Genomic DNA, 72089 nt, shown 5'->3' on the forward strand with positions numbered 1-72089 from the left:
GAATAATTGCCACATAATAGAATACGTCTACCAACTTTTCCAAGTTAACTCAGAAACATGTTGAACATTAACACAAATAACATTTTTTTTTGGGGGGGGGGGAAAGGCTTAGTGTCATTTCATTAAAAACCTCAAAAGAGGGAAAAAGAGTTTCAAGAAATAATGCTAGACAGACCCTAGCTTTGTTGAAAAAATAAATGAGTTTCAAACAACTGAATTACAGAACAAATAGAACAACATATAATTGAATTACAAACAAGTCATCAAACAAGAACTATTTGAACCTTCCTTTCATTGTAATGATTTTATAAGGAATATTCCATCTTTGACTAAGCTTCCAATTGTCTTCATTAATCGGAATTCCCATCCATGTATGTATGAGAGCGTTTCTATCAGAAAAAATATCATCCCAAACTTTTCCTTCTGTTCTCTTATTTGTGCTATAAATTCTTGTATTTATTTCTCTCCAAGTATTGTAGACTAGGGCTCCAAAGAAGCATTTGAAAACATTCGCGTAAAAGCTATCTCCATTAGCCTTTTTTGTTACAAGCTCTATAATTTCGTTCCATGTACCTGGAAATTTAGTGATATTCATGTTCTCAGCAAAATTGATCCACAACTTGGATACAAATGCGCACTCCCCAAATAAGTGATCAATACTTTCCTCTTTTTTTTGTGCAGATTGGGCAATTGACATATGGAATATTCATATACTTCTTAATTTTGTCTCTTGTCACCAATCTTTTCCTGAATTTCAGCTAAAGAATGAATTGGTTTCGAGGAATAACCTTTGAAGATCAGACTACTTTGTGCCAATCGACCACCACCTCCTTTGTTCTAATGATATCCCATGATTTTCCTGCCATGAACTTTCCATTTATAATAATATCATAACTCTTTGTATCAATGTTTCCATTAAATTGTATATTATTGATCAGATTCAAAATTCTGACTCCTTCTGGAATACTCTTAAGAATAGAGCTGCATTTTCCTTTTTGAATATCTCTAATTGAGTACAAGAGATATTTTCTTTTGATTCTGACTCTAATAGATTGGAATTCGTCGCGAAGAATTATGGGATTATTCTCTAACCATGGATCGTGCCAAAATAATATTCCATTTCCATTATCGATTCTAAACTTCATCATCTGATATGCCTCTCCTCTAGTTCTTAGGATTTTCTTCAAGGACCATGCCATTTCATTTTTGATTTGGCATGTCCATATATTAGCTTCTCCTTTCATTAATCTCGTATGAACTCATTTGATCCATAATGAATCTGCCTTCATCTTAAGGACCCATACATGTCTGATTGTGAGCGCTCAATTTCATATGACACAATTTTTAAATCCAAGCCCTCCTTCTTCCTTTGGGGTACATACAATTTCCCTTTTCACCTTTTTTTCCTCCTCTTCCTTGAGTACCCCAGATGCAGTCTCTCATCAGCTTATCATGTTCATCCATAACCTTTTTGGGAACGACTATTTGTTGTGCCCAGTAGCCAATGATTCTCAGAATCACTCTTTTCACAAGCTCTATTCTTCATGCGTAAGACGAGTTTTTTTAGCCCAACCCAAGATAGAATTTATGACCTTTTCAACAAATGGGCAAAAATGTAAGCTTTAAAGTTGATTTGCAGATAAGGAGACTCGAAGATATTTGACTGGAAGCGTTCATTCATTTATCCCCATGATATTAAATATATTCTACTTCAAATTCTCTTTCACTCCTTGTTGGGTCAAATTATCTTGACTAGGTGTTGAAATAGTTTGACTATTGGGATTTTGATGATGAAATGATTTATGCGTTTTGATGCAGGTGTATCAAAATCAGATTTCATAAGACTTGGTTCTAATGAGGTTCATTAGACCGATTTGGCATTAGATGCACAGAGTTAGACGTGCAGTCTAACTAGCGAAGTTAGACGTGTAGTCTAACTAAGCGATGTTAGACGTGCAGTCTAACTGGAGGAATTAGACATGCAGTCTAATAGACTCCGTAATTAGACATGTAGTCTAACTCTTGGAGTTAGACGTGCAGTCTAATGGATTTCGGAATTAGACGTGCAGTCTGTTGGGTTGAAATTTTTAATGAACTCAACAAGTTTTGATAATTTAATTTAAATAATCAAAAAGGGGAAAATTGTTGGGTTGAAATTTTTAATTGATTTAAAAATAACTTAACAATTTTGATTTGATGATTGATGAAATAGTTTTTGGATAAAACTAAGTTCAATAATTGTTAGTCATATCAAATATATAAATATATATTTAGATATCAACATCTTAAGTGGTGTAGTGGTAAGCATGCCTGCCTGTCATACAGGTGACTTGGGTTTGAATCTCACCAAGTGTAGAATTAATAATTAGATTTTTGTTAATTTGCAGGCACATCTGAAAGTCAACGCGCGCGAGCAAAGTCAACGCGGAGTTAGACCGATTTTATGAAAAACGTCTAATGTTAGACGTGGGGGTCTAACTAGTGGAATTTAACGTGGAGCCTAATAGATGCAAGGAATTAGACGTGGAGTCTAATATATGCAAGGAATTAGACGTGAGTCTAATATATTTGCAGAATTAGACGTGAGTCTAATATATTTGCGGAATTAGACGTGAGTATAATATATTTGCGGAATTAGACGTGAGTCTAATGGATTGTGAAAGTTAGACGTGAGTCTAATGGATTGTGAAAGTTAGACGTGAGTCTAACTCCTTCAGATTAATCTGAGGTAGAACCGGAATTAGACGTGCAATCTAACTTAGTAGAGTTAGACGTGCAGTCTAATGGTTATTGGATAATTAGACGTGTAGTCTAATTAAGTGAAAGTTAGACGTGAGTCTAACTCCTTCAGATTAGTCTAAAGTGATTGCAATTAGACGTAGGTCTAATTCTATTAGACCAGGCGGTCTAATAGACTATGTTATTAAACGGGGATGTTTAAATTTCATTAGACTGATTTTTACAATCCATCTAACTGAAATACGTCCAATGTTCAGTTTAAGCAGTATGCTTGAAGCTAGCACCCGTCTACCCACGTGCTCTAGCTGTATGCTACTCCTGCTCCACTCTCCTGTGAAGATTAGTACGACAGCCAGCTGTAACCAAATGATGAATGCCACGTAAGTAAATATCCTTCCCACTACTTATTCTGTGTGGGACAATTTAGAAGAATATTTGGCCACTACCAAATTGGTACGGCCACGCTCCATATGCACAGTGCCTGCTGTACTTGTGTACTATGGGCGGCCTTCCAATGGATGCTTGCCACGTATCCAAAAGGAAGATTCGACCGTTGAAGCTTTTCAATAATATATTGCTGCCTAAGGATGAAGATGAAGAGAAACAGAAAACAAGACAGAAGCTGAAGCTTTCTCTCTCATTGAATTAAAAAGATTTCCTGAAGCTTGATTTCTTGAATCAACTTACTCTCTCTCTAAATATTTTATTCTCAAGTGTATTTTGTAAATCACTACGTGAAGTTGAGAGATAAGTTACTGGACTATTTGATAGTCATTAACAGTGTTGTAAGTTCAACAGAGGTTGTTCTGTTCAACAGAGTATTAATTAGTCAGTTAACTGTATTTGATTGAAAAGTATAGTGAATCCGTCCGGTGGTTGAAAGAAGGGGTGACGTAGGAGAGTTTGCTCCGAACATCCATAAACAATCTGTTGTGTTATTTATATTCTGTTATCTTCTCCTTCTTTGGTTTTTAGCTTCAAACCTAAGCAATCATTTCCGCACTTGAATCGTTCAAGAGTTTGCAAAGGTTTGTGAAGAATAGAAAGAGATATTAATCCTCAACAGGATTTCTATCAAATTGTTTATCCGAAGTCGTCAACAATAGCCATACCCCCGTCTCTATTGGTGCCGCCGATCCTATCAATTGGTATCAGAGCCTCGTTTTCTATTCTCAAGCTTCTAAAGAATCTGAATCATGTCTATAGCTGTCATCAACAATGTTCCCATATTCTTAGAGGAAAACTATGTCCCGTGGAAGGCGAGAGTCCACGCTCATCTAGCTGCCATAGATGATGACATGTGGTTTGTCATCACAGACGGTCCAATAAAGATTGAGAAGGCTAGATCTGAGTGGACCAGTGAAGATAAAAGAAAGAACAACCTCGACAACATAGCAAAAGACATCCTCTACAAGACACTGGATGACAACATGGCATACAAGATCATTACATGTCCCACTGCCAAAGATATTTGGGAGAAACTGACTAAAATGTGTGAGGGCAACGAGCAAACAAAAGAAAACAGACTCATGGTTGCCACTCAACAGTTTGATAACTTCAAGATGCGTCCTGGAGAGACGATGACTGAGTTCGATGAGAGATTCAGTAAGGTAATCACTTCTCTATCCACTCTGGGCAAGACTTACAGCAACAAAGAGGTTGCGATCAAAGTCATGCGTGCTTTACCCAGAGAGTGGGATATTAAGACGATGGCGATGATGGAGTCTAAAGACCTCAATAAGATGGAGCTCTTTGACTTGCTGGCCGATCTAAAGGCCTATGAGTTCGAGATGAACTATAGAAATGAAGAGAAGCACCCCACATCCACAATCATAACAAAGGCATTGGTGACTGTTGGGGAGCCATCTACTGCCACTACTGTGAAGGCTACCGCTATGAAGATTAGCAACAATGCCATGGCTCTTTTCATGAAGAAAATCTACAAATTCATGAAGAAGAGACACTTCAAGGAAGGAAACAGCAAGCCGAAGCGTGATGAGAAAAAGAAGAAGAAAGAGCTGAAGACTCTCATGGCGGGTGATAACAAAGCCAAGTGGGCCGACAGCGACTCAGATGATTCATCATCCAACATCAGTAATGATGAAGAGGTCACTTGCTTCATGGAAAAATAAGAAGTTGACTCTGAGGTATTTGATTTCTCCTCTGAAAAATTCTCAAGAGATGAGTTAATTACTGCACTCAATTACATGGTCATTGAGTACAAGATACTGTCAAACTCTTTTGATGAACTAAATTTGAAAAACAAATCTGACAGCTCTTCTTCATCTCAAAACAATGATTCTAAAGTTTTTGAAAACAAAATGGCTGAGCTCTCATCTGAGAATGAGAAGCTCAAGGAAAATGTTCAAACTCTGTTTTCTGAAAAACAACGTTTGACATATGTGGTCGGTTCCTGGACGAAGTCTGGAGATGCAGTCAGACAGCAGATAAGTATGCTGAGGCCTATCGGATGCAAATCCGGTTTAGGATTTGATGGCAATGACTCAGACAAGTCTTGTGAAAAGTTAAACCCAGAAACTAATAAGTTTAAGTCTATAAATTTTGTCAAATGGAGCTTAACTGAGAATGGAACTGATCCAAACTGTGATGAGTTAACCTTAAAGGATGAGATTACTTATGTTCCGCCAACTGTTAGCTGGCTGAAACATAAGATGAAAGCAGTCAGCAAGTCTGGCATATTAAAACTTGACAGGAAGTCAAGGAGTTTTAGACAAAAACCATCCTCTAAGATTAACAGTTTAGCTGCTAGCAGAAAGACGTCTGCTAAGCATAAATCATACGCACCGATCACAACGCAACATGGGAAATCCATAAAAATAATCAAAGTATGGATTCCAAGGGACTAATAAGTCATGGACCCAAAGAAAAATGGGTACCAGATTCGTTATTGTCTTTGAATGCAGGTAAAACAGGAAAGCAGCTTGGAAGAGCCAAACGACATCTAGACAGCCGACTGCTCGGACATAACATATGACAATCAGCAGCCTGAAGTGGCTGACATCTTCTCAATGCCACTTCTCGAGTCTAAGCCTTCTTACCTTAGAAATATTTTTAGGATTGTTAGATTGTGATAATGCCTAGATTATGTTTAATTCATGAACTCAACTGGTTTTGATAATTTAATTTAAATAATCAAAAAGGGGGAAATTGTTGGGTTGAAATTTTTAATGAACTCAACAGGTTTTGATAATTTAATTTAAATAATCAAAAAGGAGGAAATTGTTGGGTTGAAATTTTTAATGAACTCAACAAGTTTTGATAATTTAATTTAAATAATCAAAAAGGGGAAAATTGTTGGGTTGAAATTTTTAATTGATTTAAAAATAACTTAACAATTTTGATTTGATGATTGATTGAATAGTTTTTGGATAAAACTAAGTTCAATAATTGTTAGTCATATCAAATATATAAATATATATTTAGATATCAATATCTTAAGTGGTGTAGTGGTAAGCATGCCTGTCTGTCATACAGGTGACCTAGGTTCGAATTTCACCAGGTGCAGAATTAATAATTAAATTTTTGTTAATTTGCAGGCACAACTGAAAGTCCACGCGCACGAGCAAAGTCAACGCGGAGTTAGACCGATTTTATGAAAAACGTCTAATGTTAGACGTGGGGGTCTAACTAGTGGAATTAGACGTGCAGTCTAATAGATGCAAGGAATAAGACGTGAGTCTAATATATTTGCAGAATTAGACGTGAGTCTAATATATTTGCAGAATTAGACGTGAGTCTAATATATTTGCGGAATTAGACGTGAGTTTAATGGATTATGAAAGTTAGACGTGAATCTAACTCCTTCAGATTAATCTGAGGTAGAACCGGAATTAGACGTGCAATATAACTCAGTGGAGTTAGACGTGCAGTCTAATGGTTATTAGATAATTAGACGTGTAGTCTAATTAAGTGAAAGTTAGACGTGAGTCTAACTCATTTAGATTAGTCTGAAGTGATTGCAATTAGACGTAAGTCTAATTCTATTAGACTAGGCGGTCTAATAGACTATGTTATTAGACGGGGATGTTTAAATTTCATTAGGCTGATTTTTACAATCCGTCTAACTGAAATACGTCCAATGCTCAGTTTAAGCAGTATGCTTGAATCTAGCACCCGTCTACCCACGTGCTCTAGCTATACGCTACTCCTGCCCCACTCTCTTGTGAAGATCAGTACGACAGCCAGCTGTAACCAATTGATGAATGCCACGTAAGTAAATATTATTCCCACTACTTGTTCTGTGCAGAACAATTTCAAAAGAATATTTAGCCACTACCAGATTGGTACGGCCACGCTCCATATGCATAGTGCCTGCTGTACTTGTGTACTATGGGCGACCTTCCAATGGATGCTTGCCACGTATCCAAAAGTAAAATTCGACCGTTGAAGCTTTTCAAGAATATATTGCTGCCTAAGGATGAAGATGAAGAGAAGCAGAAAACAGGACATAAGCTGAAGCTTTCTCTCTCATTGAATTAAAAAGATTTCATGAAGCTTGATTTCTTGAATCAACTTACTCTCTCTAGATATTTTATTCTCAAGTGTATTTTGTAAATCACTACGTAAAGTTGAGAGATAAGTTACTGGATTATTTGATAGTCATTAAAAGTGTGTTGTAAGTTGAACAGAGGATGTTCTGTTAAACAGAGTATTAGCTAGTCAGTTAACTGTATTTGATTGAAAAGTATAGTGAATCATTCCGGTGGTTGGAAGAAGGGGTGACGTAGGAGAGTTTGCTCCGAACATCCATAAACAATCTGCTGTGTTATTTACATTCTGTCATCTTCTCCTTCTTTGGTTTTTAGCTTCAAACCTAAGCAAACGTTTCCGCACTTGAATCGTTCAAGAGTTTGCAAAGGTTTGTGAAGAATAGAAATAGATATTAATCCCTAATAGGATTTCTATCAAACTGTTTATCTGAAGTCGTCAACAATAGCCAGACCCCCGTCTCTATTGGTGCCTCCGTCTCTATTGGGATTTTGATGATGAAATGATTTATGCGTTTTGATGTAGGTGTATCAAAATAAGATTTCATAAGACTTGGTTCTAATGAGGTTCATTAGACCGATTTCGCATTAGATGCATAGAGTTAGACGTGCAGTCTAACTAGCGAAGTTAGACGTGTAATCTAACTAAGCGATGTTAGACGTGTAGTCTAACTGGAGGAATTAGACGTGTAGTCTAACTCGTGGAGTTAGACGTGCAGTCTAATAGACTCCGTAATTATACATGCAGTCTAACTCTTGGAGTTAGACGTGCAGTCTAATAGATTTCAGAATTAGACGTGCAATCTAACTCATCGGAGTTAGACGTGTAGTCTAATGGAACTCGAAATTAGACGTGCAGTCTAACTCAGCGAAGTTAAACGTGCAATCTAATATATTGGTAATTAGACGTGCAAGTCTAATGTATTGTGAAAGTTAGACGTGGAGTCGAACTCCTTCAGATTAGTCTAAAGTAGAACCGGAATTAGACGTGTAGTGTAAGTCGTGGAGTTAGAGGTCCAGTCTAATAGAAATAGAAAGTTAGACGTGGAGTCTAACTCCTTTAGATTAGTCTGAAGTAGAATCGGAATTAGACGTGCAGTCTAATGGTTTGTGAAAGTTAGACGTGTAGTCTAACTCCTTCAAATTAGTCTGAAGTGATTGTAATTAACGTAAGTCTAATCCCATTAGATCAGGTGGTTTAATGGATTCTGCTCTTAAACGGGGACATTTGATTTCATTAGACGAGGTCATCTAACTGAAATACGTCTAATTCTATGCTTAAGCAGTATGCTTGAAGTTAGAACCCGCCTACCCACGTGCTACAGTTGTACGCTACTCCTGCTCCACTTTCTAGTGAATATCAGTACGACAACCCGATGCAACCAATCAACAAATGACACGTAAGCGAATATCCTTCCCACTACTTGTTTTGCAGGTAAATCTCTGAGGAATATTCGGCGCACTACCAGTGGGAGTATGACCACGATCCTTGTGCTCAGAATCTGCTGTGTACTATGGAGGTTTTCCAATGGAAGAGTGCCACGTATCATTCTGAAGATTCGACCGTTAGTCTCTGTCATGTATTTATCAAATCTCAAGGACAACGGACAAAATAGAAGTAAGAAGCTAGACATTATTTTCGATCAACTCTGATATACTATCTGAGAGAAGAACTATTATACTATGTGTGAATCAAGAGAGAGCTAGAATCAAAAACACCTTTAGCTGAGTGATATTCTTCATCTTGTAAATTGAGCAGAGGGTGTTCTGTTCAGTAGTGAGCTAAGGTGTGTAAACTGTATTTGATTCGAATCATATTATAGTGAATCCTTCCAGTGGTTGGAAGAAGGGGTGACATAGGAGAGTTTGCTCCGAACATCCATAAACAAGCTGTTGTGTCTTTTCATTTCTGTCATTTTCTCATTCTTCATCTTGAGCTTCAAACCTAAGTAAACAATTCCGCCTTGATTCTATTTCAAGTGTTTACAAGGGTTCACGTAGAATAGAATGCGAATTAAATCCCTAACAAGATTTCTTTCAAACCGTTTTTCATAAGTCTTCATCAATCGCCAAACCCTCGTCTCTTTTGATAAACCTGATCCTATCAATTGGTATCAGATCTCTATTTCTATTCTCAAGCTTCTTCCTGAAAAATATCGACCATAAACAAAGATGCCAATGCTAAAGCCATTCCAACCTTCTCTCGAGAAAACTATATTCTATGGAAGAAAAGAGTTCGTGCTCATCTTTCTTCTCTTCATGACGACATGTGGACTGTCGTCAAAGAAGGTCCTATCAAGATCGATAAGGAGAAAGATGACTGGACCGCTGAAGAAAAGACGCAGAACAACCTCAACAACATGGCTCTTGATGTTTTGTACAAATCTCTCGATGATAGCATGTTCAACTACATTATCGAATGCGATACTGCTAAAGAGGTCTGGGACAGACTCACCCAACTGTGTGAGGGCAACGAGCAAACCAAGGAAAACAAGATTATGGTTTCCACTCAGCAGTTTGATAGTTTCAAGATGCGTCCTGGTGAATTATGCACGATTTCGACACCAGATTCAGCAAGATTGTCTCCTCCCTATCCATCCTTGGCAAGACCTATAGCAACCGAGAGCTTGCTATTAAGGTAATGCGTTCTCTTTCAAGAGAATGGGACATAAAGACGATGGCAATGAGAGAATCCAAATATCTTAATAAGATCTCTCTCTTTGATCTCTTTGCTGATCTCAAGGCCTATGAGTTCGAGCTGAACTGTAGGATGGAAGAAGATCAATCCACATCCATTATCATCGCCAAGACGCTGCTGGTGACTGCTGAAGAGCCACCAACCGCTCCGGATGTGAAGATGGCGGTTCAGCAGCTGAGCAGCAACGCCATGTCTCTCTTTAAGAAGAAGTTTGGCGACTTAATGAAGAAGAGCAACTCTAACTCAAACTATTCAAATTCTAATGACAATAAGAAATCAAAATCTAATGTTACGTGTTTTAACTGTGGTATTAAAGGTCATTATACATCGGAATGTCGAAAGCCGAAACGTGAAGATGCAAAGGATGATGGAAAAGAGCTGAAGACTCTTATGGCAGGTGACGAGAAGAACCAACGAAACAACCGTGATTCCTACTTCTCATCTAGTGAAAGTGATGAAGAAGAGGTGACTTGCTTCATGGCAAGAGAAGATGAAGAAAAGACTCAAGAGATTAAGGTATTTGACTTCTCTTTGAAAAGTTTTCAAGGGAACAACTGGTAGCTGCACTAGATGACATGGTCATCGAGTACAGAAAGCTAGCAGAATCCCTAAATGAAACTAAATCTTCACTAGATGTACATAAACCGATTCTATTTCAAACTGAAGAGCTAAATATTTTCGAAAAGAAGGTTGTAGAGATCTCATCTGAGAATGAGATGCTCAGAGAACAGATTCAAACCCTTTCATCTGAAAACAAGAGGTTAAATTATGTTGTCTGTGCATGGACAAGGTCTGGAGAAGCTGTCAAATATCAGATCAGCAAGGTAAAACCTGCTGGATCTAGATCCATATTGGGATTTGATGGCAATGACCCTAACTTGTCATGCAAAAAGTCAAACTCAGAAACTGACAAGCTTAAGACAATATGTTTTGTCAAAGGGAGTATGACTGACATTGAATCTGATCCTATTCAGGAAGAAGTAGTTTTCAAAAATGAAATAATCTATGTTCCGCCGACTGTTAGCTGGCTTAAGAATAAGTTAGAAGAAGCGAGCAAGTCTGGCAATCTAAAACCTGACTCAAAGTCAATGAGTTTTAAAAGAAAGTCTTCTTCAAAAGCTAAGGGATCAGTGGCTAGCAGGAAGTCATCTGTTAAGTCAAAATGTTTTGCATCAACACAAAATGGGAAATCCATCAGAATAACTCAAATATAGATTCCTAAGGGACTAATTGATCGAGGACTCAATTGAATATGGGTACCAAAGTGTGTAAATAGTTTCTTTTGTAGGTGATGCAGGAGGATTGCAGGAAGGAAGCAGGAAGAATACTCTTTTGAGTATACAGCCTAGAAGATCAACAATGACCTTTGCCATTCTAGTAGATTAAATATTTTTATTTGTTAAAAATATTTTTTGGTTTTTGGACCACAAAAACTGTCTCTTATGCTTTTCTGTCCCCATACAAAATGAGAGGGAAAATTACTTTGAAAGTAAAGATACTCTGTAAGACGAATGACCTTAATCGATCTATTAAACAAGGGTGTCAAAAAGAAACGGTCTGTACTTAGACGTATTTTTGCTCACAATATATACATCTAAGTCTATATGTTGCGGTTTAAAACCTATGCGGTTAGACGTACACGTCTAATAGACATTAGACGTTTTTACGTCATGAACAACAAGATGCTCACGTCTAACCAAACACACATCTAACACGTGGTGTTCATGCGTAATTAGACGTACACGTCTAAAAGACATTAGACGTATTCTTTACAACACAGAATTATACGTATGCGTCTAATGGACCCATCCTTCAAATAGACGTTTAGTTGTATAGATTTGTGCAGTAAGAAAAACGTCTAACTACGTGCTAATTAGACTGATCAAGGACATCTGTCCCACGTGAAGAGCTATCTGTTTTTCCTGCTCAAATATTAAACAGTCATCTCCTAACAACATGAAGACACGTGTCTTTCAAGTTAAGAGAGAATGACTGATATACCCTCATTTTAATGATGACTCTTTGGAAAGGACGTCTAAAATTAATTGATGAGCCATACCCCTAAGAAAAGTGACGGTTATTTTGTATATCTTTTCTCTGTCTATATAAGGACAATTTTGCATGAGATTGAAAGCTTTTAATCTCTCAAGATCCTAAAAATGATGTAAGTGTACAAGGTGCTTGTTTATTTATTGGATGAATGCATGTCTTGTTATGTGTATGCAGGTTTGCAATTTCTTCATCAAAAAGGGGGAAATTGTTGGGTCAAATTATTTTGACTAAGTGTTGAAATAATTTACCCACTGATATTTTGATGATGAAATAATTTATGAGTTTTGATACAGGTGTATTAAGACAACATATTATTAGACTTGGATCTAATGAGGGTCATTAGACCGATTTTGATCTTCATTCCGTATAAAATTAGACGCAAGTCTATAGAATTAGACGCAAGTCTAATAGAATTAGACGCAAGTCTAATAGAATTAGACGCACAGTCTAACTCAAAGGAGTTAGACGTGCAGTCTAATAGACGTGTAAATTAGACGTTAGTCTAATGGAATTAGACGTGAGTCTAATAGAATTAGACGTACAGTCTAACTCATCGGAGTTAGACGTGTAAGTCTAATAGATGTGTAAAGAATTAGACGAATGGTCTAATGAATACACGGAATTAGACGTACAGTCTAACTCATCGGAGTTAGACATGTAAGTCTAATAGACGTAAAGAATTAGACGGATGGTCTAATAAATACGCGGAATTAGACGGATAGTCTAATTAGTGAAAGTTAGACGTGAGTCTAACCCCTTCAGACAAGTCTGAGATAGAACCGGAATTAGACGTGGCAGTCTAACTCAGTGAAGTTAGACATGCCGGTCTAATGGTTATTATAATTAGACGGGTTTTCTAATTAGTGAAAGTTAGACGTGAGTCTAAATCCTTCAGACAAGTCTGAGGTAGAACCGGAATTAGACGTGGCAGTCTAATTCAGTGGAGTTAGACGTGCCGGTCTAATGGTTATTATAATTAGACGGGTTGTCTAATTAGTGAAAGTTAGACGTGAGTCTAACTCCTTCAGACAAGTCTGAGGTAGAACCGGAATTAGACGTGGCAGTCTAACTCAGTGGAGTTAGACGTGCCGGTCTAATGGTTATTGAAATTAGACGCGAGTCTAATTATATTAGACCAGGCGGTCTAATAGACGTTTTTCATTAGAAGGAGTTGACTTATTTCATTAGACGGATTTTCTCAAATCCGTCTAATTGAAATACGTCTAATGCTCTGTTCAAGCAGTACGCTTGAATCTAGCATTTCTCCTATCCACGTGCTATAGCTGTACCATACTCCTGCTCCACTTTCCAGTGAAGATTAGTACTACAGTTATATGCATCCAATCAAGGAATGCCACGTAATAGAATTTTCCTCACATTACCTGTTTTGCAGGTACATCCCTGATGGAATATTCGGCGCACTACCAGTTCGGTACGGCTACGATCCTTGTGCTCAGAACCTGCTGTGTACAATGGAGGCATTCCAATGGAAGAGTGCCACATATCATTCTTGAAGATTCGACCGTTAGCTCCTACTCAGTATTTAATCAATCCTAAGGACAACGGACGAAGAAGTAACTTTTGCCTTAACCAATTTTACGAACAAGCATTCTGATTTTGCAGAGAGAGACTACTCAATCATCTTGCTTACTGAACTCATTCTGTGAAGCTTCTTTCTGATTGTACTGTGTGTGAATCGAGAGAGGGAGAGCTAGAATCAAAACACATTAGATGAGTAATTTTCTTCATCTTGTAATTGAACAGAAAGTGTTCTGTTCAATAGTGAGCTAAGTGTGTGTAAACTGTATTTGATTCTTATCATCTTATAGTGAATCCTTCCGGTGGTTGGAATAAGGGGTGACGTAGGAGAGTTTCTCCGAACATCCATAAACAAACTGCTGTGTTCTTCTTTTCTGTCATCTTTTCATATTTCATCTCGTGTTTCAAACCCAAGTAAACGATTCCGCCTTGAATCTGTTTCAAGTGTTTACACAAGTTTGCGTAGAATAGAAAGAGATATTAATCCCTAACATGATTTCTATCAAACCGTTTTTCATAAGCCTTCATCATTAGTCAGACCCCCGTCTCTATTGATAAAGTCGATCCTATCAATTGGTATCAGAGCCTTGTTTCTATTCTCTAGCCTTTCCTGAAATATGTCGAACATACCCAAAGATGCCAGTGCTACAGTCATTCCAACTTTCTCTCGCGAAAACTATATTGTTTGGAAGAAAAGGGTTCGTGCTCATCTCTCATCTCTTCATGATGACATGTGGAGTGTTGTCACAGAAGGTCCTATCAAGATTGATAAGGAGAAGGCCGACTGGACTGCTGATGAAAAGAGGCAGAACAACCTCAACAACATGGCTCTTGATATTCTGTACAGATCTCTCGATGACAGTATATTCAACTACATCATCGAATGTGACACTACCAAAGAGGTCTGGGACAGACTCACTCAACTGTGTGAGGGCAACGAGCAAACCAAGGAAAACAAGATCATGGTTGCCACTCAACAGTTCGACAGCTTCAAAATGCGTCCTGGTAAAACAATGAACGATTTCGACACCAGATTCAGCAAGATCGTCTCATCTCTATCCATCCTAGGCAAGACCTATAACAACCGGGAGCTTGCTATCAAGGTCATGCGTGCTCTTCCAAGGAAATGACACATAAAGACTATGGTGATGAGAGAATCCAAAGATCTGAACAAGATCTCTCTCTTTGATCTCTTCGCTGACCTCAAGGCCTATGAACTGTAGGATGGAAGAAGATCAACCCTCGTCCGTTATTATTGCCTAGGCGTTGGTGACTGCTGAAGAGCCACCAACTGCTCCGGACGTGAAGATGGAAGCTCAGCAGTTGAGAAGCGATGCCATGTCTCTCTTTGTGAAGAAGTTTGGCGACTTCATGAAGAAGAGAAACTATAACTCAAACTCTTCAAATTCTAATGATAATAGAAAATCTAAAACTAATGTTACTTGTTTTAACTGTGGTATTAAAGGTCATTATGCATCGAAATGCCGGAAGCCAAAGCGTGAAGATGCCAAGGAAGATGGAAAAGAGCTGAAGGCTCTTATGGCCGGTGACAGAAAGAGTAGAGGAAGCAGCCGTGGCTCGTACTTCTCATCCAGTGAAAGCGATGAAGAAGACGTGGCTTGCTTCATGGCCAGAGAAGATGAGGAAGGAACTCAGGAAACTGAGGTATTTGATTTCTCCTCCGAAAGATTTTCAAGGGAACAACTGGTAGCTGCACTAGATGAAATAGTCATCGAGTACAGAAAGCTAGCAGAATCTCTAAATAAAACTAAATCTTCATCAGATTTAAATGAACCAAATCTGTCTAAAGAGGAAGAGTCACATGTTTTTGAAAATAAAATTGAAGAGATCTCATCTGAAAATGAGATGCTCAAAGAACAGATTCAAACTCTTTCATCTGAAAACAAAAGGCTTAACTATGTTGTCTGTGTATGGACAAGGTTCGGTGATACTGTCAGATATCAGATCAGCATATTGAAACCTGCTGGATCTAGATCCGGATTGGGATTTGATAGCAATGATCCTAACCTGTCCTGCAAAAAGTCAAAGCAAAATGACAAAATTAAGCCAATAAGTTTTGTCAAAGGAAGTATGACTGACATTGAATCTGATCCTATTCATGAAGAAGTGGCTTTTAAAAATGAATAAGTTTATGTTCCACCAACTGTTAGCTGCCTTAAGAATAAGCTTTAAAAGGCTAATAAGTATGGTAACTTAAAACCTGACTCTAAGTCAAGGAGTTTTAAAAGAAAACCCTTTTTAAAAGTCAAAGGATCAGTGGCTAGCAGGAAGTCATCTGTTAAGTCAAAATCTTTTGCATTAACTCAAATATGGATTCCTAAGGGACTAATTGATCGAGGACCCAATTGAGTGTGGGTACCAAGATTTGTAAATAGTTTATTTTGTAGGTGATGCAGGAGGATAGCAAGAAGGAAGCTAGAAGAGTACTCATCTGAGTACACAACTTGGAAGATCAACAATGGCACTTGCCATTCTGGAAGAATAATTGTTTTTATTTGTTAAAAATATTTTTGGTCTTTGGACCACAAAAATTATTTATAAAACTCTTATGTCCATATTCATTTTTGAGAAGAAAATTTTTGTTGGAATTAAAGATATTCTCTAGACGAATATCCTTAATCGGTCTAATTAGACAAGGGTGTCTAAAAGAAAAGTATGTCTTTAGACGTGTTTTTGCTCACAATACATACATCTAAGACTATATGTTGAGATTTTATATCCACGCAATTAGACGGACACGTCTAATAGATGTTAGACGTGTTTACGTCTTGAGAAAAAGGATGCTCACGTCTAACAAACACACGTCTAACACGTGGTGTTTATGCGGAATTAGACGGACACGTCTAATAAACATTAGACGGATTTGTTATTTACACGGAATTAGACGTATGCGTCTAATACACTCATCCGTCTAATAGACGCTGTGTTATTTGTGAAGTAAGAAAAACATCTAACTACGTGCCGATTAGACTGATCAGGGACAACTGTCACACGCTGAGAGCTATCTACTTTTCCCGCTCAAAATATCGAACAATCATCTCTTAATAACATGAAGACACGTGTCTATCAAGTTTAGAGAAAATGACTAATATACCCTCACTTTTAATGAGTACTTCTTGAAAAAGGACGTCTAACATTTATTAATTGGCCATACCCCTAGAATAGACGGTTATTCAGTATTTCCATTTTTCATCTATATAAGGACATTCCTGCATGATTTTGAAAACTTTCAATCTCTCGAAATCTCTAAGAACCCTACTTTTCTTGCATTTCTCTCACTAAAACTCTTTGAGATATCGTATCGATTCATATTCTCTCAAAATGGTGAAGAAAATCACGCTCGGTCACTATACTTTGCAGGTGGACTTTCCATCGATGTACTCGTTTGATCAGCTGGAGGTGGTGAAAATGTTCCAAACCCTAGAATATTCTGGGTTAAGGAAGTATTTGGGCGGACCGTTCATCTTCTATGAAGACGAAGTTCGCGAGTTTTTCACAACGACAGTTATGGTGGATGATTCCATCGTAGCAACCGTTAACGGAAAAGAGATCTCTTTTGACAAAGCGGTGTATGCGGAGTTCTTTGAACTTCCAACGGAGGGTCATCTGTTCGACTTGGTGCTCTCTTCTGAAATCATGGAGGAAATGAAGACTTCCTTCTTTGCTGACGGTTCTAAGATCCATGTGAATGGATATAAGAAGGTATTCAAACCCCACTTTATTCTCCTAAATGACGTGGTGGCGAAGGCGCTGCAAGGGAAGGTCGGCTCGTTCAATCTCTATAGTCAAGACCGTTTTGACTATATGTGCGCCATTTCTAAAGGAATCCAAGTGAACTGGGGTCATACCCTGTTTCAGAATATGTGTTACTCTATCATCCAGACAAACAAGGAGAGTATCACGTATGCGGCTCAACTAAGCCACCTGTTGAAGTTTTTGGGGGTTCCTGTTGGCAAACCGGCGCAGATTAACTACGCAAGAGTTTTCACTGCCTCTACGGTGGCCAGCACTCTGATTAGGGTGATGAACAACCTAGAGTCTGCATCTGGGGCCTCTAGTTTCCAGACTGGTGGAAGGCCTTCCACCCGATCAAAGCCCTCTGTTTCTGTTATGTCAACAGGGGCAAAGAAATCCAGAACTGTGAATGAATCGAAGGCCAGTTCCTCCAGCATGAAAACCCCAAATCAGAAGGACACCGAATCCGTTGATTCAAGAGTGAAGCAAGGTCTAGGCGTACTTGCTGAAACCCCGATGACATCATTATCTACTCCCTCAACCTTCTTGAGGAAACCTTCGAGGTCCTGTGCCTCTTAGGAGTAGAAGACAAAGGCTCCCCGTGCGTCTAAATCCGCTAAGGTAACGTCCTCTAAGTCTTTGGCTGCCATGCCAAAATTTGTTGTTCCCAAAGTGGAACAAGCTGAATCTGTTTTCTCTCCTTTGAGAGAATTTGCTGAAGGGCCTGCTGTTGAGTCAGCTGGTCCAAATAATGAAACCATTAACAGGGCGAAGTCTCCTGTTACTCAATTTGATCATGTAGCCGCCGGTGCTACAGAGTCGTCAAAACCAGAACAAGGTGCCGTTCCTATCCTTGTTACTGGTGGACCCAATATTCCTGCTCCCAAGGATTCCTTGGTGGTCGGAAAGATTGTCTGTAGAGAGCTTCCTGCTGAGCTCTGTTTGAAACCTCAATCGGCCATCGAACTGTTGCGGGCCAGGAAAGGGACAAGAGGTATTATGATTAGTGAACCAAGACCAGCTCCAAAACCTGTAGAAGTTGTTGGAAAAGGGAAGTCCATTGCATTTCAGGCTCCTGAGAAGGCATCTGAAGCAAGAGGTATTGTTGATCTCATTTTGGATCAAGTAAAAGTTCTCTCCTCTAAAAAATTAGAAATCTATGATTCCTGGCATTCTGAGAGGCTGTCATCTAAGTACAACGACTCTCTGTCCAATGCTGCCATATCAAAAGAATGGAAGAAGAGAGTAGCAAATGAGAAGAAAGTTCTAAAGTGGGCAAGAACTTCAGATGTGGGTGAAGCGTTGAACAAAAGAGAACTGGTGGAAGCTTGCATTCTTGGAAAAACCCTGTTTCCAATTTATGAAGCCAGGAAAGCAAACTTCAACCCTGACGCAAAAGGAGCTGATGTTGAAGTCAAAGTGTTGAAGAAGTTGAATGATATCATCGAAAGCTATGTTTCTGCTGCATCTAGATACATTCATGGTGCCGATTGCTCTAGCGCAAAACCGCTCAACGAAGAAGAGGCAATGGATATTCCAAACGCCGATGAATCAGATGCTGCTCTCCTGATCGAATTCGGAACCCTGTCTGCCGAAGAGAGACGTATTTTAGATCATCCTGTCCAAGAGCTCCCTCATGAAGAAGAAGAAGAAATGGTGAATGTTCAAGAGCCTGAACAAGCTCTTGAGACAAATGTTGAAGAAGTAACCTTAGAAGATGTAGTAGAGGAGGCATTGAAAGCTCCTATTGAAGAAAATGAAATTGTAACCCATGTTGCAAGAATAGAGGGTGCTCAAGAGAAATTGGCTGAGGTCACTCAGCCTGAAACCGCAAGAACTGAGGGGGAACCCTCTAAAGAGAAAGATGATGAAAAAGAAGGTTCTTCGTCTGAGGAGGAACAAGATGAGCAACCAAAGTTTGTTAAAACTTACTTATTTCCTGATGGTGTTGTGGGAAGTGTTCACGAAAACATAACCACTCCCCATCACTATTCTGGAAGTTTGCTCGAAAGATTTGAAAGGGCACAAAGAGAAATTGACGAAGAAGAGGCACAAGAGAAAGCGGCTAAGAACGCTGAAGTAATTCAGCCTGAGCAATCCTTGCAGGTTCATACAAACTTTGAGCCTATTCAAAGTATGGCTGCTGAATCTGAAGAAGTGTCTTCTCACGAAGGTCCATCTGCTAGAGGAAATAAATTGTTAAGATCTATGAGGTCTATGCTCTCCTCAATGCAGAAGACTATGTGTCAGTCAATGATCTCTAGGGAAGAGGAAAGAGCGAATTTCAGCAACATGTTCAAGATCCTAACTGAGCTGGATAAGACCCTGAAGATGAATACGTATGAGACCCATGTCTCGAATGTAAAGTTTTCAAAATTTCAACAGGAAAGCTTCAACCACCAAAGTGAACTATTTGACATTGAGAGGCACATCAATGACGAACGCCACAAGGAAACCTTGGATGAACTCAGTCTGGTGAAGAATCAGTTGGTAGAAATGCAAGGGTGCATGAACAGAAATGACAATGAACGACAAGCTTTTGCTGAGAACCTTGCCAGGAAGTTTCAATCTATGGAAGATGCTTTAGGCAATGCTGAAGGTGCCCAACCTCGACCAAATCAAGGTGAGTCAAGCAGAAGGAACGATGGTGTAGCAACCGGGACCAGATCCAGGCGGGCCCTAAGTTCTGATGACAATCCTAGGCCAACCAAGAGAGGTGGTGGTCGAAGTGGTTATGAGCGTGGTGGAAGAAATGGTGGCGGCCGGAGTAGGTTGTCTAATGTTGATCAAGGTGGATGTGGCAGTGTTGCTGAGCGTGGAGGAAGATCGAATGGAGGAGGTCGTGGTGGTCGCGGCTATCCTCATTTCATGAACATGCTTCTCGGGCAAAAAATGAGTCCAACCGATCCTCGAGTAAAAAGGGAAGAACAATGATCTCTCTTCTTTTACTCTGTTCAATTTTATTGAACATGGTTTCTTGATAAGCTTTTCGAATATTGGTTCTTTTTGGATGAATGATTGTTAGATAAAATTAGATCGGTTAAATAAAACTTAACAAAAACAAATCTCTTGTGCAGGAACAGTTAAAGAAATCAATCGGTCAAGTTACTCAACCGGTCAAGTTACTCAACCGGTCAAGCAACCCAACCGAACAAAAACCTGACTGAACAAGAAGATAAGACCGGTCAAATCAAAAGGCCAAAATCGTTGAACATTCGGTAAATTAGAAGCTATAGAAAAACCGGAAGCCATCCGGTTAACAAATTAACATAAACAACAGACCATTACAAATAGATACTTCGAGTATCTGTTGAGGATGATACCGAAGGGACAGATTTTAGCATTGTCATATTCATACAAGTCTAAAGATAATCTGCAGGCTGCAGAAGATCGTCCGACAAGATCTTTCCACTCCAGGATAAATCAGAGGCGCAATCCTCCAAGTACAGACAACTGTCCAACCGACAGTTGCCATATTGAGTAAAAGACAAACCTAGCCGGTTTGACCTATATACTGGAAGCCTAGACCGCCAGGTCTGAAGCCTAGACCGCCAGGTCTGAATCACTAAACCTCTGCTCAACCAATCAAACTCAAGGAAATGAAATGTGACCGTTGGCACATTACACCTATAAAAGAAGGAGATGAAGTGGAGTAAATGCAGTTCTAAGAAAATTGAACTACCCAAGTTTTGATCATACGGTTACCAAGCTCCAGCAACAAGTGAAAAACGGTCATAAGTTCTACCAACTACAAGCTCTAAGATTTATTGCAAGTTTATCTCTCTACAAGATTTAGAGCTTAAGTGTGTATTTGAAGTGTGATTACAATTTCGGTGAGAATTGTACGAGTGTTATCGAGCAGCAAATAAGTCTCGATCGGATTGTGTTTGTGTATTCCTTAGTGAATATTCTTCTCGCGATTTCGAGAGGAAGGGGTGACGTAGGAGTTTTATCTCCGAACATTCATAAAAACCTGTCTTGTGTTCTTCTTTTTTGTCAGGTCTATTTTTCAACCGACTCAATATCCTAACCGACTCATACCTCCCTAACCGATTCAACATCACTTAAACTGATTTACTAAATCCCAAACCGACCCACCCAACTCCAAACCGACTTTATCTAAATCCGGTTCTACTTAACTTGTGTGTGTGCTACTTCAACTTGAAACAAACCACTTCCGCACTTGAACTTGGTTCAAGGGTTTGTGATAGTTTATGTAGTATTGAAACCCGGTGTTAATCTCTAACCGGATTAAACACCAACCGTTGAGTGAAGGCGCTAACCAGCTAGACCCCGGTCCGCCAGCCGCGACCTAGATCCTAATAATTGGTATCAAAGCAGTTAGTTTTCAATACTCAAGCAAGCATGTCGTTTGATAGGCCCCCAATGCTAGAAGGTGACGACTTCGCCAACTGGAAGGCATGCATGCACGTGCATTTAATCACCATGGATGACGAGATGCAGTTCATCCTGACCGAAGGACCGGTAAAGATTGATAAAGACAGAAAGGACTGGACAGCTGTAGATAGGAGAAGAAACAATCTGGACAACCATGCCAAAAACCGTATCTCTAACGGTTTTGACAGAAATACGTTTTGCAAGGTCCGAGATTACAAAACCGCAAAGGAAATATGGGAAGCAGTGATTCAAATTCATGAGGGAAATGAAAGAATCAAGGAAAACAAGATAATGGTGGCTACCTAGAAGTTTGAAAACATCAAGATGAGACCGGGAGAAACAATGAGAGAATACAGTGACCGGTTCACAGATGTGATAGACGAGCTATCAATTCTCGGCAAGAAGTATGACAACAAGGAATTCATCATGAAAGCGCTAAGGTCTCTTCCAAGTGCATGGTATATAAAAACAATGGTAATGTGGGAATCAAACAGTCTAAGCAAGATGAAGCTACACGATGTATTCGAAGATCTTAAGGCATATGAGTTTGAAATGAGATCTAGGACTGAAGATGAAGTCTCAGCCTCAACCTCAACCAGAGCATTGGTCACATCCACAGAACCGGTTGCTCCTGCACCGATCAGAACCGCTGAACAGTTCACCGAGGATGCCATGGCAATGCTTGCAAAGAAATTTGGCCGATTCATGAAGACAAGCCAACCCACAAACAACAACTATAACTACGGTGATAAATCTAATGTTAGATGTTATAACTGCAATTGTTTGGGACATTTCAAGTGGTAATGTAGAAAAGCAAGACGGGATGACCGGAAACCGGACAATCAGAATCACCGAAATAATTACCAACAAACCGGTGAAGGAAGTGCAGTTCAGAAAGCACTGATAGCCGATGACGGAAGAAGCTTTTGGGCTCACAGTGACAATGATGATGAACTAACATGCCTCATGGCAAACGAGGAACATGTATTCGACTCTCCCTGTGATGAATTTACTAAAGATGAGTTATTCAATGCACTAAATGATATGGTAGCAGAATATAAGAACCTATTAACATTAATACCTACCCAACTCAACTTTAGAACCGACCCCATAGCACCTACCTTGACCGAACCAAAAATCATCCAACCTGATAGAATCCTGGAAACCGAGGTAGCACCAGAACCATTCTCTGAGACTAAATAGTTCGAGGAATCAGTCCAAGAGCTGACCGAAGAGGATGAGGCCCAAATTCAGTATAGAATAGTTGCATGGAAAAGATCCAGTGACATGGTGAACCAGATGTCTAAATACAAGAGACATCCCAAATGCAAATTTGGTGTTGGGTACAAAGACAACGAATCCACCAACCGGAACCATCTTGACAAAATAAACCTTACAAAAGGCAACCCTTCCTTTGTAAAGTTCGTCAAGATCTCTTTAACCAACGAAGATGAACTAAGCGCCTCATATCCGGAAGACGATCTAACTTATGTAAGTCCAACCAGCTCTGAAAAATGGTTTCACCCTGAGAAAAGGATAGCCAACCGGCCCAAAGGTAAGAAAGACGAACCACATAGGTTAAACCAAAGGCCACCTCCGAATAAGGAACCTGTAGGAAAGCAGAAAGACTCTAAACCAAGTGCAGGAAAACTAGTTAGAATTATAACCGGGAAAGTTATTTGACTTATTAAAGTCTGGATACCTAAGTAAATGTGGGTACAAAATAGTTGTAAATATGTATATTTTGCCGGATATGAAGAAACGGCTAGGAAACTCTTAATGGTACCTGGATAGCGGTGTTCCAGATACATGACCGGGAACAACAATCTTCTAACCGATATCAGAATAGAAACCGGTGCAATGATCACCTTCGGTGACAACTCGAAAGGTAGAACTGTGGGCAAGGGTAAGATTGTCCATGGTAATTTAACAATTGTTAATGTACTCTTAGTTGAAAACCTGCATTTAACCTGTTAAGCATTAGCCAAATGTGTGATGCTGGATACACTATAGAATTCCTTAAACATGCATGCTTAGTTAAAAATTCTCAAGGTACCATACTACTAACCGGAAATAGGTTAGGAAATATATACAAGGTAGATTGGAAAAATAAAGTAGAATACCCTGTTTGCATGGTGGCTAAAACCGATCAAACCTAGCTGTGGCATAAGAGGTTAAACCACTTAAACCTGAAAACTTTAAACTATATCCGCGGTAAAAAGCTAGTTGAAGGAATTCCTGATATAGTATTCAATAAGGATAAGGTCTGTTCAGCATGTCAAATTTGTAAACAAACTAAGTCAACCTTTAAGAGTAAATGACACATTCAATCTAACCGATGTTTAGATCTCCTTCACATGGACCTATTTGGACCGATTAGGGTCGTCAGCCTAGGAGGTATGCTGTATACTATGGTAGTTGTTGATGATTATTCTAGGTACACATGGGTAATATTCTTGGCTTCCAAACGTGAAACCGCCCCAAATTTAATTACATTGCTTAAACATTTACAAAATGAAAAATCAACACGAATGAACAGCATTATGAGTGATAGAGAAACCGAATTTACAAATAGTACTCTAAATGCATCCTTGATGAATCTGGTATTATACACGAGTTGTCTAGTTCTAGGATTCCTCAACAGAACGGCCTAGCTGAGAGAAGAAACCGAACTCTCAAGGAAGCCACACGGTCCATGATAGCCGATTCAGGTATTGCCCAGAAATTCTGGGTTGAGGCTATCAATACTGCATGTCACACACAAAACCGGTCTCTGATTAACAAGTTTCACAACAAAACACCGTATGAAGTATACTTTGATAGGATTCCTAACCTTAAGTATCTTAAGATTTTCAGTTGTAAATGTTACATTCACATAAATGGAAAAACCTATATATCTGCTTTTGATGCAAAATCCAATATTGGGATCATGTTAGGTTACTCAGCAGTTAGTAAAGCTTATAGAGTATATAATACTAGAACTTTAACCGTGGAGGAATCACTTCATTTCGTTTTCGATGATTCGGTTGAAAGCAATACTGCATCATCCTTTGATCTACACAACAGATTGGAAAACAACAATATCCACTCTGATAGTGAAGATGAAATTCCGGTTTTTAGACGGTTATCGACCCTCCAAACAACCCAGTTTCAATTGAAGATCTCGATGAAGAAGGCGTACAACTAACCAAAAGACCGCGAGGTCTTGCCGTAGCTCCAATTAGATGATTTGCTCCACCGGCTTCTCCTTTCATCGGCATTTCAGGCGGTCAAGGATCCTCATCTAGGCCGGTTCCAGCGGTCAAAGGAAAAGCAACTACTGAACAGCTGGAAAAATTCTTGCCGCCCAGATCGAAGAAATAGGGCTTTATTTACTTATATTTCCTATGTTTAATTCAGTTATATATATATATAAAGTATTTTTACCTTAGTATATTTCATATATATATATCAAGTATTTTTGGAAACCGGCCTACTTTTGCATTCTTACATAGTTTTGAATATTTCAAATAAAATAATCAAAAAGGGAGAAATTGTTAGATAAAAGATAAAAAATTTCTCAAAATTTTCCAAAAATTTTTCTCAAAATTTTCCAAAATTTTTCGAAAAAATATTCCATGTCAGTTTCCAAAAATCCGGCCAAATAAACTTTTAAAAACATCCGGCCTACATTTGCATTCTTACATAGTTTTGAATATTTTAAATAAAATAATCAATAAGGGAGAAATTGTTAGATAAAATTAGATCGGTTAAATAAAACATAACAAAAACAAATCTCTTGTGTAGGAACAGTTAAAGCAATCAACCGATCAAGTTACCCAACCGGTCAAGTTACTGAACCGGTAAAGTTACTCAACCGGTCAAGCAACCCAACCGAACAAAGACCTGATCGAACAAGAAGATAAGACCGGTCAAATCAAAAGGCCAAAATCGTTGAACATTCGGAAAATAAGAAGCTATGGAAAAACCGGAAGCCATCCGGTTAACATAAACAACCGACCAGTACAAATAGATACTTCAAGTATCTGTTGAGGATGATACCGAATGGACAAATTTCAGCATTGCCATATTCATACAAGTCTGAAGATAATCTGCAGGCTGTAGAAGATCGTCCGACCAGATCTTTCCACTCCAGGATAAATCAGAGGCGCAATCCTCCAAGTACAGGCAACTGTCCAACCGACAGTTGCCATATTGAGTAAAAGACAAACCTAGCCGGTTTGACCTATACACTGGAAGCGTAGACCGCCAGGTCTGAATCACTGAACCTCTGCTCAACCAATCAAACTCAAGGAAATGAAATGTGACCATTGGCACATTACACCTATAAAAGAAGGAGCTGAAGAGGAGTAAATGCAGTTCTAAGAAAATTCAACTACCCAAGTTTTGATCATACGGTTACCAAGCTCCAGCAACAAGTGAAAAACGGTCATAAGTTCTACCAACTACAAGCTCTAAAATTAAGTGTGTTTATCTCTCTACAAGATTGAGAGCTTAAGTGTGATTAATTTCTGTGAGAATTGTACGAGTGTTATCGAGCAGCAAATAAGTCTCGATCGGATTGTGTTTGTGTATTCCTTAGTGAATATCCTTCTCGCGATTTCGAGAGGAAGGGTGACATAGGAGTTTTATCTCCGAACATCCATAAAAACCTGTCTTGTGTTCTTCTTTTCTGTCAGGTCTATTTTCCAACCGACTCAATATCCTAACCGACTCATACCGCCCTAACCGATTCAACATCACTTAAACCAATTTACTGAATCCCAAACCGACCCACCCAACTCCAAACCGACTTTATCTAAATCCGGTTCTACTTATCTTGTGTGTGTGCTACTTCAACCTGAAACAAACCACTTACGCACTTGAACTTGGTTCAAGGGTTTATGACAGTTTGTGTAGTATTGAAACCCAATGTTAATCTCTAACCGGATTAAACACCAACCGTTGAGTGAAGGCGTTAACCGGCCAGACCCCGGTCCTCCAGTCGCGACCTAGATCTTAACAATGAGTGATAGAGGAACCGAATTTACAAATAGTACTCTAAATGCATTCCTTGATGAATCCGGTCTTAGACACGAGTTGTCTAGTGCTAGGACTCCTCAACAGAATGACCTGGCTGAGAGAAGAAACCGAACTCTCAAGGAAGCCACACGGTCCATGATAGCCGATTCGGATAATGCCTAGAAATTCTGGACTGAGGCTATCAATATTGCATGTCACACACAAAACCGGTCTCTGATTAACAAGTATCACAACAAAACACCGTATGAAGTATACTTTGATAGGATTCCTAACCTTAAGTATCTTAAGATTTTCGGTTGTAAATGTTACATTCACATAAATGGCAAAACTTAACTATCTGCTTTTGATGCAAAATCCGATATTGGGATCATGTTAGGTTACTCAACAGTTAGTAAAGCTTATAGAGTATATAATACTAGAACTTTAATCGTGGAGGAATCACTTCATGTCGTTTTCGATAAATCGGTTGAAAGCAACACTGAATCATCCTTTGATCTACACAACAGATTGGAAAACAACAATATCCACTCTGATAGTGAAGATGAGATTCCGGTTTTTAGACGGTTTGTCCATAACCAAATGAGTAATGATGAAACCCAGCCGGATCAAGCTGTCCCACGGCAGGAAGCTGACACCTTGGTTCAAACTGAGGAAATCGGTCGGTCTGACACTCTTGTTCAGCCTACCGATATGTCTAGCCTTGATCAAGTAAACGGTGATTTGGTAGACACTCCTGAACCGAATCTCAAAAGGAATACAAATCATCCTCCTGAGCTAATTATAGGTGATCATTCACAACCCGTTCGAACCAGGCGACAAATTATGGAGGAATATTTCAATTCCGCTTTTTTATATCCAAAATTGAGCAGAAAAGAGTGAATAAAGCATTGTCAAATCCGGATTGGATCTTGGGAATGCAAGAAAAGTTAAACTAGTTTGAGAGTAATAAAGTCTGGTACCTAGTCCCTAGACCGAAAGATCAACCGGTCATTGGAACAAGATGAGTATTTAGAAATAAACTCAATGAAGACAGTTTGGTCACGAGGAACAAAGCCAGATTAGTGGCACAAGGATACAAACAGGAAGAAGGCATTGATTTTGAAGAATCATTTGCCCCTGTAGCTAGGATTGAAGCCATTAGGATTTTTCTAGCTTTTGCTACTTTCAAAAATTTTAAAGTTTTTCAAATGGATGTCAAAAGTGCATTTTTGAATGGTGAGCTACGTGAGGAAGTATATGTTGAACAACCACCCGGTTTCAAAAATGTTGATATGCCCAATCATGTATACCGCTTAAACAAAGCATTGTACGGTTTAAAACAAGCTCCTAGAGCTTGGTATGATACACTAACCGCATTTCTGTTAAAACATGATTTCACCATCGGTTCGGTGGACAAAACACTATTTAAATTTGAGAAAAAGGAACATATCCTACTTGTTCAAATATATGTAGATGATATCATCTTCGGATCAACCGATCCTAATCTATGTGAAAAATTCTCAACATTGATGACTAACAAGTTTGAAATGAGTATGATGGGAGAATTAAGCTTCTTCCTAGGCCTTCAGGTTAAGCAACTCGATGGAGGAACTTTCATCAGTCAACCCAAATACACAAAGGAACTTCTAAAGAAATTTGGGATGGATACATGCTCCTCAGCCGCTACTCCAATGAGCTCATCGGTCAAACTGGACAAGGATGATGACGGTCAGGCAGTAGACCTGATAGCTTACCGTAGAATCATTGGCTCCCTCTTATACCTGACAGCAACTAGACCGGATATACTATTTGCGGTCGGTGTGTGTGGAAGATTCCAGGCTAATCCAAAACAGTCTCATTACACAGCCGCAAAGCGAATCTTGAAATACCTAAAGGGAACCCTGAAGTCGGTCTGTGGTATCCAAAGGACTCATCTTTTAACCTCACAAGTTATTCAGATGCAGATTATGCAAGTTGTAAAGTTGACAGAAAAAGTACTAGTGGAACATGTCAATTCCTAGGCGATCGGCTTGTTTCATGGCATAGCAAGAAATAGACATCGGTTGCCACGTCAACCGCAGAAGCTAAATATTTGGAAGCCGGAAGTTGCTGTTCACAACTTCTATGGATCCAACAACAACTGAAGGATTTTGGTATCACAGCCGAAGAGTCTCCGATATTCTGTGATAACACAAGTGCCATAGCAATCACCTATAATCTGGTTCTACATTCTAGAACCAAGCACATCGACATAAGACATCACTTCATCCAGGAACATGTTATGTTGAAGCATATCCGGCTGGAATACGTATCAACAGAACAACAAGTAGCCAACATCTTCACAAAGCCTCTACAGGAAGCTAAGTTTTCTCACTTCAGAAACATACTTGGTTTAACCGATATTAATCAGCTTATCTCTTAGAAATGTATAAAAGGGAAAATCGGTTCGGACAGACAAAATCGGTAGTTCCTCCTAAATTGTCGGATTCTAAATTCACCAAGGTACCTATTGAAGAACCGCTCTGTCTATCAGTTAAAGTAAACTGACCGGTTACTTAGTGCATGCACCAATTAACCGCATCGGAACAAATGACTAAAACCGACCGGTTTGGAAATAATGTACTCCGGATTATTTGGCTTCCGAACAAAAATGGAATAATTATCTGTGTTTAGGTTTATCTATTCTGAAAAGATACCTTTTCAAAGAAAAAATGTCATACCTCAAAAGACGTGAAGATATGATATCTGTCACCGTCCAGGCCTATGACTCACATTCTAGGTTGTAGATATGCTTATTTCATGCAATTTGTTTTATCCTATGGTCAATAGAGTACATTAACTGTCACCCACTGGATAATACTATCATCCCTCTACTAATATATAACTTAGGTAAACATCAGACAAAATATTCACAAGTATCAACCTATCCTCTCACTAAGACAAAAATGTCTCAGTTTCCAAACATCCTTCAAGTTGATTTCGACTCAGCTCTAAGTACAGAGCACTATGAAATCTTCAAAATGCTAAATTCACTTGAAGATAACGGTCTAAAATCTTTCCTAGATGACAAACATGTCATGTTTCCGGAAACCGTCCTGGAATTCTTCTATAACGCCAGGGTTTTCCGTGGTACCCCCCATTTCGACACCCTCATTCAATCTAGGGTCAGAGGGACCGTGTTTGATTTCTCGAAAAGTGAATTCTCTAGATGCTTCGATCTTCCGAAGCAAGGGATCACTAATCTGAACGTCCCGGCCGGACTAAAGGCCGAAATCTCCTTGAGCTTCTCTCGGTCAAACCATCCGGTCAGTGACCACGGTGCCAGATCATCATTAAGAGCTGAATACCAGCTTCTCAATGATATCATCGGTCGTAGCATCCTAGGCAAGGATGTGACCAACACCTAATGTGCTACAACTTTCAATATGATGGCCGCTATCACAACAGATACGCATGTCAACTAGTCCAGGGTGCTATTCGATGTCCTGATTTGGATGATCAGCATCCGTCAAACCGACCTTATTCCTCAGATCAGCTGCCTACTCATGGAACTCGGTGTTCCACTTTGTCCGGGTGAAGGACTGAATCAGGCCCAGGTTATAACCAAGGAAGTTGCCGACTCATTCTATGAATGGTTCGAGAAGGCATGGAAGAGGAAGAACCGACACCTCAACTCCTCCGGAAATTAAGTCATTCCTTCCTACAACCGGTCATTTTGCTGCACGAACCGGTTGTAACGATATAATCATTTCGGCTTAGACTTTGTTTCTTTTCGGCTTCAACTATGTCCCTTTCGGTTTCCTGTATTTCTCTCTCATTAATGAAAAGTAACTTTCAACTTCCAACTACATGGGAAATTACACAAACTTAGTTACTTTCTAACTAGATTCTCTACCTCGAGCTCCGCAACCGGTCAAAAGTAACTCCTTCCCAAGGAGTTTTGGAAACATAAATATTCCCTTCATAAATGAGACAAAACTGAATTTCAGCATTAAATACCCCTATTTTCCCTCCAATCTCAAATCTATATAAGGGACCCCATCTTATCAATTCAACATACCTCCAAGCAAATCAGAATCCCTTAAACTTTCTCTCTCTTGAAAAACTTTGAAAGAATGTCGAACCGCACACTAAGAAACTATTTATGCATCGACTTCAAATCCGTCCTCACGATTGAGGATATTGAAGTAAAGAAAGTCCTATTTGAATCCCTAATCGACACCGGCCTTCAGGATTTTATCGAAGAAGCCATACCCGTTTTCATTCCAGAGGTAATGGAATTTTTCAGAAATGCTATCATATCCGATGATGCCATTATCTCCATGGTGAAAAATCACCACTATGTTCTTCGCGAAAGCGAATTCTCCCGGATGTTCAGACTGCCCACTGAAGGTTTCTCTGATTTCCCATCTCGGGTGGGCAGTGCAGCGGCTGACTATGCGCAATTTTTCTCTGGAACCGAAGTACCGGTGGAGAACCACGGTTTGAAAACCCGCCTCTTCCATCACATCCAACTCTTTCACGAGATCGTCAACCGATCCATTATCTGTCAATCTCCGAATCAACACTATTCAACGAAACTCTTCGACATGATGACCTATATCATCAGCAACACCCCCATCAACTGGTCATCGGTCATCTTCAATAACCTGAAGACAATGGTCGAGACACAGAAAGGCTTCGGGTATGCTCCTCACATTAGCAGGTTTCTCCGTACACACAATCCACATCTTGGACCGGGTACCCCGATGTGCTTCTCAAGTGTCCTCCACAAGGAAATGGTGGTGGACAGATTCAATAGAATGGTAGTTACATAAGTTTGTTCCTTTATGTACTGTAAATCGATTCTGTATCGGTATCTTCAATGTCATTCCTTTTTTCTTTAATGAAATGATCACTTCAATCAATGTGCTCAAAATTTAGTAAAGTCCAAAATTTGGTTCGGAATTGCGAAATAAAAAATCGGTCTAAAAGTTCAACCGGTTAAACATAATTCGAGTCATCTCCAGTTAAATAACCGTCTCGTAAATAGAACGGTCACGTTACATAAGCGCATTTTCACGGTTAAATAACCGCTTCATAATCAGTTACAAGAACAAAACCGCTTTATCGCCGGTTAAATAACCGACTCACTTAATAAACGGTTATAAGAAAAACCGCTTCATCGCCGGTTAAATAACCGCATCAAAAGCCCGCTCAAAATTTCCCGCCCATCACTTGCCGCCCAAATCATTTTGGAGGGAAAATTCCTGCCCAATCTTGATGTGACGGTTCGCGGCGGTTGGAATTCCAACCCGCGACTATAAATAGGGTCCTTAGACATTTTCTTTAATTCTCACGCGAATCGACTTTCTCTCTCTAGCTCTCAACCCTCTCAAAACTTTCAACCCTTCGATCCTTCGATTTATTCAAGCTACAATGGGTTGCGAATCTGTGCTGTTCAAACACCTCGTCCAAGTCGACTTCGATGAAGTTCGGGCGAACGGTTCGGCGGAGGCAAAGAAAGTGTTAACCCAGATCTCCGAGTCCGGTCTCGAACATTTCTTGACCGGGCCATTCGTCTTATATCAGGACGCGGTCAACGAATTCTTTCAAACCGCCATCCTCACCGAAGGGACAATCATCGCAACTATATGCGGTCAACGGCTCACACTGACGAAGGACACGATTGCTGAAGTACTACATCTACCATCCGAGGGGAGCGACTTCTCGGCAGTCACAGACGAAGAAACATTCCAGGCGGCATGCCGGGATCTTTCAGATACGGAGGTTCTTATCGCGGTATCTGGTAAGAAATCCTCACTTAAACCGGAATATAGACCGCTATGCGATATTTTCACCAAATCGGTTCAGGCACGAGGAGGAAACTATGATAGCCTCACCCGGATAAAGATTGAGATGGTTGCTGGTTTGGTCAACGACATCAAAATCAACTAGGCGAAGGTAGTTTTCACAAATTTATGTGAGATGGTGGATCCGACATCCAAACGGTCATGGGGATACGCCATCCCACTTGGTAAACTGATGCGCCACGACAACATTAACATCGGCCCTGGTGTTTTCCTCGCCCCAAGAAAAGTCATCAAATCCCATCAATTTATTAATCCGGAGGACAAGCAAGGCAAAAAGAAGGCCTCCGGTTCTACAAGCGGTCGAAAGAAGAAAGCAGCTAGTAAGAAAACGGCTCTGATCAACGAAAAATCCGGAAAGAAGGGGATAGGCAACCAACCGGATCGGCTAATCCGCGGTCCGACACCCTCAACACTGAAAATTCGGCATCCAGCTCTGGCCGAACCGCTTCACAACACACCGGAGAAGATCAGATCGGTAAAGCAAAAGGACCAATGGTCGAAGAACAATCGGTCCGACATGATGATGTTGATGCCGGCTCGAATAGACTACAGGAGGAAGATGAATCCGCGGATGAACACACCCGGAAAACGGCCGAGGACCTCGTTAGCAGAATCATGGAAGAGATTCATGAGCAGGCTCACGCGACAACTGACGTTTACTGTCAATGGGCCCTGCACCGACATCAAATATTCTACAAAAACATGCTACCGGATCTCACTGTTGACCAGAAATTCGAGAAGCTGGTTGAGATGGAGGCATAGGTAGTCAGCCTCACAAAGGCTCAGAGCGTCATGACCGCCCTAGGACGAAGTAGAATGGTCGAACCGCATGCTCAGTTACTAGGGCTCACCGAACACATCCGACTTCTCCAAGAAAAGCATATCCCAGGGAGAGCGGACTCTTAGCTTGAGCTCTTGGTGTTAGACACGCTAGCGGTCAAGGAAAGAGAACTGACCAAGGAGATAGCATAGCTTGAAGCGGAGCCCGAGCACCAGGAGACGTCAAACTTCTCCAGATCCCCACCTGAGGATGAGGGCGGTCCGAATTCGACCAACAATGAGCATTCCTCTCCGTAACCGGAACAAGAAATCAACACCACCAACCTCGAAACGGATACACCGCCCACCGACCAACGTGTCTCTATTCAAGTCGGGGATTCAGTACCAGCTATCACGGAAGATAGAGTAAAGACCCTCATCGAGGAATTTGTCAATATCACGATCCGGTCGTGGCAAAAGTAGATCAAAGAAACCGCGACTAAATCAATCGAGATGATTCAGTCGACAAACAAAGAGCTAAAATCCGCGGTCGACCGGATCACGTCCGTTGAAGAAAATTTCGGCAATACCGATCAGTTGTTCAGTGGCTATATTGACAGAACTAAGGCATTGGAAGAGGAAACTAAGAAGCTGGTGACCGACCTCGCTCTTGCCAGCCAAAAGGTCGGTATGACGGAACGATCCCAAGTAACAACCGATCAAAAGCTGAAGAAGGTTGATGAGGATCTGGCTCAATCCGGTGCCCAAGCCAGCTCTACACTTGAGAGGGTGGTAACACTTGAGGACAAGCATGTCAAGATCGAAGCTGACCTAAAGGCGGTCACAGAACAGGTGGCGGAATTGATAGCGGCTAAACTGGCGGCCGACAAAGCACTCGAGGAGGCAAATGCGCCCGCGGCCCAGAAGCTTCAGGATGCCTTGGACGAGCAAAACCGACTTCAAAAGGAAAGGGCGGAGGCAGATGCGAACCTGCGGACGACTGCAGACATTAGAAAACATGGGACCGGCCATAGCGGTTCAACAAAATGAAGATGCGGCTCGACTAATCGGCCAACAGACTGTATACAATGATTTCTCCGAAGCTCATCACAAGTCCAAAGAGGCTGCTCCCCCGTCCGGTCCGACTACAAGAAAGAGAAAGAATTCTTCCAAGAGGGCGGCGGTTTCAAAATTATTGGACAGAGTTACCGACACGGTTATCGACCCTCAAGCAACCCGGTTTCAATTGAAGATCTCGATGAAGAAGGCGTATCGCTAACCAAAAGACTGCGAGGTCTTGCCGTAGCTCCAATCAGATCATTTGCTCCACCGACTTCTCCTTTCACCGGCACTTCAGGCAGTCAAGGATCCTCATCCAGGCCGGTTCCATCGGTCAAAGGAAAAGCAACTACTGAACAGCTGGAAAAATTCTTGCCGCCCAGATCGAAGAAATAGGGGCTTTATTTACTTATATTTCCTATGTTTAATTCAGTTTTATATATATAAAGTGTTTTTACCTTAGTATATTTCATATATATATCAAGTATTTTTGGAAACCGGCCTACTTTTGCATTCTTACATAGTTTTGAATATTTTAAATAAAATAATCAAAAAGGAAGAAATTGTTAGATAAAATATAAAATTTTTCTCAAAATTTTCCAAAATTTATCGAAAAATTATTCCAAGTCAGTTTCCAAAAATCCGGCCAAATAAACTTTTAAAAACAACTGGCCTACATTTGCATTCTTACATAGTTTTGAATATTTTAAATAAAATAATAAAAAGGGAGAAATTGTTAGATAAAATTAGATCGGTTAAATAAAACTTAACAAAAACAAATCTCTTGTGCAGGAATAGTTAAAGAAATCAACCGGTCAAGTTACTCAACCGGTAAAGTTACTCAACCGGTCAAGCAACCCAACCGAACAAAAACCTGACCGAACAAGAAGATAAGACCGGTCAAATCAAAAGGCCAAAATCGTTGAACATTCGGTAAATCAGAAGCTATGGAAAAACCGGAAGTCATCCGGTTAACAAAAACAACCGACCAGTACAAATAGATACTTCGAGTATCTGTTGAGGATGATACCGAAGGGACAGATTTCAGCATTGCCATATTCATACAAGTCTGAAGATAATCTACAGGCTGCAGAAGATCGTCCGAAAAGATCTTTCCACTCTAGGATAAATCAGAGGCGGAATCCTCCAAGTACGGCCATATTGAGTAAAAGACAAACCTAGCCGGTTTGACCTATACACTAGAAGCCTAGACCGCCAAGTCTGAAGCCTAGACCGCCAGGTCTGAATCACTGAACCTCTTTTACATTACACCTATAAAAGAAGGAGCTGAAGAGGAGTAAATAAAGTTCTAAGAAAATTCAACTACCCAAGTTTTGATCATACGGTTACCAAGCTCCAACAACAAGTGAAAAACGGTCATAAGTTCTATCAACTACAAGCTCTAAGATTTATTGCAAGTTTATCTCTCTACAAGTTTTAGAGCTTAAGTGTGTATTTGAAGTGTGATTACAATTTCGGTGAGAATTGTACGAGTGTTATCGAGCAGAAAATAAGTCTCAATCGGATTGTGGTTGTTTATTCCTTAGTGAATATCCTTCTCGCAGTTTCGAGAGGAAGGGGTGACGTAGGAGTTTATCTCCGAACATCCATAAAATTCTTCCTTGTTATTTACTTTCTGCCGGCCTAACATTCTAACCGATTCCACTCAAACCGACCTACTAAGTCCCAAAACCGACCCATCCAATTCCAAACTGACCTAATCTAAATTCGGTTCTGTCCGTCCAGTGTGTGTGCTGCTTCAACCTAAAACAAACCACTTCCGCGCTTGAACTCGGTTCAAGGGTTTGTGACAGTTTGTGTAGCATTGAAACCCCGATGTTAATCTCTAACCGGATTAACCACCAACCTTTGAGTAAGACACGCTAACCGGCCAGACCCCGGTCCGCCAGCCGCGACCTAGATCCTAACAATGATGTAAGTGAAAAAGGTGCTTGTTTATTTATTGGATGAATGCATGTCTTGTTATGTGTATGCAGGTTTGCAATTTCTTCATCAAAAAGGGGGAAATTGTTGGGTCAAATTATTTTGTCTAAGTGTTGAAATAATTTACCCGCTGGTATTTTGATGATGAAATAATTTATGAGTTTGATACAAGTGTATTAAGACAACATATTATTAGACTTGGATCTAATGAGGGTCATTAGACCGATTTTGATCTTCATTCCGTATAAAATTAGACGCACAGTCTAACTCAAAAGAGTTAGACGTGTAGTCTAATAGACGTGTAAATTAGACGTTAGTCTAATGGAATTAGACGTGAGTCTAATAGAATTAGACGTACAGTCTAACTCATCGGAATTATACATGTAAGTCTAATAGATGTATAAAGAATTAGACGGATGATCTAATGAATACACGGAATTAGACGTACAGTCTAACTCATCGGAGTTAGACGTGTAAGTCTAATAGACGTAAAGAATTAGACCGATGGTCTAATGAATACGCGGAATTAGACGGATAGTCTAATTAGTGAAAGTTAGACGTGAGTCTAACTCCTTCAGACAAGTCTAAGGTAGAACCGGAATTAGACGTGGCAGTCTAACTCAGTGTAGTTAGACGTGCCGGTCTAATGGTTATTATAATTAGACGGGTTGTCTAATTAGTGAAAGTTAGACGTGAGTCTAACTCCTTCAGACAAGTCTGAGGTAGAACCGGAATTAGACGTGGCAGTCTAACTCAGTGGAGTTAGACGTGCCGGTCTAATGGTTATTTTAATTAGACGGGTTGTCTAATTAGGGAAAGTTAGACGTGAGTCTAACTCCTTCAGACAAGTCTGAGATAGAACCGGAATTAGACGTGGCAATCTAACTTAGTGGAGTTAAACGTGTCGGTCTAATGGTTATTGAAATTAGACGCGAGTCTAATTATATTAGACCAGGCGGTCTAATAGACGCTTTTCATTAGAAGGAGTTGACTTATTTCATTAGACTGATTTTCTCAAATCCGTCTAACTGAAATACGTCTAATGCTCTGTTCAAGCAATACGCTTGAATCTAGCATTTCTCCTATCCACGTGCTATAGCTGTACCCTACTCCTGCTCCACTTTCTAGTGAAGATTAGTACAACAACTATATGCATCCAATCAAGGAATGCCATGTAATAGAATTTTCCTCACATTACCCGTTTTGTAGGTACATCACTGATGAAACATTCGGCGCACTACCAGTTCGGTACAGCCACGATCCTTGTGCTCAGAACCTGCTGTGTACAATGGAGGCTTTCCAATGGAAGAGTTCCACGTATCATTCTTGAAGATTCGACCGTTAGCTCCTGCTTAGTATTTAATCAATCCTAAGGACAACGGACGAAGAAGTGACTTTTGCCTTAACCAATTTTATGAACAAGCATTCTAATTTTGCAGAGAGACACTACTCAATCATCTTACTTACTGAACTCATTTTGTGAAGTTTCTTTCTGATTGTACTGTGTGTGAATCGAGAGAGAGAGCTAGAATCAAAACACATTAGCTGAGTGATTTTCTTCATCTTGTAATTGAACAGAAAGTGTCATGTTCAATAGTGAGATAAGTGTGTGTAAACTGTATTTGATTCTTATCATCTTATAGTGAATCCTTCCGATGGTTGGAAGAAGGGGTGACGTAGGAGAGTTTCTCCGAACATCCATAAACAAACTGCTGTGTTCTTCTTTTCTGTCATCTTTTCATATTTCATCTCGTGCTTCAAACCCAAGTAAACAATTCCGCCTTGAATCTGTTTCAAGTGTTTACACAAGTTTGCGTATAATAGAAAGAGATATTAATCCCTAACGGGATTTCTATCAAACCCTTTTTCATAAGCCTTCATCATTAGCCAGACCCCCGTCTCTATTGATAAAGCCGATCCTATCAATCTCTCTCTCAAAATCTCTCTTAATCTTGTGTCTGTTCGTATTCTTCTGAAAAATGGTGAACAAGATAATCACGCTGGGTCATTGTACATTGCAGGTGGATTTTCCATCGGTCTACACTTTCGATCAACCGGAAGTGGTGGATATGTTTAGAATCCTAGAGTATTCTGGTCTAAGAAAGTATCTTGGAGGTCCTTTCATATTCTACGAAAAGGAAGTTCGAGAATTTTTCAAATCTACAACAATGGTAGACGACTTTATCGTAGCAACCGTTAATGGCGTGGAAATATCCTTCGACGAGGCTGTATATGCGGAGTACTTTGAACTTCCGACAGAGGATCATACCTTCGACATGCATCTCTCATCAGAAATAATGAAAGAAATGATGAAGGCTCTTTCTGCCGATGGCTCGACAATTCATGTAAATGGAAGCAAAAAGGTCCTCAAACCTCATTTTATTTTGCTAAATGATGTGATAGCAAAAGCGCTCCAAGGAAAGGCTAGATCCTTCAATCTCTATAGTCAAGATCGTTTTGACTATATGTGCGCCATCTCAAAGGAAATCCAGGTAAACTAGGCTTCAACATTATTTCAGAATCTTAGTTTCTCGATCAACCAGGCGAACAAGTAAAGCATAACGTTCGCGGCTCAACTAAGTCGATTGTTGGAGAATTTGGGGATCCGATGAGTGAACCTGTGCAGATCAACTCACCCAGGGTGTTCTTTGACCTTACAGTCGCCAACACCCTGATGAGAATGAAGAACAATATGGAATCTCCCTCAGGTGCTTCTAGTCAACAGATAGGTGGTAGGCCTGCTACTCGATCCAGACAGACGTCTGCTTCTATTATGTCAACAGGGGCGAAGAGATCAAAAACCATCAACGAATCAAAGGCTAGTTCCTCCAGTCTGAAAAGCTCTTTAAAGAGGGATTCTGAATCAGTCAATTCAAGAATCAGGCAAAGTCCAATTGTACTTGCTTTTAATTCCCTGTCCCCTCTGTCTTCTCCGGCAACCATCCTGAGAAAGCCCTCGAGATCCTGTATCTCGGAACAAAAGAAGTCTAAGGCGCCCCGCGCGTCTAAAACGATGAAGGTAACCTCTTCTAGACCCTTGGCCGATGTGCCCAAGTTTGATGTTCCTATGATGGAACAAGTTGAATCTGTTTTCATTTCTGAAAAGGAATCTGCTGAAGGGCCCACTGTTGAGTCAACTGGTCCGAATATTGAAAATATTGACAGGATTGAGTCTCCAGTTCATCAACCTGATCAAGTAGCCGCAGGTACTACAGAGATTGCTCAACCAGAACAAGGTGCAGTTCTTACCCTTGTTGTTGGTAATTCTTCTGAAAAGGAGTCCTTTGTTTCTATTAGAGAGTCTCCCTCGTTAAATCCCATTTCTAAGGATTCCTTAGTAACTGGGAAGGTCACTCGTGGAGAGCTCCCTGCTGAATTTTGCAAGAAACCCCAATCTGTTTATGAATTGATGCGTTCCACAAGGCTGTCGTGTGGAATTGTATTTGGTGAACCAAGACCTTCTCCAAAACCTGTCGAGGTTGCTGGAAAAGGTAAGAACATTGTAAATCCTGTTAATGAAGATGTTTCAGAGGCAACATGCATTGTTGACCTCGTGTTGGATCAAGTCAAAGCTATTGCCGCTGAAAAGATGGAAATTTATGAATCCTGGATCCTGGAAAGACTATCTGTCAAGTATGATGAAGTCTTAACAAATTCAGAAATAATTTGGGAATGACAGAAGTGTGTAGTCAATGAAAAGAAGGTTCTCAAGTGGGATAAAACTTCAGATATGCCTGAAGCTCTAAAGAGAAAGGACCTTGTTAAAGCTTGTTTAAGAGGAAGAGCTTTATTCCCCATTCTTGAAGCCAGAAAGGCAAATTTTAACCCCATTGAGAAAGGTTCTGAAGTGGAAGCGAAAGTTTTGAAAAGATTAGACGACATCATGGCTGATTACGTCTCAGTTGTTACCTAATACGTTCATCGCGCTAACTGCTCTAGAGCAAATCTTTTTGATGATGATGAACCAATGGATATTCTTGATGGTCATGATGATACAGATGAGCGAGATGCTTCTCTCCTGATAGAATTTGAGAGTCTTTCTGCTGAAGAAAATGTCTTTTGGCCCAACCCGTTCAAGAGAATCCTCTCTTAGAAGAAGAAGAAGTGATTATTCAAGATCCTGAACAAAATCTTCTATCTCAAGAAGAAGAAGTTATTGAGGAGTCTACTCAAGCTCCTAATGATGAAGAAGTTGTGATATCCCATGTTGTAAGAATAGAGGAAGCCCAAGAGAAGGAGGCTGAAGTAACTCAGCCAGAAATTATCAGATCAGAGGGGGAACCGTCCAATGACAAAGATGTTGAAGAAGAGAGTTCCTCATCTAAGGAGGAACATAATCAAAATAATAGATTTGTCAGGCCTCTTCCATTCCCTGAGATCAATGCGGAAAATGTTCATGAAAGTATCAACAATCCTCTTCACAGCAAGAGAAATCTGTGTGAAAGATTTCAGAGAGCTGAAAGGGAATTGGAAGAAGAAGAGCGGAATAAATCTAGAAATGTGTCTGAGAAGGATCAACCAGAGTAATCCCTACAGATTCATACCCGTTTTGATCCTATTCAGAGTATGGAAGCAGAATCTCAAGAAAATTCATCTAATGAAGAATCCTCTGCTGATGGTATCAAGCTTCTAAAGTCGATGACGTATGTGCTCTCTTCTCTTCAGAAGAACGTGGTATCTATGGGATCAAATATGATAAAAGCTCTGAATAGCCAAAATGAAGTAAGGAAGGAATTTTCTGAGTTTGTCAATGTTCTTAATAAATTGGACAACACTCTAAAGAAGAATACGCATGAGACTCATATCTCAAATTCAAATTTCACCAATTTTGAAAAGAATATCTTCAGTCGTCAATCTAAAATGATGGACATTGAAAGACTCATCAATGATGATTGTCATTGAGAAACTATGGAGGAACTCAGTTTGGTGAAAAACAAGATGGTAGAAATTCAAGGATGCTTGAGAAGAACAGATGGTGAACGACTGGAGTTTGCTGACTCTATTGAAAGAAAATTTCAAGCAAAAGAGAATGCAAAAGCTTATGCTGAAAAAGAACAACCTCGTATCACCCAAGGTGAGCCAAGTAGAAGAGGTGACGATGTGTCAACCGGCACCAGATCTAAACGAGCGCCGATCAACGATGAAAATCCAAGGCCAACTAAAAGAGGCGGAGGTCGAAGCGGTGGTGATCGTGGAGGCCGAAACAGTGGTAGTGGTCGTGGTAGGCAATTTGGTATTAATCAAAGAGGTCGTGCCAGTGGCGGTGATCGTGGTGGGAGATCTAGTGGAAGCGGTCGTGGTGGTCGCATTCTTCCTCCTTTTCAAAATCTGTTAACCGGTCAAGATATGGCTGATGAAGGGATGAGCCCAACCGCTCCTCGTGTAAAAAGGGAAGGACGATAATCTCTTTTCTCCTACCTTGTTAATTTCTTAAACTATGTTTCTTTGACTATATTTCTGAATATTGATTTTGAAAATTGGTGATGAATGTTGTAAGTGAACAAACGTTTATTTATATGATGAATGCGTATTTTATTATATATATGCAGGTTTTCAATTTTATCATCAAAAAGGGGGAAATTGTTGGGTCAAATTATCTTGACTAAGTGTTGAAATAGTTTGACTATTGGGATTTTGATGATGAAATGATTTATGCGTTTTGATGCAGGTGTATCAAAATCAGATTTCATAAGACTTGGTTCTAATGAGGTTCATTAGACCGATTTAGCATTAGATGCACAGAGTTAGACGTGCAGTCTAACTAGCGAAATTAGACGTGTAGTCTAAGTAAGCGGTGTTAGACGTGCAGTCTAACTGGAGGAAATAGACGTGTATTCTAACTCGTGGAGTTAGACGTGCAGTCTAATAGACTTCGTAATTATACGTGCAGTCTAACTCGTGGAGTTAGACGTGCAGTCTAATGGATTTCGGAATTAGACGTGTAGTCTAACTCAGCGGAGTTAGACGTGCAGTCTAATGGAACTCGAAATTAGATATGCAGTCTAATGGAACTCGAAATTAGACGTGCAGTCTAACTCAGCGGAGTTAGACGTGTAGTCAAATATATTCGTAATTATACGTGCAAGTTTAATGGATTGTGAAAGTTAGACGTGGAGTCTAAATCCTTCAGATTAGTGTGAAGTAGAACAAGAATTAGACGTGCAATCTAACTTGTGGAGTTAGACGTACAGCCTAATAGAAAGAGAAAGTTAGACGTGGGGTCTAACTCCTTCAGATTAGTCTGAAGTAGAACCGGAATTAGACGTGCAGTCTAACTCATGGAGTTAGACGTGCAGTCTAATGGTTTGTGAAAGTTAGACGTGTAGTCTAACACCTTCAGATTAGTCTGAAGTGATTGTAATTAGACGTAAGTCTAATCCCATTAGACCAGGTAGTCTAATGGATTCTGCTCTTATACGGGGACGTTTGATTTCATTAGACGAGGTCGTCTAACTGAAATACGTCTAATGCTATGCTTAAGCAGTATGCTTGAAGCTAGCACCCGCCTACCCACGTGCTACAACTGTACGCTACTCTTGCTCCAATTTCTAGTGAAGATCAGTATGACAGCCCGATGCAACCAATCAACAAATGACACGTAAGCGAATATCCTTCCCACTACTTGTTTTGCAGGTAAATCTCTGAGGAATATTCGGCGCACTACCAGTTGGAGTATGACCACGATCCTTGTGCTCAGAATTTGCTGTGTACAATGGAGGCTTTCCAATGGAAAAGTGCCACGTATCATTCTGAAGATTCGACCGTTAGTCTCTGTCCTGTATTTATCAAATCTCAAGGACAACGGACAAAATAGAAGCAAGAATCTAGACATTATTTTCGATCAACTAAGATATACTATATGAGAGAAGAACTACTGTGTAATCAATCCTTTGAATACTCAAGTCGTAAGCTGATTTCCTTATTGTACTGTGTGTGAATCAAGAGAGAGCTAGAATCAAAAACACCTTTAGCTGAGTGATATTCTTCATCTTGTAAATTGAACAGAGGGTGTTCTGTTCAATAGTGAGCTAAGTGTGTGCAAACTGTATTTGATTCGAATCATATTATAGTGAATCCTTCCGGTGGTTGGAAGAAGGGGTGACGTATGAGAGTTTGCTCCAAACATCCATAAACAAACTACTGTGTCTTTTCATTTCTGTCATCTTCACATCATTCATCTTGAGCTTCAAACCTAAGTAAACAATTCTGCCTTGATTTTGTTTCAAGTGTTTACAAGGGTTCGCGTAGAATAGAAAGCGAATTAAGTCCCTAACAAGATTTCTTTCAAACTTTTTTCATAAGCCTTCATCAATCGCCAGACCCCTGTCTCTATTGATAAAGCCGATCCTATCACTCCTCCTCCATAGAAAGCATGACTTTTGTCTTCATTAATGAATAAATCTGTAATACTAGAAAACATTGTCAGCATCCTTGATTGTACTAACAGATTCAACATCTGCATGAGCCACTAAGAAAAAATCATCAACGAAACAAATATGTGTTATTGCTTGTTCCTTGTAGTAGGGGTGAAATTTGAATTTATGGTTCCTTAAGAGAATTTTAAAGATGCAGTCCAGGATATCCATAATAAGAACAAAGAGGTAAGTTGAGAGAGAATCTTCTTGCCTTACTCCCCTTTCACCCTTAAAGAAGCCACTATGTATGCCATTCATGCTAACGATGAAGTGAGGGGTCGAAACACACTACATTAATCAATCGATAAAAATGTTAGGGAAACCGACAACATAAAGGAATTCATGAATAGATTCCCATCTTATCGAGTCAAAAGTTTTTCGAATGTGAATTTTGAAAGTCACTCTAGGAGATATAGCTTTCTTCCCATAATTTTTCAATAAACTCTGCATAAGAAGTGTGTTATAGGAGATAGAGCGATTCAGAATAAAAGTTGATTGTCCTAAACTAATTAATTTTGAAATAACAGTATTAAATATTTGTGAAAGGATTTTAGAGATGATTTTATAAATTACATTACAACATGAAATACTTCGAAAGTCCTAATTTTTTTCCGGAAGTGAGATTTTGGGAATCAGATTCAATAGTATAACGTTCGATTGCTTAAGCATTTTCCAGTTTTGAAAGAATTCCAAGACCCCTTCACTTACATCTTTCCCAACTATATCCCAGTTTTTCTTGAAGAAATTCGCATTGTATCCATCTCGCCCTAGACTTTTAACTCCTTTCATCGTAAACCATTCTTGATCTCTTCTTGACTAACCCTTACTACCAGCTTATCATCATCCTTATTTTCGATTCTTCTTAGAACAATTTGTTGCAACACCCCAAGTTTGGCATTGAGTCCTTCGTTACTCAGTTTTGTTCCAATCAGACCCTTATAATAACTAATAGCTTCCTTTTGTAATACTTCATGTCCCTGAAGAATTTCCCCATTATAATCTTTCAATTTGAGGACTTGGTTCCTGAAGTTTCGAGCTGTGCATTTTCTGTTGAAGAAGATAGTATTTTTGTTTCCCAAAGAAAGCCAACTTTCTCTAGACTTCTTCTTGAAGAAACTTTCTTCTTTTGAGTAGAGATCTCTAAAACTTGTTAGTGCTTCTTTCTCCTCAGCTTGATTATTAGGTAGGTTCTGCATCCTCAAGCTTTTGCTTTGAATATTCTCCAATTTTACTCCTGCTTCCTCTACCCTTTTTGATATACCGCTATAATTTTTCTTGTCAAACTTGTTGAGCTTACCTTTCAGGATCGTAAGCTTTTCGCAAACTCTAAACATCTTTGTCCCGTATATACTGGTATTCCAGATTTATGTTAGTACTCCTTTGAATTCTTCATTTTCATCCAAAAATTAAAGAATTTGAAAGGCCTCTTTAGTCTTTTCTCCCTTTCCTAGAAAAATTTCAACGGGCAATGATTAGAGATTTCTGGCTGTAGAACCTGTATCTGGCTTCTCGGGTAGAGATCTTCCCATTTCTCATTGATCAACCCACGAGCAATGCGACTCTTCCTCATTTACTATGACCCTCTAGTAGCTGACCATGAAAATAGATTACCTAAACTAGAAGGTTCGATATAGTTGATGTCTCTGATGCATTCATTGAAGTCCAACATGTCTAGCTTGATCCCCGTTTCAAGCTCTCTTTCTTGGATGAATCTGCTGACATTGAAGTCACCCATTAAGGTTCAAGACTCATCATCATTAACTTTACTCTTGATCTCTTTCTATAACTGTTTTCTTTCTCATGCTATATTGCTTCCATAGATAGCAGCAAAATAGAATTTCTTCTTTGTTATCCTACTAACAATCTCCACCATGATGACATGCTTACTGTCGAATAACTTCTTGACCTCAACTAAGCTATTATTCCAGCTAACCCAGATTATGCTTTTACTCTCATCTGAATTGTGAATATAAGACCAGTCGCTACAAAAACAGCCTTTATTGACAGTATCGATTTGATTGTGCCTTACTCTCGTCTCCAATATACCCATAATAGTGATTTTATGCATTTTAATTATTCTTCTCACTTCCTTCCTTTTGATGGGGTCGTTGAACCCCTTAATATTCCAGGTCATTATATTCATGAAGAAAGGTTGCCAACGTGCTTATTCCTTCCATTCCTTTTTCATACAATCTTCCTCCATATTTGTGGTTTGTATGGAATTACAGGTCTAGGATGTTGCCTTCCTCACATCTGCGTATGGGCCTGAACCATTTTGTTAGAAGAGGAGTTGGAAGTTCCTTCGCCTACGGGTTCTTTGTTTCCTACCTCTGTTCGGATCTGCTCTGTTTCTAGGTTACCTACCCTTCTCAAAATTTTCTGTTTCCTAAGGTTCTTTGGCTTGCCCTTCCATATTTTCCTTTCTTTTTTTACTTCCCTCTTCTTGAGTTTGATTTCTGTTTGTTCCTTCACACGAATTCTGAAAATCTTTCCCTTTGGCGTTGCTTTCTTTTGCTGCTTGTTTTTGCACCACGGTTTCATTTATACTAGGAACTTTTTGTTGCTTGGCTTCTCCATTTTGCATTTGTTGTTCCTGGTTTGCTTTTGGTTGGCCATTAATTTAGGGTATCTCACCATAAAATGTTTAAAGGTATTGTAGTTCACACATCTATACGGTCGCCATTCATAGTGTATGCCCATCTTGGTAGTATTTCCCTTTCGATCCACCACTGTAATTTTGTCGGCGAGAACACTTTTAGGTTGAACTTCAACGCTCATCCTAGCATATGTGAGATTTTCGCTTTCCACGGTGATTTTGTCCATGTATAGTGGGTTTCCTAGAAGATTAGTAAAATGGCTTAAGGCTTCCGCGTTGCACATTTGGAGAGGGATATTTCGCAACTTGAACCAGATTTACACTATTTCTTTTGGAATATTGTCATAGCTCATACCCTCCTTTTATTTTTCGAGCTATATACATTCTTTCCCTACGTGTGTATGTCCCAATACCAAAAGTTTCTAAAGATTAGCCTCTTGATTGAATTTCTTGAAATACATGCCGTGACTGTTAAAGGTGACCTTCATTAGACCTTCTTTTCCCCTTACTTCATAAGTTCTTCCTTGGTGGCTTCAAAAGTGGCAGGTTCTTTCCCGATATAATTACCCACTATCACCTGTTCCCATGATCGAACGCATTTTTCTTCCATGTCTGATGGTAGCTTGAACTCAAAGGGATTTTCGAGTTTTTCCACCATTAGTTTGAACGCACCTAAAAAAACAAGCTATGAAAGGAAATATCAATCAAAAGTGACAAGCTGAAACTCATTGCTCATGGTTAGAGGAGCAAACATCAAAATGAATTGCATCTCTAGAGTGTTTGTGAATAAGAAAATATTAAGTTTCTAAAATTTCCAAGTGTTATAATATGGAGGCTAATGGAACAAATAAGCTTTAGAATAGGAAAAAGGAATTATACTTAATTTCATGCAATGCACTAACCAGAATGTTGAAGGGCCTTCATAACTTGATCTAGTGGAAAATCCATTGCTTCAAGTTCACTAAGTATTCTACCAACCAACTTAAAAAAATAAATAAAGCAAAAGCTTACCCATATCTTAAAACTCACCAAAACATAAAGAAACCGGAGCCTTCATTATATCGTTCTTTCTAAACCTATAAATTATAAATATTTGTCAATTGTGATGAAATTTATGACAAAAAAAAATGTAGAAAATAAAGTTGAATGTAACGTCGAAACAACCGTCGAAAATCTACGACGAATTTTCTACAATGATATTTTCTACATATTTTTTGACAAACTAAAAGAAACTTCGACAATTAACATATTCGTCGTAAATTTAATCCAATATATAGTATAAATTAATTGACCGATTTTCCTACGGAAATTTACCTTTTAATTTAGCGACGATTATTGATAATGGTTAAATATCTTTATTTATTATGACGAAGTTTTTTTCATTTATTAATATTTCCGACGATTAATGTTTTTCGTGGATTTAACCGTTGCGGTCGTCGTCACATATTTCCGACGCTAACTAAACGTCGATAATTATTCGTCGCTAATTAGGCTTTTTTTTGTAGTGAGGGAAAATGATTAGAAGAAGATATATACATGCAAGAATAGTTTTTTTTTTGTAAATGCAACCTTTTAGTTATATGGGATAGTGGCCACAAAAAGTTAGCATATAAACCACTACGTCTTGAATATCAAAATAAAATCACAAATTATTTTGATGTATTGTGAGAGCGAGCAAAAGAATAAGGAGGCTAATAAATCTCGCCTTTGACCTTGAGATGGATGTGAGTAAATTTGTTGGTATAAACCGTGGTTCTTGGGACTATGGTATATTGATGTGGATCAACATTCATATATCGACCGAAGGGTTTGACGACGTCCAACGACCAACTATAAATTAGGCCGCGTTGATATAACCTAGCATATATTTTTTTTAATTACCAACACTTATTAGGCTACAAATTTTAGTTGACAAATCCATATTCTAGATTGATTGAATAGTTAAAACTTGTGAGGTATAATATAGTAAATAAAGGGTATGTTTGAATAATAAATTTGTGCAAATTTAGTTCAAGCATTTTTGTAATTTGTCATATTAATATAAGAGTAAAAAATCTACCAAAAAAACAACTCAGTTCAGATGATGACATTCAAAGGCACTATAGCTTGATAAATAATCAAATGTGACTTAATTCAAGTTTATGTCCCAGCCTATCTTTCTCTCTTTTATATCATAATATTTTGATTCTTCAATAATTATACTGAAATTTTAAATTAATATATATATATATATATATAATGATGCTTAAGTTTCAAAGTGTTCGCATTGACGGGTCGAGAGTTGTGGTTAATTTCGATATATATGTGAGACTAAATAGATACTTGAGCCGGATTGTTGGTTGACCGCCCATAAAATTAAAACGGTTAAAAATAAAATTAAAAATGATATATGTATGTTTTAAATTTGCAACATAACAAAACAAGTACAACTCTTTAACCAACTAGGCTAATAAGACTTTATATTTTAAATTCAAAACCAAATTTGATAAACGTGAGACATTCTCAATCTTATAAGTTCAACTTTTTAACTAAATAATCTATATATATGTAATGATGCTTAATTTTCAAACTGTCCGGATTGTCGGGTCAAGAGTTGTGGTTAATTTGATATATATGTGAGAGTAATGGATACTTGGGACAGATTGTTGGTAGATCCGCCTATAAATTTAAAACAGTTATGTATGTTTTAAACTTGCAACCTAACTAAACAAGTACAACCCTTTAACCAAGTGTGATTGGGATATGGTTTGTCGATGGATAATAGGCCAGTAAAATTTGAAAGTGGTTAAAAAATTTAAATCAAATATCTGATTGACAAAAGTGTGAGGTCACGATGCTAAATTTTAAAAAATATGAATTAGATATTTGATAGACCAAATTTAAACTAACTAATATATATATATATATATATAATGATATATATATATATATATCATTATATATATATATAATGATGCTTAATTTTCAAAGTGTCCAGTTTGACGGATCGAGAGTAGTGGTTAATTTGAATATATATGTAAGAGTAAATGGATACATGGGTCGGATTGTGTGTTGACCGCACATAATCTTAAAACAGTTAAAAATAAAATTAAAAATATTATATGTATGTTTCGAACTTACAACCTAACAAAACAAGTACAACTCTTTAACCAATTAGGCTAATAAGACTTTATATTTTAAATTTAACACCAAATTTGATGAACACGAGACATTCTTAACCATATAAGTTCAACTTTTTAACTAAATAATATATATATATATATATATATAATGATGCTTAATTTTCAAAGTTTCTGGATTGTCGGGTCGAGAGTCGTGGTTAATTTGAATATATATATATATATGTGAGAGTAAATGGATACTTGGGTCGGATTGTGGGTTGACCAACCCATAATATAAAAATGGTTATGTGTATTTCACACTTGTAACCTAACAAAACAAGTACACCCCTTTAACTAATTGTGATAGGGATGTGGTTTGTCGAGGGATAATAGTCCGGTAATAATTGAAAGTGGTTAAAAAAATATAAATTAAATGTTTGATTGAACAAAGTGCGAGGTCACGATTCTAAACATTAAAAAATATGAATTAGATATTTGATAGACCAAATTGAAAGTGTAAGGTCACGAGATAATAGGTTATTTGGAAAAAATATGTGATGAGATATGTGAGAAGATCAGTTGTTTTAACAAAGTGAAAAAAATGTGAAATGAGAGTGTTTTATTTTTAATTTTAATATATTATTCGTGATTTATTAAGAATTTTAAATATTTAATACATATTATTATAATTGTTATTGATTAAGCCGATCCTATCAATTGGTATCAGAGCTCTGTTTCTATTCTCAAGCTTTTCCTAAAGAATGTCAACATAAACCAAAGATGGAAGTGCAACCGCCATTCCAACTTTCTCTCGAGAAAACCATATTGTATGGAAGAATAGAGTTCGTGCTCATCTCTCTTCTCTTCATGACGACATGTGGAGTGTCATCACAGAGGGTCCTATCAAGATCAATAAGGAGAAATTCGAATGGACCAGTGAAGAAAAGAGACAGAACAACCTCAATAACATGGCTCTTGATATTCTGTACAGATCTCTAGATGACAGCATGTTCAACTACATTATCGAGTGTGATACTGCTAAAGAGGTCTGGGACAGACTCACCCAACTGTGTGAGGGCAACGAGCAAACTAAGGAAAACAAGATCATGTGATAGGATCGGCTTTATCGATAGGGACGGGGGTCTGGCTATTGATGAAGGCTTATGAAAAATGGGTTGAAAGAAATCTTGTTAAGGATTTAATTCACTTTCTATTCTACGCAAACTTTTGTAAACACTTGAAACAGATTCAAGGCGGAATTGTTTACATGGGTTTGAAGCTCAAGATGAAGAATGAAAAGATGACAGAAATGAAAGAACACAACCGTTTGTTTATGGATGTTCGGAGAAACTCTCCTACGTCACCCCTTCTTCCAACCACCAGAAGGATTCACTATAATATGATTAGAATTAAATACAGTTTGCACACACTTAGCTCAATATTGAACAGAACACACTCTGTTCAATTTACTAGATGAAGAATATCACTCAGCTAAAGGTGTTTTTGATTCTAGCTCTCTCTTGATTCACACACAATACAATCAGGAAAGCAGCTTCACAGGATCAATATAGAAAGGCTGGATTTCTCTCTCTGAAATATCAACAAGCAAGATTGTTTGTTCATTTAGTTAGGAAGATTGTGAAAAACCAGTGCTTCGTCCGTTATCCTTAGGATCTGATAAATATTGGGCAGAGACTAACGGTCGAATCTTTTAGAATGATACGTGGCACTCTTCCATTAGAAAGCCTCCATTGTACACAGCAGGTTTTGAGCACAAGGATCGTGGTCGTACACCACTGGTAGTGCGCCGAATATTCCATCAGAGATGTACCTGCAAAACAAGTAATATGAGGAAAATTCTCTTACGTGGCATTCGTTGGTTGGTGGCATATAGTTGTTGTACTAATCTTCACTAGAAAGTGGAGCAGGAGTAGGGTACAACTAACACGTGGGTAGGCGGGTGCTAGATACAAGCATACTGCTTAAGCTTAGCATTAGACGTATTTCAGTTAAACGACCTCGTCTAATGAAATTAAACATCCCCGTCTAATAACAGAATCCATTAGACCGCCTGGTCTAATGGGATTAGACTTACGTCTAATTACAATCACTTCAGACTAATCTGAAGGAGTTAGACTTACGTCTAACTTTCACCAATTAGACTACACGTCTAATTGTTACAAACCATTAGACTGCACGTCTAACTCCGCTGAGTTAGACTGCACGTCTAATTCCGGTTCTACCTCAAACTTATCTGAAGGAGTGAGACTTACGTCTAACTTTCACTAATTAGACTACACGTCTAATTGTTACAAACCATTAGACTGCACGTCTAACTCTGATGAGTTAGACTGCACGTCTAATTCCGGTTCTACCTCAAACTTGTCTGAAGGAGTTAGACTTACGTCTAACTTTCACCAATTAGACTACATGTCTAATTGTTACAAACCATTAGACTGCACGTCTAACTCCGCTGAGTTAGACTGCACGTCTAATTCCGGTTCTACCTCAGACTTATCTGAAGGAGTTAGACTTACGTCTAACTTTCACCAATTAGACTACACGTCTAATTGTTACAAAACATTAGACTGTGCGTCTAACTCCGCTGAGTTAGACTGTCGTCTAATTTCCGTTCTACCTCAGACTTGTCTGAAGGAGTTAGACTTACGTCTAACTTTCACCAATTAGACTACACGTCTAATTCCGAGATCTATTAGACTGCACGTCTAACTCCACGAGTTAGAATGCACGTATATTTATGAGATCTATTAGACTACATGTCTAATTTCGTATACATTAGACTAACTCCGCTGAGTTAGACTGCACGTCTAATTCTATACATTCATTAGACTGCACGTCTAACTCCGTTGAGTTAGACTACACCTCTAATTCTATGCATTCATTAGACTGCACGTCTAACTCCACTGAGTTAGACTGCATGTCTAATTCTATGCATTCATTAGACTGCACGTTTAACTCCGCTGAGTTAGACTGCACGTCTAATTATATGCATCTAATACCAAAAATCGGTCTGATGGGCCTTATTAGAGCCAAGTCTTATTGAAATATGATTTCGATACACCTGCATCAAAAACGCATAAATCATTTCATCATCAAAATCCCAATGGTTAAATTATTTCGACACCTAGTCAAAATAATTTGATCCAACATCATGGTTGCCACTCAACAGTTTTACAGTTTCAAGATGCATCCTGGTGAAACAATGAACGAGTTTGAGATCAGATTCAACAAGATTGTCTCCTCCTTGTCTATCCTTGGCAAGACCTATAGTAACAGGGAGCTTACTATTAAGGTCATGCGTGCTCTTCCAAAGGAATGGGACATAAAGACGATGGCTATGAGGGAATCCAAAGATCTCAACAAAATCTCTCTCTTCGACTTGTTTGCTGATCTCAAGGCCTACGAGTTTGAGCTGAATTGTAGGATGGAAGAAGATCAATCCACATCTATTATCATTGCCAAAGCGCTGGTGACTGCTGAAGAGCCACCTATAGCTACTGATGTGAAGATGGCAGCGCAACAACTGAGCCGCGATGCCATGTCTCTCTTCGTGAAGAAATTTGGCGACTTCATAAAGAAGAGCAACCCTAACTCAAGCTCTTCAAATTCCAATGATAATAAAAAATCAAAGGCTAATGTTAAATATTATAACTGTGGTATTGCAGGTCATTATCAACCGGAATATCGTAAGCCTAAGCGTGAAGATAAGAAGGATGATGAAAAGGAGATGAAGGCTCTTATTGCAGGAGATGAGAAGAACAGACGAAGAAATAGTGACTTTTACTTCTCATCCAGTGATAGTGATGACGAAGAAGTGGCTTGCTTCATGAAAAGAGAAGATGAAGAAGAGACTCAGGAAACTAAGGTATTTGACTTCTCTTCTAAAAGATTTTCAAGGGAACAACTGGTAGTTGCACTAAATGACATGGTCATAGAGTACAGAACGCTAGCAAAATCCATAAATGAAACAAAATCATCACCTGAAATATCTCAACCAATTTTACCTCAAACTCTTGAATCAAATGTTTATGAAAAGAAAGTTGCAGAGATCTCATCTGAGAATGAGATTCTCAAAGAACAGATTCAAACTATTTCAGTTGAAAACAAGAGATTAAACTATGTTGTCAGTGCATGGACAAGGTCTGGAGAAGCTGTCAAATATCAGATCAGCATGTTAAAACCTACTGGATCTAGATTCGGTTTAGGATTTGATGGCAATGACTCAAACCAATCGTGCAAAAAGTCAAACTCATCGAATGACAAGCTTAAACCAATAAGTTTTGTTAAAGGAAGTCTGACTGATAGTGAATCTGATCCCATTCATGAAGAAGTAGCTTTTAAGAATGAAATTATTTATGTTCCGGCGACTGTTAGCTGGCTGAAAAATAAGTTAGAAGCATCTAACAGGTCTAGCAATCTAAAACCTGACTCAAAGTCAAGGAGTTTTAAAAGAAAGTCTTCTTCAAAAGCTAAGGGATCAGTGACTAGCAGAAAGTCGTATGCTAAGTCAAAATCATACGCATTAATCACAACGCAACATGGGAAATCCATTAGAATATGTCAGATATGGATTCCTAAGGGACTAATTGATCGAGGACCCAATTGAATATGGGTACCAAGTTTGTAAATAGTTTCTTATGTAGGTGATGCAGGAGGGCTGCAGGAAGGAAGCGTGGAGAATACTCTTTTGAGTATACATTTCAGAAGATCAACAATGGCCGTTGCAATTCTAGAAGATTAAACGTTTTTCTATGTTTTTGTTTTAAAATACTTTTAGTCCGAAGGATCTCAAAACATTAGGTTATTCATTTTGTGCATGCACAAAATGAGAGGGAAAAATTACTTTGAAAGTAAATATACTCTCAAACGAATGACCTTAATCGGTCTATTAGACAAGGTTGTCTAAAGGAAGAGGCAAGCACTTAAACGTATTTTTGCTCACAATCTATGCATCTAAGTCTATATGTTATGGTTTAAAAGCTACACGGTTAGACGTACACGTTTAATAGACGTTAGACGTTTTTACGTCATGAGCAAGAGGATGCTCACGTCCAACCAAACACACGTCTAATACGTGGTGTTCATGCGTAATTAGATATAGACGTCTAATAGACATTAGACGCATTTGTATGACACGTGATTAGACGCTTGTGTCTAATAGACTCATGCGTTTAATAGACGTTTAGTTGTCATAGATGTGTGCAGTAAGAAAAACGTCTAACTACGAGCTCATTAGACTGATCAAGGAGAGCTATCCCATGTGAGGAGATATCTGATTCTCCCGCTCAAACATTAAAACAGTCATCTCCTAATAACATGAAGATACGTGTCTCTCAAGTTAAGAGAGAATGACTAATATACCCTCAATATAATGATGACTCTTTGGAAAGGACGTCTAAAAATTAATTGATGGGCCATACCAATAGGAAAAATGATGGTTATTCAAATATGTCTTTTGACAGCCTATATAAGGACAATTTTGCATGAGATTGAAAGTTTCTTTCACTTAAAATTTCTAAGAACCCTAGATTTCTTTGATTTTCTCTCTCAAAAACCCTCATTCTTTGTGTGTCTGTTCGTATTCTTCTGAAAGATGGGAAATAAAAGAATCACGCTCGGTCACTGTACATTGCAGGTGGATTTTCCTTCCGTCTACACGTTCGATCAACTAGAGGTGGTCGAAATGTTCAGATCTCTCGAGTATTCTGGTCTGGTAAAGTATATAGGAGGACCTTTCATCTTCCACGAGAAGGAAGTTAGGGAGTTCTTCAAGTCTGCAAAAATGGTGGATGACTCCATTATAGCAACTGTAAATGGAACTAAAATTTCTTTTGACGAGGCGGTATATGCGGAGTTCTTTGAACATCCATCAGAAGGGCATACTTTCAACCGACATCTGTCAGCGGCGGTGATGGAGGAAATGAAGACGGTCTTTTCTGCCGACGGATCGGCGATTCGACTTAATGGGAGCAAGAAGGCTCTCAAACCACAGTTCATTCTGTTGAATGACGTGGTGGCAAAAGTGCTTCAAGGGAAGGCCTGGTCATTTAATCTTTACAGTCAAGATCGGTTTGACTATATGTCTGTCATCTCGAAAGGGATTCAGGTCAACTAGGCCTCAACACTGTTCCAGAACCTTTGCTTTTCAATTAACCAGGAGAACAAGGAGAGCATTAACTTTGCTGCTCAGATAAGTAGATTGTTGGAGCACTCGGGGGTTCGAATGGAAGATTCTGAACTGTTGGGTCAAATTATTTTGACTAAATGTTGAAATAATTTAACCACTGAAATTTTGATGATGAAATAACCTATGAGTTTTGATACAGGTGTATTGAAACAATATGTCATAAGACTTGGATCTAATGAGGGTCATTAGACTGATTTTGGCATTCAATGCATAAAATTAGACGTACAGTCTAACTCATCGAAGTTAGACGTGTAGTCTAATAGACGTGTAATTAGACAGATGGTCTAATAGATACACGGAATTAGACGTAAGTCTAATGCATAGAATTAGACGTACAGTCTAACTCATCGGAGTTAGACGTGTAGTCTAATGAATGCACGGAATTAGACGTACAGTCTAACTCATCGGAGTTAGACGTGTAGTCTAATGAATGTAAAGAATTAGATGTAAGCTAATGAATACACGGAATTAGACGTGCAGTCTAACTCAGTGGAGTTAGACGTGTAGTCTAATATTTTTGCAAATTAGACGGGTAGTCTAATTTATGCGGAATTAAACGTGCAGTCTAACTCAGTGGAGTTAGACGTGTAGTCTAATAGAAAGTGAAAGTTAGACGTGCGTCTAACTCCTTCAGACAAGTCTGAAGTAGAAGCGGAATTAGACGTGCAGTCCAACTCAGTGAAGTTAGACGTGCAGTCTAATGATTATTGGATAATTAGACGTGTAGTCTAATTAGTGAAAGTTAGACGTGCGTCTAACTCCTTCAGACAAGTCTGAGGTAGAACCAGAATTAGACGTGCAGTCTAACTTAGTGGAGTTAGACGTGCAGTCTAATGGTTATTGGATAATTAGACGTGTAGTCTAATTAGTGAAAGTTAGACATGCGTTTAACTCCTTCAAACTAGTCTGAGGTAGAACTGGAATTAGACGTGCAGTCTAACTCAATGGAGTTAGACGTGTATTCTAATGGTTATTGTAATTAGACGTAAGTCTAATAGACGTTATTATTTGAAGGAGATGTTTTATTTCATTAGACTGATTTTCACAATCCGTCTAACTGAAATACATCTAATGCTCAGTTTAAGTAGTACGCTTGAATCTAGCATTTCACCTACCCACGTGTTATAGCTGTTCCCTACTCCTGCTCCACTTTCTAGTAAAGATTAGTACAACAACTATATGCATCCAATCAAGAAATGCCACTAAAGAGAATTTTCCTCACATTACTTGTTTTGCAGGTACATCCCTGATGGAATATTCAGCACACTACCAGTGATGTAAGACCACGATCCTTGTGCTCAGAACCTGTTGTGTACAATGGTGGCTTTCCATGGAAGAGTGCCACGTATCATTCTAAAGATTCGACCGTTAGCTCCTGCTCAGTATTTAACAAATCTCAAGGACGACGGACAACACGCCTTACGAATTTTTCCTAACGAACAAGAAATCTGATTTTGCAGAGAGAGAAACTACTCAATCATCTTACTTACTGAACTCATACTGTGAAGCTGCTTTCTAATTGTACTGTGTGTGAATCAAGTGAGAGCTAGAATCAATACACCTTTAGCTGAGTGATATTCTTCATCTTGTAATTGAACAAAAAGTGTTTTGTTCAATAGTGAGCTAAGTGTGTGTGTAAACTGTATTTGATTCGAATCATATTATAGTGAATCCTTCCGGTGTTTGGAAGAAGGGGTGACGTAGGAGAGTTTCTCAGAACATCCATAAACAAACTGAAGTGTTCTTCATTTCTGTCATCTTTTCATATTTCATCTTGTGCTTCAAACCCAAGTAAACAATTACGCCTTGAATCCGTTTCAAGTGTTTACACAAGTTTGCGTAGAATAGAAAGCGAATTAAATCCCTAACAGGATTTCTTTCAAACCGTTTTTCATAAGCCTTCATCCTTAGACAGACCCCCGTCTCTATCGATAAAGTTGATTCTAACAATTGATATCAGAGCCTTGTTTCTATTCTCAAACCTTTCCTGAAATATGTCGACCATATCCAAAGTGTTAGATAAAATTAGATCAGTTAAATAAAACTTAACAAAAACAAAACTCTTGTGCAGGAACATGCATGGAACTCAACCGGTCAAATTACTCAACCGGTTAAGGAACTCAACCGGTCAAGCAATTAAACCGACCAGAAACATGACCGCACAAGAAAGTCAAGATCGGTCAAATTAGAAGGCCAGAATCCATGGAAAAACCGGAAGTCATCCAGTTAACATAAATAACCGACCAGCATAAAAAGACACTTCGGGTATCTGTTGAGAATGATACCGAAGGAACAGACTGAACATTGCCATATTCATACAAGTATGAGGAAAGTCTGCAGGCTGTAGAAGACCGTCCTACATGATCTTTCTACTTAAGGATAAATCACAAAGTCAATCTTCCAAGTACAGACAACTGTCCAACCGACAGTTACCATATTAAGTAAAAGACAAACCTAGTTGATTTGACCTACATACTGGAAGACTAGACCGCCAGGTCTGAAGACTAGACCGCCAGGTCTGAATCACTGAACCTCTGCTCAACCAATCAGATTCAAGGAAATGAAATGTGATCGTTGGCACATTTCACCAATAAAAGAAGGAGCTGAAGAGGAATAAATGCGGGTTACAAGTTCTGAATTCTCTACAGCCTAAGTGAAAAGATTGTGTTCTATCTCTAGAAAAGTTCAAGCGCTTACTTGAAGTGTATTCTACAATTTCGGTTAAAATTGTACGAGTTTTATCGAGCAGGAAATAAGTCTCGATCGGATTGTGTTTGTATTCCTTAGTGAATATCCTTCTCGCGGTTTCGAGAGGAAGGGGTGACGTAGGAGTTTTATCTCCGAACATCTATAAAAACCCGTCTTGTTATTTACTTTCTGCTTGCTTTATTTTATAATCGGTTGGCACTAACCTACTAATACCGCCTTAACCGATTCAACATCACATAAACCGAATTACTAAGATTCAAAACCGACCCAGCAATCTTCAAACCTGTCCTATTCAAATCCGGTTCTTCCTATCTTGAGTGTATGCTGCTTCAACCTGAAACAAACCACTTCCGCGCTTTAACTCCGTTCAAGGGTTTGTGACAGTTTGTGTAGTATTGAAACCCTGATATTAATCTTTAACCGGATTAATTACCACCCTTTGAGTGAAAGACGATAACCGGTCAACCCCGGTCCTCCAGCCGCGAACTAGATCCTAACAATTGGTATCAGAGCAGGTAGTTTCAATACTCAAGAAATCCTGTCGTTCGATAGGCCCCCAATGCTAGAAGGTGACGACTTTGCCAACTGGAAGGCACGCATGCACCTGCATTTAATCACCATGGATGACGAGATGCAGTTCATCATAGCCGAAGGACCGATAATCATTGACAAAGATAGGAAGGATTGGACAGCTGAAGATAGGAGAAGAAACAATCTAGATAACCATGCCAGAAACCGCATCTCCAACGGTTTGGACAGAAACACGTACTGCAAGGTCAGAGATTGCAAAACAGCAAAGGAAACATGGGAAGCGGTGATTCAGATTCATGAGGGAAATGAAAGAACCAAGGAAAATAAGATAATGGTGGCTACTCAGAAGTTTGAAAACATCAAGATGAGACCGGGAGAAACAATCAGAGAATACAGTGACCGGTTCACAGGTGTAATATACGAGCTAACAACTCTTGGCAAGAGATATGACAACAAGGAAGTCATCATGAAAGCGTTAAGATCACTTCCAAGTGCGTGGGACATAAAGACAATAGTGATGAGGGAATCAAACTGCCTAAGCAAAATGAAGCTACACGATGTATTCGAAGATCTTAAGGCTTATAAGTTTGAAATGAGATCTAGGACTGAAGAAGAAGTCTCAGCCTCAACCTCAACCAGAGCATTGATCACATCCACAAAACCTGTTGCACCTGCACCGATCAGAACCGCTGAACAGTTCACCGAGGATGCCATGGCAATGCTTGCACAGAAATTTGGCAGGTTCATGAAGAGAAGTCAACCGACAAGCAATAACTATAACTATGGTGATAAATCTAATGTAAGATGTTACAACTGCAACTATTTGGGACATTTCAAGTGGGAATGCAGAAAACCAAGGAAGGATGACCGGAAACCGGACAATCGGAATAACCGAAATAACTATCAACAAACTGGTGAAGGAAGTGAGGTTCAGAAAGCACTAATAGCCGATGATGGAGGAAGCTTATGGGCTCACAGTGACAGTGATGATGAACTCACATGCCTCATGGCAAACGAGAAACATGTATTTGACTCTCCCTGTGAAGAATTTACTAAAGATGAGTTATATAATGCATTGAATGATATGGTAGCAGAGTATAAGAACCTATTAACGTTATTACCTAGTCGATTCAACCTTAGAATCGACCCCATAGTACCTATATTGACCGAACCAAAGACCATAGAACCTGAAAACACCCTAGAAACCGAGGCAGCGCCTGAACTATCCTCTAAGACCGAACAGCTCAAGGAGACAGTTCAAGAGCTGACCGAAGAGGAAAATGCCCGACTCAAGTATAGAATGGCCGCATTGAAAAGATCTAGTGAAATGGTAAGCAAAATGTGTAGTTATAAAAGACACCCTACTTGCATGTTTGGTCTAGGATACAAAAACAATAGATCCAAGGACCAAAAACACTTAGACAAAATGAGGCTCACAAAGGATAATCTTCCCTTTGTAAGTTTTGTCAGAAGTTCCTTAACCATTGAAGAGGAATTAACTGCCTATTATACGAAAGACAAACTAACCTATGTAGGTCCAACTGATTCTGAGAAATGGCTTCACCCTAAGAAAAGGAAAGCCAACCGGTTCAAAAATAGGCAAGCCAACTCACAACCACATAGGATAAACCAAAGATCATCCCCACATAAGGCCTTCGCAGGAAAGCAGAAAGATTCAAAACCGAGTGCAAGAAAATTAGTTAAGACATTAACCAGGAAAGCTGTCCGACTTGTCAAAGTCTGGATACCCAAGGGACTAATCGCTTGTGGACCCAAGTAAATGTGGGTACCAAATAGTTGTAAATATTTACATTTTACAGGATATGAAGAAACGGCTAGGAAACTCTGAATGGTACTTGGATAGCGGTTTGTCACGGGCAGAAACTCGGTCGCCGAATATCACCTCGTCCCGTGCGGCACTAGGCTAGATTGCCACAATACTAGCTAGTCAGCCTCTTAAAATATGCAAGAAGATGGAACAATTTGAGAGAGAAAGAGCTTGGAGAATATCTTGTTTATTGATTACAAGAGTGAGGTATTACAAGTGTTGAGTGCTTTGAACAATGGTTGTGAGTTGAGTTCCTTGTGTCCTATGACCTAGACTTGTTTATATACATGTGGGAAGATCATTCTAGATCTTCCTTGTCCTAGACATTTCTAGACTCTTCTATTATTAAACTAATCATAAGAATTCCTAGAGGTTTCTAGAGAATTCTACTAGCACCTATACATGAGAACTCCTAGAGAATTCTAGAGAGTTCTCCCACCTTACATACAAAAGGAACTTCCTAGAGAATTCTAGAAAGTTCCATGACCCTACTTACAAAAGAGGAACTCCTAGATAAATCTAGAGAGTTCCATGACCTTACTCATAAAAGGGGAACTCCTAGATAAATCTAGAGAGTTCCATGACCAACAAAAATCCAGGAACTCCTAGAGGATTCTAGAGAGTTCTAGAAATGACCCAAGACATGAATATTCTGGAAAATGTACCTTGTAGATTTGACATGTGCACCCCATACCAATGGGCCGTGACATTCTCCCCCACCTAAGTCGTGGCCGACCTCGGCACGACCTTAGAACGATGCATGGTGATCTTCTTCTTGGCGTCCCCTAAGTGCGCTTCCTCCCCCTTGCACGTCACGGCATCGGGTGCACCTATGGCCGCTAACTCCAACCGATATGAGACATTTCCCACACGTCTCTCGATTGAAAATGGTCCCTCAAATCTGTGCACAAGCCCCTTGAGCACCGACCGCAGAGACTTCAACTTGTGCGGGGGCAACTTCCCCCTTCCACCGTCCCCTTTCCCGACTGCACGCCCTGCATCCTTTCCCATGGACTTGACGCGAGTAAAGGCGGACTGACTTTGGCCCACGTTGCCTGTGGCCAAACCTTGTGGATCTGATGGTTTCGTGCCTTTAGCCTTGAGCCGCTCGAAGACCTTGCACCTCCTTTGGACTTCCTTGGGTTCTTGTCCCTTCCCCTTGGAACCGTCCCCATCATCCACCTTAGCAAAAGTGGTAAAAGCCCCTTTACCACATTTGCGACTTCGGCTGAATCGCATTGCCGAGAACATGCCTATTCCCTCTGATTCTCTCCTTGTTGGAATCACGCTAGACTTCCCGTGATCCAAGATGATTAAGGAATCGGAATAAGGCATTATGCAAGCGCGTACCTGATCGCACCATTGTAATCCCAACACTACGTCGTAGTCTTCCATTGGGACCAAGGTAAACGAGACTGTCCCATACCAATCTCCGATCCTGGTGTGCACTTTCCTAGCCTCCCCAGCCACCGGCTTAGCTACATCGAAGGACTTCACCGTCCCTCTTGTTGGGCTGATCCGCAGACCCAACGCCTTGGCTACTCCTTCTCGCATGAAGTTGTGTGTAGCCCCTGTATCCACTAGTGCCTTAATGCGTCTTCCCCCGATCCAGGCTTCCACGAACAAAGAGTCACTCCTTGTTTCCTTGACCGGCTTCGCAACACTAGTCTTCGCAGCATTGAGCAATCTCAAGGAACCCACCCGAGTCCCTTCCTCTTCCTCGGAAGACTCATGTCCTTTCACTGCTGCAACATTTTCCCCCTTGAATGGGCACATAAACTTTATGTGATTATGGGCACCACAAATCTGACACACTCTTGGCTTACCCGAGTCGTCGGTCTTCCCCACAGAGTTGTTATGTGCATGCCCCTTCCTAGGTGGGCGGTCTCCCCCACCTTTCTCCTGGTCACGTGGGCGGTCTCCCCCACGATTTTCCTCCTCGTCCCTGAGGATCTTCGGCCTATCCACAGACACTTTGAGCTCTAACAGTCTTTCTGCAACCACGATTGCCTCGGAGACGTCCCGCACCTTGGCCCTTTGCAGCTCCAACTGCGCCCAAGTCTTAAGGCCATTCACAAACGCGAACAGGGCCTCCTGTTCCGTTAGACTAGGTAACTCGAGCATCAACTCCTGGAACTCCTTCACATACTCCTTGATGCTCCTGTTGTGCACAAGTTGATTCAACCTTTTCCTAGCCTCAAACTCGGCGTTCTCTGGGAAGAATTGGCGCTTGAACTCGGTCTTGAAGTCCTCCCACGTCTCCATTCGCAACGTACCTCGTTCAATATCTACTTCTCGCCTCCTCCACCACAGTAGTGCCATCTCTTGCAAGAAGAAAGGTGCTGTCTCCAACTTGCCACGATCATCTAGTATGTTTGATGCCCGAAAGTACCTCTCCATGTTCCAAAGGAAGTCTTCCACTTCCCTTGCACTCCTCGAGCCTTTGAATGAAGTTGGCTTAGGAACATCCATCCGTTGAGGTGCCGCACCTCTATGTTCCCCTCCATTCCTCCCAATCCGCCTTTCCATAGCGTCGAACCTCCCCATTATCTCCCTTCGGAGAGCGTCGATCCTCGCATGGACTTCTCCCCGGATTGTCTCGAGCACTTCATGGCGGATATCATTAAACTCCCCTCGAACCGATCCCAGCACTTCGTCACGAATGCTCCGGTTCATATTGTTAATGATCCCCATCACCTCGTTCTCCAACTTTTCACCAGCCTCATCCAACGTCGTCACCTTTTCGGCCACCGCGCTAAACACTTCGAGAGCCTCCTGGTGCTCGGACATGCCTTCCTCAAGCCGGGTCACCCGTGCTTCCATGCCGACACTCCTCTCGACGGACTTGTCCCTCCTAGACCTCTTGTCCTGATGTTCGCCGGTCGAAACCTTTGTGATTTTGGAACTTGAATCCATCTCTTCTCTTAAATGCGGAAGCACAAACGTGGATGCGATACTACTTTCGCTCTGATACCACTTGTCACGGGCAGAAACTCGGTCGCCGAATATCACCTCGTCCCGTGCGGCACTAGGCTAGATTGCCACAATACTAGCTAGTCAGCCTCTTAAAATATGCAAGAAGATGGAACAATTTGAGAGAGAAAGAGCTTGGAGAATATCTTGTTTATTGATTACAAGAGTGAGGTATTACAAGTGTTGAGTGCTTTGAACAATGGTTGTGAGTTGAGTTCCTTGTGTCCTATGACCTAGACTTGTTTATATACATGTGGGAAGATCATTCTAGATCTTCCTTGTCCTAGACATTTCTAGACTCTTCTATTATTAAACTAATCATAAGAATTCCTAGAGGTTTCTAGAGAATTCTACTAGCACCTATACATGAGAACTCCTAGAGAATTCTAGAGAGTTCTCCCACCTTACATACAAAAGGAACTTCCTAGAGAATTCTAGAAAGTTCCATGACCCTACTTACAAAAGAGGAACTCCTAGATAAATCTAGAGAGTTCCATGACCTTACTCATAAAAGGGGAACTCCTAGATAAATCTAGAGAGTTCCATGACCAACAAAAATCCAGGAACTCCTAGAGGATTCTAGAGAGTTCTAGAAATGACCCAAGACATGAATATTCTGGAAAATGTACCTTGTAGATTTGACATGTGCACCCCATACCAATGGGCCGTGACAGGTTGCTCCAGGCACATGACCGGGAACAACAACCTTCTAACCATCATCAGAATAGAAACCGGTGCATTAATCACCTTCAGTGACAACTCAAAAGGTAGAACTGTGGGCAAGGGTAAGATTGTCCATGGTAACTTAACAATTGATAATGTACTCTTAGTCGAAAACCTACGTTTTAACCTGCTAAGCATTAGTCAAATGTGTGATGCTGGATACACTGTAGAATTTCTTAAACATGCATGCTTAGTTAAAAACTCTCAAGGTATCACACTGCTAACCGGAAATAGGTTAGGAAACATCTACAAGGTAGATTGGAAAAATAAAGTAGAATATCCTATATGCATGATAGCTAAAACCGATCAAACATGGCTGTGGCATAAAAGACTAAACCACTTAAACATGAAAACCTTAAACTATATTCGCGGTACAAAGTTAGTCGAAGGAGTTCCTGACATAGTGTTTAATAAGGATAAGATCTATTCAGCATGTCAAATGGGTAAACAAACTAAGTTAACCTTTAAGAGTAAGGGACACATTCAATCTAACCGATGCTTAGATCTTCTACACATGGATTTATTTGGACCGATTAGGGTCGTCAGACTAGGAGGTATGCTTTACACTATGGTGGTTGTTGATGATTATTCTAGGTATACATGGGTAATATTCTTGCCATCTAAACGTGAAACCGCATCAAACCTAATCACACTGCTTAAACGTTTGCAAAATGAAAAATCAACAAGCATTAATAGCATTAGAAGTGATAGAGGAACCGAATTTACAAATAGCACTCTAAATGCATTTCTTGATGAATCCGGTATTAGACACGAGTTGTCTAGTGCTAGGACTCCTCAACAGAACGGCCTAGCCGAGAGAAGAAACCGAACTCTCAAGGAAGCCGCACGGTCCATGATAGCCGATTCGGGTATTGCCCAGAAATTCTGGGCTGAGGCTATCAACACCGCATGTCATACACAAAACCGGTCTCTGATCAACAAGTTTCACAACAAAACACCTTATGAGGTATACGTTGATAGGGTTCCCAACCTTAAGTATCTTAAGATTTTCGGTTGTAAATGCAAAACCTATCTATCTGCTTTCGATGCAAAATCCGATGTTGGGATTATGCTAGGCTACTCAGCTGTTAGTAAAGCATATAGAGTGTATAACACTAGAACTTTAACCGTGGAGGAATCACTTCATGTTGTTTTCGATGAATCGGTTGAAAGCAACACTACATCATGCTTTGATCTACACAACAGATTGGAAAATAACAATATCCATTCTGATAGTGAGGATGAGATTCCGGTTTTCAGGCGATTTGTCCATGACCAAATGGGTAATGATGAAACCCAACCGGATCAAGCTGTCCCACGACAGGAAGCTGACACTTCGGTCCAAACCGAGGAAATCGGTTGGTCTGACACTCCTGTTCAGCCTACCGATATGTCTAGCCTTGATCAAGTAAACGGTGATTTGGTAGACACTCCTGAACCGAATCTCAAAAGAAACACAAATCATCCTCCTGAGCTAATTATAGGTGACCGTTCAGAACTCGTTCGAACTAGGCGACAAATCCTGGAGGAATACTTTAATTCCGCTTTTATATCCCAGATTGAGCCGAAAAGAGTAGATGAATCACTGTCAGATCCTGATTTGATCTTGGGAATACAAGAAGAGTTAAACCAGTTTGAGAGTAACAAAGTCTGGTACCTAGTCCCTAGACCGAAAGATCAATCAGTCATAGGCACAAAATGGGTATTTAGAAATAAATTCAATGAAGACGGTTTGGTCACGAGGAACAAAGCCAGATTAATGGCACAAGGATACAAACAGGAAGAAGGCATTGATTTTGAAGAATCATTTGCCCCTGTAGCCAGGATTGAAGCTATTAGGATTTTTCTAGCTTTTGTTGCATTCAAAAATTTTAAAGTTTTTCAAATGGATGTTAAAAGTGCATTTTTGAATGTTGACCTACGTGAAGAAGTATATGTTGAACAACCACCAGGTTTCAAAAATGCTGAACTACCCAACCATGTATACCGGTTAAACAAAGCTTTATACGGTCTAAAGCAAGCTCCTAGAGCCTGGTATGACACACTAACCGCATTCTTGTTAAAATATGATTTCACCATCGACTCGGTGGACAAAACATTATTTAAGTTTGAGAAAAACGAACATATCCTACTTGTTCAAATGTATGTAGATGATATTATCTTCGGTTCAACCGATCCTAAGCTATATGATAAATTCTCAACCCTAATGACTAACAAATTTGAAATGAGTATGATGGGAGAATTAAGTTTCTTCCTAGGTCTTCAAGTTAAGCAACTCGAAGAAGGAACTTTCATAAGCCAACCCAAGTATACTAAGGAACTTTTAAAGAAATTTGTGATGGACACATGCTCCTCAACTGCCACTTCAATGAGCTCATCGGTCAAACTGGACAAGGATGATGACGGTCAAGAAGTAGACCTGACAGCTTACCGAGGAATCATCGGTTCTCTTCTATACTTGACAGCAAGTAGACCGGATATACTATTTGCGGTCGGTGTGTGTGGAAGATTCCAGGCCAACCCAAAACCGTCTCACTACACAGACGCAAAGCGAATATTGAAATACATAAAGGGAACTCCTGAAGTCGGTCTGTGGTATCCAAAGGATTCATCTTTTAACCTAACAAGTTACTCAGATGCAAACTATGCAGGTTGCAAGGTTGATAGAAAAAGCACCAGCGGAACATGCCAATTCCTAGGTGATCGGCTTGTTTCATGGCACAGCAAGAAACAGACATATGTTGCCACGTCAACCGCAGAAGCTGAATACCTGGCAGTCGGAAGTTGCTGTTCACAAATTCTTTGGATCCAACAACATTTGAAGGATTTCGGTATCACAGCCGAAGAGTCTCCAATTTTCTGTGATAACACAAGTGCCATAGCAATCACCTACAATCCGGTTCTACATTCTAGAACCAAGCACATTGATATAAGGCACCATTTCATTCGGGAACATGTCATGCTGAAGCGTATCCGGCTGGAATACGTATCAACAGAACAACAAGTAGCCGATATCTTCACAAAGCCTCTACAAGAAGCTAAGTTTTCTCAATTCAGACTCACACTCGGTTTAACCGACATTAATCAGATCATTCCTAAAAATGCTTAAAAAGAAAATCGGTTCGAACAGACAAAACCGGTAGTTCCTCCTACACTGTCGGATTCCAAATTTCCCAAGGTATCTATGGAAGAATCGCTTTGTTTGTCAGTTAGAGTAAACCGACCAGTTACTTAGTGCATGCACCAAATAACCGCATCGGGACGAATGACTGATAACTGACCGGTTTGGAAATAGTTTATTTCGGATTATTTGGCCTCCAAACAAAAGTGAAATAATTATCTGTGTTTAAAAGTATCTGTTCTGAAAAACTGCCTTTTCAAAGTAAAATCGGCCATACCTCAAAAGACGTGAAGATACGATATCTTTCACCGTCCAGGCCTATGACCCGCATCCTAGGTTGTAGACATGCTTATTTCATGCAAAATGCTTTATCCTATGGATAATAGACATCATTACCTGCAACACAATGGATAATAAGATCATCCATCCACTAATATATAAGTTAGGCTAACCATAAACAAAACAATCACAAGATACATCTTATTCTCTCAAAATGTCTCAGTTTCCAAACATCCTTCAAGTGGATTTCGATTCTGCTCAAGGCACTGAGCATTATGAAGTCTTCAAGATGATTAAGTCACTTGAAGACACCGGTCTCAAACACTTTCTAGATGACAAACATGTTATCTTTCCGGAATCTGTCCTGGAATTCTTTTACAATGCTAGGGTTTTTCGAGGTACTCCTCATTTTGACACTCACATTCAGTCCAAGGTGGGAGGAACTGTGTTCGATTTCACAAAAAGTGGTTTTGCTAGATGCTTCGACCTTCTGAAGCAAGGGCTGACCGACCTAAACGTTCCGGCTGAACTAAAGGCCGAAATCGCCTTAAGTTTTGCTCGGTCAGACTACCTGGTTAATGACCACGGTGCCAAATCACTGTTGAGAGCTGAGTACCAGCTTCTCAACGATGTCATCGGTCGAGGCATCCTGGGAAGGGACGTGACCAACACTTACTGTACTGCAGCTTTTAACATGATGACCGCAATAACCACGGGTACGCTAGTCAACTGGTCAAGAGTGTTGTTCGATGTCCTCATCTGGATGATCGGCACTCGGGCAATCGGTCTCTTTCCTCAGATAAGCTGTCTACTTTTGGAGCTTGGAGTTCCACTCTTTCCAGGCGAAGGGTTGAACTAGGACCAGGTAATCACCAAAGAGGTCACCGACTCATTCTATGAGCGGTTTGAGAAAGTTTGGAAGAGAAGGAACCGCCACATCAATTCCAACGACTGCACCAACTCCAACAGATACTAAGTCACTCTTTCTTACAACTGGTCATTTTGTTGTACGCACCGGTTGTATCTCGGTTCAACTCTATCATTTCGGCTTGGTTTATGTTATCTTCCGTTTTTTAATTAGTTACTTTTCCGATTTCTTGTAGTATTCGTCATTAAATGAAAAGTAACTTTCAACTTCCAACTACATGAGTAATTGCTATCCAACTAACTTGGTTCCTTTTGAACTAGATTCCTTACCTCGAGCTCCGCAACCGGTCAAAAGTAACTCCTTCCCAAAGAATTTCGGAAACATAAATATTCTCTTCCTTAATAAGACAAAACTGATCTTCAACATTAAATGCTGATATTTTCCCTCCAAATTCGGATCTATATAAGAAACACCCCCCTTTTCAACTTAACACATCTCAAAACAAAATCTCTTTCTCTTGGCAAAGTTTGAATCATGCCGAGCCGAACTCTAAGAAATTTCTTGAGCATCGATTTCGATTCTTGTATGGAACATTGGGACCTGGAAACCAAGGAGCTCATGTTTGAGTCCCTGATCGACACCGGTCTTCGCACTTTTCTCGAAGAATCCGGACCCATACTCCTTCCAGACGTCATCAACTTCTTCAGAAATGCTTGTATAAGAGGAAATTTCATTGTTTCCACTGTGAGAGACCACACCTTCTGGCTGGATGAAAACGAATTTGCTCAAACGTTCAATCTGCCCACAGAAGGGTTTTCCGACTTCCCGACCTGGGTGGGAAGCGCCGCAACCGACTATTCGGAAATGTTCCCCGGAACCGATGTACCGGTGGAGAACTACGGGCTGAAAACCCGCCTTACCCACCACATCCAACTCCTCCACGAGATTGTTAACCGATCCATCATTTGCCAATCTCCGAACCAACGCTACTCTATGAGAATGTTTGACATGATGACTTGCATTGTTAGCAATACTCCTATCAATTGGTCATCGGTCATTTTCCAAAATCTGAGGACTATGGTGGAGACCAAGAGAGGTCTCGGTTACGCTCCTCACCTAAGTCGGATCTTTCTTAAGTACCATCCAGAATTTGGACCGGGTACACCGGCATCCCCTTCGATTGTTCTTGATATGGATGGGGTGGAGGACAAGCTCTCCAAAATAGTCATTACATAGGTTGTAATTTTATTTCCTATGTATTCTAAACCGATCAATGAATCGGTTTTTATCTTGTATCCTTCTTTTCAATGCATATCTAATCTTTAAGTTTGTTAACCGGGTCAAAATCGCAATACTGAAACATCAATCTAACAAACCGGTTAATATCGATAAATTACTTCATTATATAATTCTGATCAAACTTAGAAAACCGCATCATCGCGGCTAATAAATCCGCTTTTTGAATAAACGGTAAAAAAGAAGAACCGCTTCATCAAAGGATAAAATAACCGAAATCAAAAGTCCGATCAAAATCTTCGGAGGGAAATTTCCCGCCCATGGTTTCCCGCCGATCTTTTCCTGCGTATGGCTTTCCCGCTTACAGTTTCCCGCCTTTGGTTTGCCGCCTATAGTTTCCCGCCCACTGCTTTTGGAGGGAAAATTCCCGCCTAAAAGTGATGGGACGGTTCGCGACGGTTGGAATTCCAAACCGCAACTATAAATAGGGTCCTTAGTCATTTTATTTCATTTTTACGCGAATCGGCTTTCTCTCTCTAGCTCTCAACTTCCTCAAACTCTCTCAAATTCTTATTCTCTTGCTCTTTCGGTTCGTTTATCCAGAATGGGTTGCGACTTTGCACTATTCAAACACATCGTCCAGGTCGACTTTAAGGAAATCCGGGCAAACGGTTCGGCTCCGGCAAAGCAAGTCTTATCCCGGATCTCCGAGTCTGGCCTCGAATACTTTCTAGGCGGTCCATTTATTCTATACCGGGAAGCGGTTGAGGAATTTTTCCAAACCGCATCTCTCATCGGAAGAACAATAATTGCAACCATCGGCGGTCAGCAGCTCGAACTGACAGAAGAGTCGGTTGCTGATATACTACGTCTACCATCAGAAGGAAGCAACCTCTCGGCGGCTTTAGATGGAGAGTCTTTCGAGGTAGCTTGCCAGGTTCTCTCAGAAACCGCGGTTCCTATCGAGGTCTCCGGGAAGAAATCATCACTTCGACCAGAGTACAGACCGCTATGTGATATTTTCATAAAATCGGTCCAAGCAAAAGGGAAACTATGACAGTCTCACCCGGGCGAAGATTGAGATGCTTGCCGGTTTAGTCAACGGCATCAGAATAAACTAGGATAAGGTTGTTTTCAACAACCTATGTGAAATGGTGGATCCGGCTTCCACCCGGTCATGGGGATACGCCATCCCACTTAGGAAAATTATGCGCCATCTCAACATCAACACCGGTCCTGGCGTTCTACAGGTGGCCGAAGGAAGAAGGCAACCGCTAAGAGAGCGGCTCCGGTCAAGGAGAAATCCGGAAGCAAGAAAGTTAGACAACCAACCGGATCGGTTGATCCGCGGTCCGAAACCCCCAATGATGAAGATTCGGCATCCAGTTTTGACCGAACCATTTCACACAATACCGAAGAAGATCAGTTCGGCAAGGGGAAAGAACCGTTAGTCGAGGATCAATCGGTCAGTCATGATAACGCTGACATCGGTTCTGACAAACTTGGGGAAGAAGATGTTCACGCAAACGACAACACCCAGGAGATGGCCGAGAATCTCGTGAGCAGAATCATGGACGAAATCCATCAGCAAGCTCGCGAGGCGTCCAAAGTGTTCTGTCAATGGATCTGGCACCGACATCAATTATTCTACAAAGACATGCTACCGGGTCTATCCGTTGGCCAAAAATTCGAAAGGTTAATGGAGATAGAGGAGGAGGTCATCAACCTCACAAAGGCTCAAGATGTCAACACCGCCTTAGACCGACACACAATAGTAGAACCGCATGCTCGGTTACAACGGCTCAACGAGCACATTCAATGTCTCCAAGAAAAGTATACTCCGGGGACACCGAACGCTCAGTTTCAACTCTTGGTGTTGGAGTTGCTTGCGGTCAGGGTAAGGGAGCTGACCGAGGAGGTGGCGCGGCTCGAAACGGAGCCCGTTCATCAAGAAACGTCAAATTCATCCAAATCATCTCCTAGGGATGAGGGCGGTCAGAACCCGATCGATAAAGAGATAGCCTCTCCTCCAGTGGATCAGACTATCAACATGACCGACGACAGGACGGAGACACCTCTCACCGACAATCGAGCATCTGCTCAAGTAGGGGATTCGGAACCGGCCATAATAGAAGAGAGGGTCATAACTCTCATTGAAGAATTTGTTAACGATGCGGTTCGGCCTTGGAAGAAGAA

At 39.9% G+C, this 72089-nt stretch overlaps 1 protein-coding gene across 1 annotated transcript; it reads left to right on the plus strand.

Annotated features, from left to right (window-relative positions):
* The first annotated feature begins 17064 nt into the window (after nt 1-17064).
* LOC124924597 lies at nt 17065-30380 on the plus strand. The gene is made up of 9 exons (XM_047464612.1): nt 17065-17259; nt 17440-17626; nt 17678-17855; nt 18060-18391; nt 18659-18895; nt 18962-19398; nt 19528-19718; nt 19809-20177; nt 30194-30380. The coding sequence occupies exons 1-9, from the start codon at nt 17065-17067 to the stop codon at nt 30378-30380; spliced, it is 2313 nt and encodes a 770-aa protein (XP_047320568.1).
* Nucleotides 30381-72089: the final 41709 nt, after the last annotated feature.

Source organism: Impatiens glandulifera, chromosome 2 (assembly GCF_907164915.1).
Source record: "Impatiens glandulifera chromosome 2, dImpGla2.1, whole genome shotgun sequence".
Classification (NCBI taxonomy): Eukaryota; Viridiplantae; Streptophyta; class Magnoliopsida; order Ericales; family Balsaminaceae; genus Impatiens; species Impatiens glandulifera.

What these genes read in the sequence shown, in the direction of transcription:
- LOC124924597 (XM_047464612.1), top strand. Translation starts at nt 17,065, where the DNA reads ATGGTGGATGATTCCATCGTAGCAACCGTTAACGGAAAAGAGATCTCT. An exon ending in ATGTGAATGGATATAAGAAG is followed by an intron (nt 17,260 to 17,439) that starts GTATTCAAACCC and finishes TCTATCATCCAG; the next exon opens with ACAAACAAGGAGAGTATCAC. An exon ending in GAAGGCATCTGAAGCAAGAG is followed by an intron (nt 18,392 to 18,658) that starts GTATTGTTGATC and finishes CAATTTATGAAG; the next exon opens with CCAGGAAAGCAAACTTCAAC.